Genomic DNA, 52,231 nt, shown 5'->3' on the forward strand with positions numbered 1-52,231 from the left:
CCCTGGCCGGACAGCTTCCTCGCTGCCACCCACTCCCTCGCCGCGCCCTTCCTCCAGGCGCTCCCTCCTCCCTAGCATGGCGCGGCGTGAGGGAGGGGGAACGAGGGTGGCGCGCCGGTGAGGAGCCAGACGGGGCACAGCCCGCTGCCATGGCGCGGCGACGAGGTGCAAGGCGGTGAGGAGCCAAAATTAAATATTAATTATCAAATAACAATGAAAGTGATACAATTCTCGAATCCAAAAGAATTTTACGAACTAAACAGGGCCTAAAATGGCCAGGAGCAGCGACATGGCAGGCACCCATCCACCCACGAGCATCAAGGCGTGGGCGACGGCAGAGGTGCGCAGCATTACTTGACGGCCAAGTTATTAATGCCCTGCCCCACCGGCCAAGTTTTTTCCTATGCTAAAAAAAATACAATTAATCACCTGGCAAACGAGCATTTGGAGGAAGGAAGACTGGAAGAGCATTTGCTGGGAAACGAATTCTGTCACATAGCTGGGCCGATTCTGGCCTACTTCGCACGTTACTAGGCCGTACAATGACGAAGTCCTGCTTGACCGTCAGATATTTGGCCCTCACCACTTCAAGCTGTGTCATATATAATATATGCATGCAGTGAAATCAGTCAAACCCTAGAGGCGAGGCGAAGCGAGGCGGCGGCGACCGGAGGCGGTGGAGACCAGTAGCTCGAGCCGGTGAAGGAAGGGGAGCCGTCGAGATCATGTCTCTCCGGGGCCTGAGTTCCCTTCTCATCCGGAGGTTCTCGCCACGCCGGATCCCCGCCGCGCAGGCGGAAACCATAGGGTCGGCGTCGGGGAGGCCAACACTCTCTCCGCACTCTGGTGAGCTTCGGTATCTCTAGATCTCAGATTCAAAATTTCTTCTTTCACAGCATCTATTCTCATGTTTCTCGTCCCGATACAGAGCAATCCGGACGCTGCCGTGGGTGCTCTTTGTGCTTTGTCCGTGGCCGGATTGGCTGGACTTGTCGGTGAAAGTTAGAGGGAGGGGGTGAATTAGGTACTAATAAAAATTTGATCTATGGTTCCAACTAGTTTGCACAAAATTTAACCTAATTCAAGCTATCTAGATGTGCAACTAGGTTGTTCTAGTGTAAAACCCCTATCCCAAAAGAGTTATGCACCCTATACACTTTTCTAACAAAAAACTATTCTATGAAAATAAATGTACAAAGGTTGCAAAAATTAAATGCGGAAGCTTAAAGAGCGGGATAGGAGATAGCAAATTCTTGACGCGGGTGTTTATCCCGTGGTTCGGTTAGCCACAAAGGCACACCTACATCCACGTTGTTGTAGCACTCACTAAGAGTATTGCTACTCGGCCACCAAGTCTTTTCCGTGAACACAATCACGGTCACCTTGCCCCCGGATTCCACTAAGGAGCTTCTCCACAAAGGATTGGGGTCTCCACGTCCCCCGCACAAAGATGTCGTCGCCGATCCACACCAAGTCGGAGGGTCGATGACGTTGCCAGCGAGCTTCACAACTCCAAGGAGGCCGGCGCACCAAGCTCTTGTTTGGTTCACTAGAGAACCACAGCACAAAGGCTCAAGGCCTTGCAATCTCACTCACTAAGAGCTATTCTAGCACTCACACTTTACAAGCTACTGCTAAAAGGTAAGGATATGATCTTGATGCTCTTGTATGGCTAGGAGATATTCTTGGATGTGTGTGGGATGTTTAGCAACTCTAGCAATCTTCAAATGGCCGGGGTGAGGCATATATATAGACCACCAAGTCTTGTAGCCGTTGCTCCAACGGTCAGCATAAAATCTGCGTATCATCGGATGAACTGATGCCTCTGGCTGGGGTAGTGTCGGTTCATCCGGTCACTCATAACCCGAAGTAGCCGTTGAACTCCTGACGGCTGACGTTATTACACCGATAGTATGCACCGATGCTTCACCGGTACAACCGGTGCTGAAGACTTGGCTCTTGCGCGACTTGCATCGTCTCTGGAACACAGTACGCCCAATGCACCGATGCCCCTTTTTGAACCATCGGTTCATCCGGTGCCTATAAGCTGACTTGATTTCGATTACCTTCTGCACCAAAATACCATGGCGTCGGTTCTTCCGACAACTATCACTTGAACCTAAAAGCCTAAGAATGGTCATTTTAATAATCATATTAGTCCCATTAATTGCGTTGTCATTCGATCACCAAAATCACTCGAAATGACATAAATGGTGCCATGTTCGTTACAATCGGATTCATGTACTTCAAGAAAGATTGCAAAAGGTATGAATTGAAATCGGGTCTATTTGATCCGGCCATCGAGGCAATGTTCACGGATAAGATGGCAACGTTGACTGGATGGGGTACAATGATTACTTCGTCTTTCGCACGGATTATATTTGCAGGAAGATACATGCTCCAGACGAGGTGCCTGACAGCGGGAAGGTGGCCGTGAAGCGGGTGGGCAACGTGATGGAGGTTGATGACGCAGTGATGAAGGAATTGTTTGAGGAATCTATGAAGAAGCATAATGAGGCGTACAAGAACTACTGGAAGATGGTCAGGGAGCAGGAGTACAAGGTTGATGAGGAGGTGATGAAGAAGAGGTTTGAGGACTGGATGAAGGAGTATGGCCGGACCTACAAGAACGAGAAGGAGAAGGCTCGACGGTATGAGGCGTTCAAGGTGAATGCAATCAACACAGACAAGCTTAACGCACATAGCCTAGGTGATGCCCGTAATCGCCTTAACGAATATGCGGACTGGACTGAGGATGAGTTCCGGAGTATGGATTGCCGTCATGGTGACATGGACATGAAGTCATACATTGAGGACACGAGGACTATGTATGCTGAAGGGAGGTTTGGTGCCCGTCCGAGGAAGGTAACTGTGACAGAACCGCCAAGTTAAACGGTTTAATTAAATATAATAGCCATCATTTGAACGCATCAGGCGCATTAGCTTAATTAAGTGTAACCTGACAGCCTGTTTTCAACCCACAGTCCGATCGAAATACACCAGAAGTCTCGCGCGACGGCGAGCACAGACGGTACCAGCATAATATAATTTCACAAAAATAGATAATACCATAAATATTTACAAAATAGCTTTAAATTTAGAATTTACATAAAATAAATGACAGCAGCGGAAGAGAATATGACCTGAGAGAAGGAAATTTGATTGAGAACCAATAAAACAAAACGAGAACTATGAACACGTGAGGACGTCATGATGCTTCTGATCATCGAGAATAGCCGGAGGTGCGCTGTGGAACAAATAGATCACCACTAGAGTCACCGATGAAAGAAGCAAGACGGTCGGTCTCAGACATGGCAATGAGCTTTTGGTCCATGACAGCTGGCCCGAGCCCACGTGTCAGGTACAAATATCTACATAAGCATAAATTAACTACTCTACCCCAAGAGATGATAATAATAGTACTAAATACTAGTACTCTACTACTCAGTTATTAGAACTACTAGCTTACTCCTTAGAGCTGACCTTGAGGCTGAGGCCTGACCTACGTTCAAATAAAACTAGGGCGCCAGAAGCTGATCGAACGACCATTAAATACTCTAGTGGAGGTATTTTATGTGCATGAAGTACTAAACCAAGAATAGCTGGTCGAACAAATGGTCCCAAAGATGAGGACATACGATTTCCAATTAACACTGACCAAATGTAGAAAACACCAATATTTGAATAATTTGGAAGGATCATTGAGCCACAGATAGGAAAATTTTTAGCTCATGCGATGGTATGTTAAGAAAATTGGCTGGGAGATTCTTCTTAAGATAATATCCTTATTCGGACTTTCGAAGATAAAGAGAATGTTAAGGAAGACCTGACCATTACTACCGAGTCGTAACTATAAGCATCGAAAGCACTTGATTAAATAACCAATCTTAGTCTAGGGATCCACCTGAATATTTCACTAAGGTCGTTAAAACTTCTACAGCATGTAAATCTATAGTTTCTCACATCTTTCTCATAACTAAGTTTTACAGGAAAAAATATTTAGATGGCTAAAAGTTGGACCGACAGTAGTGCATCGCAAATTTTCAAAACAGCGATATATGCTCTTAGTGAACGAGTGAGTATTGGATGCACCAGAAAAACCACCCAAAACTCCACACATGATGACATGATGATGCATGCTCATCTAATTTCGTCCTCTCCAAAATTTGCCAACATAATTATATGGTAATATACGTGAATACTCGGTGGCATACATACGTACTCTCCCTATTATATATCTAGTCGGTTTGTACTCGTTCTAACTCACGCAATCGTTTGTTAGTGTACCTGCAGAAAATCACATGATATACATATATCGTCATGGCCAATCGCATGACAGATTTACATCTCGTAACATTGCCTTACGAGATGGCCGTGATTGCAATCACACGGCAGGAAGTCCGCACTCCATATCAGGCGGCAGATAGCGTCAGTCTCATTTGAATGGAGCGTTATCACCTCATCGTATGCTATCATACGGGACCCGCGCACGTACGAAACACGTGGGCTATTCTAAGGGACTACCAAGAATTCTTACATTTTTTACCTTAGCGTAGGTGCGTCGATACAATATTAAATAAAGGTTGTGCAAGAAAGTAAGTTTTTGACATAAATGTAATATGCTGAAAATTAGTTAATATCATATAGAACCACCTAATACAACACAAACAATATATACAGGGCTTACGAACTAATCTATCTTAATCCCTTAAGCGCAAAGAAACGTATTTTTTTAAAACTCATTTTTAATTTTGAAAACACTAAAAATAATCATGCTAGTACCCTCCCTAGTGCATTTCAGCTCTGATACCAGCTGTGACAGAATCGCCAAGTTAAACAGCTTAATTAAGCGTAATGACCATCATTTGAACGCATCAGGCGCATTAGCTTAATTAAGTGTAACCTGACAGTCTGTTTCCAACCCACAGGCCGATCGAAACACATCAGAAGTCTCGCGCGACGACGAGCACAGACGGTACCAGCATAATATAATTTCCCAAAAATAGATAATAACATAAATATTTACAAAACAGCTTTAAATCTAGAATTTACATAAAATAAATGACAGCAGCGGAAGAGAATATGACCTGAGAGAAGGAAATTTGATTGAGAATCAATAAAACAAAACGATAACTATGAACACGTGAGGACGTCACATCAATCCCACTGATGCGAATCCTGATTAGCTTCTATACCTGAAATATGGTAAACAACAAACCCTGAGTATACTAATACTCAGTAAGACTTACCCGACTTTTGGGTATACTTAGCCCACATATCTAGACATGCAAAGCTTTCTGGCTGGTGGATTTATTTGCAGAAAAGCATCTAAGGGTAGATCCTTAATTTCAAAATTTTAGCTCCAAATTATAGTTATAAAGTTACTACACATCTATGATTTGCAGATCTATAACAATCAATGTGAAAACATAATTGATTAAATAACATCAACATGTATCATATCATTTCGTTTCATTTCCTTACTATGATGTGACTCGGAGATCAAGGTGCTCATGTCCGAGAGCAACTGACGGCGAATCGATCCGATTTAACCTTGCAAGGTGGACCTAACCAACACGACACGTATTTGCCCCGTCGGACAATACGAACCAACCATTCCACTCCCCGCCTCGAATTACAGAACCGCCCCACCTGCATATAGTCAACCGAGCCCTACGATAGACCAACAAAAGTAAATATATGCATCCCAATTCTCCGCGGCCACTCGACTGCCCTAAGGGGTGGGTAGAAGTTCTGTACTTTCGAAATAAGGCAGTACTAGGCTTACCGTTTTTGACTACCTCCTACTCCCGACATGCAGTTAGTACAATTCAAACATGATCAGCAGTGCCAACAACGGTACGGTCCTCAATCGACACAGACGAGGCTAAGACACCAAGAACCCTGTCCTGCTGCCATACCTATATCTCATCATCATTCCCCCGTCCGGTCTCAAATTTCCATTCATTCCATATTGTATTCCATATCTCATATACTGGAATATAAAGATAACTATAAATCTCGCGAATAACCGGAAATTACTCGACTTTTGCCCTATAGTTCGCGAGTGACAGGAAATCACTCGGCTTCTACCGAGACTTACTTAAGCATAGCAGTGCTATCGACCTATCCATACTAGTATAAGAACAAGGGAACTTAGGGATCATGCAATTAAGGTTCCAACCAACTCCTAACAACATAATGCACAAGTAATACACATATAATAATTCATAATTTAAAATAGTGGGTTATGCACCGGGGCTTGCCTTAATTGCAGGTTAAGTTAGTTTGCTTGACGCCGAGCTTGATCCATGGCGATTCCACCTGGGTGAACTCCAGATTGATCAACCGCAACTTCGTGAACGATAAGTGCATATTCCGGCTCTACATGAATGATAAAATGCTATGCATGAGTGCAATGGATGAATGCATGCATTTATGAAACAAACATAAACTACACAGTGAAGTGCGATGACTACTCGATAACCAACGGATAGGACAGTCAGTTACCGAACCACTAACTATTTACTAAACCACTAAAAGAGGCAACACTAGTATATCTACTACCAACAAGAAAACTATTTTAATTACTAAGTCCTAATTAAATTCAACTAGTTTATCAAGCATAAAATAATTATTAGCAACTAACTAAATTATTTTGGCATGAACCCCATAAATATGTTTTTAATACAAACTAGCTAAATTCCCATGAGCAAAATAGATTTACTAAAGTAGATCATGAGTACATTCTAGTGATGAGCAAAATCTAGCATGAAACAGCTACTGATACAGTGTTCTAATTTAAATTAACAAGATTTTTCTTACATATAATTTATTCCTTAATTTATAGATATACTAAGATATGGAGAACCCAATTAACATATCAAACTATGTTTTCTGGACATAAAATTTTTATAGTGGACTACACATGCATAAAATGAAGTACCGCAAAAATTTCATAAATTTTGGACTAGCAGATTTACAGAAATTAATTAATTAAGCCTAAACACAATTTAAATTTTTGCAAGGGTAAAAAGATCATTTTGCAAGAATTAATATTTTTCCCTTATAGATACAGATGTAACCACTCTAACAAAACTAATTTTGTATTTTTACTATTTTTTCTTGATTTGTTATGCAGTCTATAAGTTTTCGTTAAATAAATAAAAGTCAGAAAATCTTACCCACCGGTAAGACAGGTCACGGCCGGACCATGGCCGGCGGCGTGGCGACCAGCTCCCGCCGGCGGCGAGGACGTCCGGCGACGGGGCAGGGTGGCGCGGCGGCTAGCGCAGTCGGGTGGCGTCGATTGGAGAAGCAAGCAAATAAGGAAAAGAGCATTCTTGAGCTACTGTTCGGTGAAGGAAAGGTGGCTGCTGTTGTTGCACATATTGGTGGAGTAAAAGAAATAAGAGATCGAGAGAGGGAGCTCCCCTGGTGCTCGCGGTGGACAAGGAAATCAGACGAGATAGAAAGCAGGGTGCATGTGAGTGGGAGACTGTGTGCATGCGTGCTGGGAGTGAGACGTGTGAGAGTTAATGTTGTGTTGTGTGTGTACGTGAGAGAGAGAAGAGAGTGTGACCGACAGAGATAGAATATCAGAGAAGGAAGGGTGCGCTTGGCTTGCTGGATTGCTCTCGCAGAGGAGGGAAAAGAATGGAGGGAGCTGCTGTTTGCTTGCTGCGGTGGAGGGAGGAACAGAGAAGAGTGCAGCAGGGTGCATGGCACGGGAGAGAGAAAAAATAAATAAATGCTGCTGCTGGCGTCTTAGTAGAGGATAAGGCCGCGCAGAAGGGAGCGAGGCGCTGAGCACGGCAGAGCGATCAGCAGCGTGGCGATGCTTCGAGGGAGGGGACGAGCTGGCCAGGTACAAGAAGGTTTCGGGGGAGGGGGGATAGTGAGGAGGATGACAGGTGGGGTCGATGAACAGTGACCGCAAGGAAATATCTACTCCAAACAACGTTACTTGAATTAAACCAAGACTTCACCATGTCATGATTTAGATGCCTAAACAAAAATTTGAATTTGGTTCTTTTTGGAACTTGTTCAAGGATAATAGATATGTCAATTTGGTATTCAAAATAAATTTTTAACATCAATTTGCTACTTTTCATGTTTATGCATTTTTTTTAATATTACGTAACTGTGGAATTACATAACTCTTACTAGGAAACATTTTAAAAGGAAATTCACATCACATGTATTAAAATGCTAGAAAAAATTGTTTAATAGCTTTATACATGAACGGTTAGTGCTAATGATCATGTTAAACAGGTGATTAACACCTGGGGTGTTACAGTAACTATTGAAGAACCGGATTGCACTGATGTTGTGAAGAAGGTGTGTATTATCGGATCCCCGACTATGTTTACAAGTATCGATGCTTGCTAAATAGAAATGTGCACCTCTGTCCCATAACTGGGAAAAAAAATCAATGTCATGTTTGATTCGAAGATGGCAATTAGATCTTGGCATTCCCATGCATGATCCATATTTTTTTTATTTTGGAAATTTTGTTATAACTCTTAGCATTTTGGATGAGGACAAAGGTTCAGGGAACTGGCAGCACGGAAGGCCGAACAGAACGTCAAGCAAACAAGCACTAGCCAGCGAGAAGACAGGAAGGCCGATAAGGTGGATGGTATGCACGGGCTTGAGCAGTTCATTATGTAAGATTTCAGATGCTAATACTCTAATTGCCAACCTGTAATCAGCACTCTGATAGTATCACACACGTTCCTCTTGCAATTTATCTCTTAAACCCAAAACATAAATGTTACTCCTGTATATATTAAAGGGAAAAGAAAAATCTTTGCTACAATGATTTCATCCCTTGAGGTTGATGCATGCATGACGTTCAGGTTCCTTCTTCAGTGATATCTTTTATTTCATTTCACATTATGGATCGGAGTCTGGTGGTTAGTTTGCCAGTCTCTTCCACGTAGCGATTTTCTCCAATCCCTGCAAAGCAAGAAACTAAGTTGCGTATGCATCTTCTGTCGTTGCAGTGTAAATTGTAGAGTACCTGCAGTGGTTTTACTGCCACATCGTTGTCACGGATGCAAGTAATACACGAAGCCCAGGAGCTTCAGCACCTCCTCGTAACTGCATCATGCATGGTATATTTTGTGAGAAGTCATCCTGTGTGTTAGCAACATGTAGTACTGACCAGAGCACCGTTGCGTTGAATGGTGGCCCGGCCTCCGATCCTGACCTTCAGCCTACCATGCACCATGAAATCATTCAACATTTTGCTGAAGTCTTAAAGAAGAACAGAACAGGATGTACTCGAATGAGAAGAGTCTGTTGGTCAATGGTGCTGCACTAGCGCTAACTCAGTAATTATATTACCAGGTTCATGAGGGTAATGAGCTCGCCATTGGGCTTGAGCATGTCTGCCATTCGCTTCGCCCATGCTGGCCTCGTGGACGGGTGAAAATCACAGAAGAATCTGAAGCACTCTACTTGGCTCCCAGTCCCAGGTGAAGAAGTCCAAAGGGTGTTAGACTAGTTGGTTGGTGCACTTCGGCGGCACCCCACAGGTTTGGGGTTTACCCTAGCTGGAGCGAATTTCCGTCTATGGGTAAAAAGGTAAAAAAAACCCTCGCTGTGCTTGTTGCGAGGTTTGGCCCTCTTGATTATGCGCAAGGGTTCGAGGGGTTTCTAAACCACGAGAAACCGAGTTTTTGAAGAAGTCCCCCCGCGACGAAGGCGAACAAGCTCTGGCCTCATGAACATGTTAGCCTGCAAGGCTGCCAAACAATCGTGACTACCGTGTCAGTATTTTACTATGACGTACACTATGTGCTACTGTACATGTAAAGTTTGCAACTGAACTGGTTTACCTTTGGCATCTATGGAACCTGCATAGGAACATCTATATCTTGCATCACAGCAACGAGCTCTGCAAGCATCTGATGGATAGACGCCGAGTCTGGATGAGACGTGTCTCGTGCAACAAAGGCGTGGACCTCGTCCCTGACCTCAATCCAGTTTTTCCCCTGCTTCTTTCGTCACCCCAACTTCGTCCATCCTCCTGGCGTCGTGACATTCTCCGTGCATCGCATAGATGTTCGACATCAGCACGTACCTTGCGGAGTCTCTTTCCGAAAGCTCCATGAGCTTGTCTGCAGCGAGCTTTCCCACATCCAGGTTCCTGTGCAGCTTGCACGATGCTAATAGTGTCATCCAAATCATCACATCGGGCTTGAACGGCATCTTCTCGATCATGCCTAGTGCCTCATCGAATCTGCCATTTCGACCCAACATATCGATCATGCATGCAAAATGGGAAGGGGTCGGTATGATACCATACTGATCAACCATTAGTCTGAACTCTGAAGAACACCTTCCCTTCCTCCACCAGACCTGCATGATTGAACCCTACCAAGACTCCACCAGACTCTGAAATCATCTTGCTGAACACTCGCAGTGCATCTCCCAAACGACCATCCCTAATGCACAGCTGCATCATGGAACACCACGACACCACGTTCCTGGAGTTGAGTTCCTGAAACGCAGATTTCGCCATGTCAATCACCGTTCCTCGAGTAGAGATCCATCAGCGCGCTTGATGCATACACACTCTGCAAACCCATTGGCCATTGCCTTGACCATGTACCCATGTATCTGCTCACCGAGGACTCGCGGGCACGCCGCCAGAACGCTCGTCGCGTTGTGCTCGTTTGCAACCCCTGACTCATCATCTGGCAGAGCACCTCCACCGCCCGCGCGAACTCGCCGCCCCTGCAGAGCACCGAGACGAGCGAGGTGTACCCCCACGACGTCCGGCGCAAAACCTCCCCGGCCGCCCGCAGCGAGACGCACCGCGAGTAGAGCTCGACGAGGCAGATCCCGACCCAGGCGAGCCCCGCGCGCACGGCGAGCGAGTGCACCTGCTCGCGGAGCCCCAGCGCGTCGGCGGGCGCGCACGCCGCGAGCGCCGCGTTGCACGCGTAGGCGTTGGGCGCGACGCCCGACCCCAGCATGGCCGCGAACATGGAAGCGGCGGCCTCCGGGCGCCCGTTCCGCGTGCACCCGGAGATGACCGAGGCCCAGGCCACGACGTTCCGGCGGGGCATCCGGTCGAACAGGTCGAGGGCCTCCGCCAGCCTCCCAGACTTCATCAGCGCGTCCAGCCGCTTGCAGTCCTGGACGATGTCTGGCGGCTCGGCCGCCGCCGTGGTCGGAGGGGCGTGGCTCGACTGCGCGCGCGGTAGGAGCCGGGGCGCGGGAGGAGCGGAGCCGGAGCTTGGCGTTGCGGGAAGGCGGGACGGGGGGAGAGGATAAGGTTGGCGGCCATGTGCCTAGCAGCACAAGCTGAGGTGGGCAGGTAGGCGGTTCCCAATCCGAAGGGGAGGACGCGGCGTGCGATGGCCGTGACCGTGAGTGCTCCCGCTAGATGAGCCGCGGTAGCCGAAAGGAGGTGGGAGGACGGCTAGCTACGCGCGAGGCCCACCTGGCGGCCTTTGTCGAGGAGCAGCACCAGCGCGAGGAAGGAAACCCGCCTAAAAAATGGCCAGGAGTCCCATGGCGGGCCTGGGCCCTGGGCCGACTTTTTAGCAATTTAGCCCTTTTGTTGAACTTTTTTAATATTTGGTTCTTTGGAAAACTTATATCTATTTTTGAACCCTAGTGATCGGCGCAATGACTCATGATGTCGAGATAACACGTCTCAGCAACATGGGTCATGGTACCGCGTAGCCAACTGCAGAGGTGGTGCTTACGCCACCTTGATGCCACAGATCTCAGTGTCGAGGTCGGTGTTACATGTCGTGGCGCCAAGCTCGATGCCACATGTAAATGTATATTTCCTATCCTAGTTAAAAACACAAATGCTTCCCTTATATCATGTAATACAGAATACGATGAGGTGGACGTCTCAACCAATAGCAAGAGCTGTAAAAAATACATTGAATGGTAAATATAATTTTAGCTATCCTGGCATGCCTAGTCTGCCGCTGCCCTTCGAGGCTTTTATATTTAGAAATAGCTGCAGCTGGTGTCTTGGTAAGGTGCTTCAGGCCCTTTATCTCCTACGTACGGTGGCGGAACCAGGATTGAGTCGAACCCCGGGCCGAGTTTTAAGTATAGACGTCCACAAACTCACAGTTCAAAAAATACATAAAAATATAAACGGAAAGATAGATAACATACGAAAAGCGCCATCGCGAAGTAATATATTTATTCTTCTTCAGCAATTGATCCAAGTCCTTCTTCAATAATTGATCCAAGTCCAGAGGTAGAAGCTACTACAAAATGAAAAAAATTTGGGCCGAACCCCGGGCCATGGCCCGGGTGGCCTGGGGTGTGCATCCGCCCCTCCTACGTAGACATTTTGCTTAGGAAAAAGCTAAGGTTCCGTTTGAATCCACCTAGCTAATTCATTAATTGATTTGCTGAAATCGGCTAGGTTGAATCAGCTAATTAGAAGGAGAGCGATCGCTGGAGTCCATAAAGGAGTCCAGGCCCGACACGCGCGCCCACTGCCGAGAATTGCCCTGCTGGCGGGAATTGTCCTGCTGGACAGGAACAACCACAGCGCCCTCCACCGCCATCTGCTGTATGCTATTTGATAGCGCATTGCTCACCTCCTCCGGTAGCTTCGCCGCTCCACTGTTGGAAGCATTGCCGCCTCCCAGCCTTAGCTGATCCTCCTTAGCGCTCTGAGACTTGCGCCAGCCTCCCCCATTGTTTGTTGCACTAGATGCAGCAAGGGTTCTGGATGCCCTTTGTGCATTGTTAAACATCAAAGCCCGATTAACCCGCGTAGGAGCAGCGGGCACAACTGTCACTTGTTCTGCTTTTTTCTTTAGTGGCGATTTCCTCATCCAGTCTCCAAATTTGTTACTCTTCTTCTTGGACAGATCTCCGTCTATCCCATCCTCCTCCTCCTCCGAGCAATCCCTTTTCGAGTGGCCCATCCTCCCACAAATGAAACAAAACCAAGGTACATTCTCATACTTCACCTCAAATCTCATCGAACCCAAGAATTTAACTGATGCGTCCACAAACGGTTTCAGCGGTTCCTCGAGGGTAGAGAAACTCTTGCCCTCAGAAAGTCGCTACCCGGATCTCCAATTTCCAACACCTTGCTGCTTACCTTCTTGGCCAAAATATTAGTAAAAGCACGTGAAAGCCAAAATATTTGTGTTAGCATCATTAGGACCTCTAGGAGTAGATCGATGGGTTCTTACTTTAACTGAGGGAAGACCTTGCTGGTGGCCGCTGCCGTCGCCTTCGCGGGTTCGTTGGTGGAGCTCTGCGCACGGGCAGCGACGGTTGATACAGCGGGTCGCCGGAGTCGTAGGGGACGACGGTCTCGCGGTGGCGCTGGTGGCGACTTCCCATTGCTTCAGCGCCTCCCTCTCGATCGGACTAGGGTTAAGGACGGTGGGACACTGTGGCAGCGACGAACCTCGTGTCATGTGCCGTAGTCCCCACCTCCTCTATATATGGCACTGCGCGACGGGGGCCCACCAGCCGTTTATTGGGCTGGGCGTCCCCGATCAGGACGCGCGTCAAGGGCTCAGTTGCCGTTGGGCCAACTGCTGGAGATCAATACTAACATTCTCCCCCTTGATCTCACCTTACACTTTTAAAACTTTACAACTTGACGTAACCATTTTTACTTTCTCTTTAGTTGCTTTGCTGTTGGCCTCATCTCATTGCAGATCAGTACGTAGAGCGTGCCTCATCATGACGGTTATTAGTTACCGTCAGACTTAACAGCCACAATGTACCTTTCTGTATTGAAACAAGACCTTAACCTTTCTTTGGGTCATTTAGTAATCCAGAAATCATAGGCCTTCCGTAAAACCCATGTCGACTTGGGTTGTAGGCCTTTGGTAAGCGGATCTGCTAGCACTTGCTCGATATTTTGATGCTCAATGATTTCATATGATTCTGGATTTTCTCCTTTGCAACATATATAACTCCCCGTCAAAGTGTTTGACAGCACACTTGACATGTTGCCATAGGAGTGAAAACATTCGAATGGTATACTGTTGTTGTCTACCATTATCAATTCCGGGTAACGGTTTCCTCAACCATTTTGCCTGTCCTGTAGCCTCATATCATGCTAAACTTTGGGTACACGACCCATGATATCACAACTATTTTGCTTTTGGAGCTTTTCCACAATAAAACTCCAAGCGCGAGTGTTAGCTACTACTGTGGGCTTCACTAAACATCTCGCCAAAACTTAATTCTATTTACTCACAACCTTTTGAGAGTACATGTTCCTTTCTTACTTAGCATGAGGCTGATAATATTTTGCAAAATTGCAAAACATTCTATAATTCCATTCCAGTGATCTATTGTTGGATTGGACTTCTGCCAAAATGTCCCGGATACTTGCGCTATGTCAGGGTAAATTCTTTTGAGCACTAATTTTGCTTCCAACAGCTGAAGCACATGGAACCTTTTTCTTTTGATCGATCATATAACGGTTCCTGGAATCCTAAAAAATTCCAAAACTATTACCCTTGATAATAGAACATGCGTAGGCTTACTCGCATGCATACTATATATCTTTCAGAACTCTTTTCTAAGTATGCTCTCTGCGATAATCCTTAATACCCACTTTACTTTTATCCCAGTGAGTTTTCATTTCTAGAGCGAATGATTTTTCACCGAGATTATTTTAACAAAACTAGAGGTCATAATAACCTTCTTTGAACTTTGTAGGAAAATAATTTCCCATCTTCAAACTTTGCATATTTGCAATTTGTCGTCTTGACCTTTAATTAAAACCCAAAACTTTCTTTGTTCTCATAAAACTTTAGATACCACTATTCTGATTTCATCAGATGGTATTCGGATGTTCTTTCCTTTCCACAACAAAACCATTTAGTTATGTCATGTATATACACTTTCTCGTACAAATCTTCATTGGAAGATATTTCACCAACATCCATCTGATGCAATTCTAAAAGTAGTATGCACCAATGTCACTATGATTCTAAAAGAATTCTTTCATGAGATTGTACAAAATGTCTCATTAGAACTTATCCTTTGTCTTTGCATAAATCTTTTGGCCACAAGTCGTACTTAGCGACTTTCCATGTTCCCTCTGAAGTCACATTTAATCTTGTAGACCCATTATAGCCTACTGTCTTGGCTCTGTTAGGAACTTATTCTATATTCCAAAATAAATTTGAAACTTCTAGGTCTCATGACATCTTTTATGGCTTCTTGCCACCTCGATGAATGAGACACCTCAATTTCTGTCATTCAATCAACACCTCAACATATGATGAGACAATTGTAGTGCTTGAATCATAGGAGTGAACATACAGTCTCACTTCTCTTCAAGCCTTAGTTCTTGGCATACTTACTCCCCCAGATTATCCCATCTATTGTAAAGATGGAATATCTTCGAGCTTGTGTTTGGGTTCAGTCTTTACAAGCCTCGGTTCAGTCTTTACAAGCCTCGTAGGGTGCTTCAAGCACCACCTTTTCTTTTCGGTTGATTTGAGGCTTAACTATCTTTTCGTCCTATTTGGAGCTGAAAACTCCAAAAATTTACTTGTTTTTGTAATTGGGGTATCAATGTTATGACCGTTGTACTCCCTTTTCGGTCATATTCTTCTTTAATAGATCATTCTTGCTTTGTACTCCCTTTTCGGTCATATTCTTCTTTAATAGATCATTCTTGCTTTAAAATGCATCGCATTTAACTTTGTGGGGGAAATTCTCTCTAAATTTTAATCTTTCTTGTCTTTCAAATCTTTCTCCCCCTCGAAATATGGCACAAATTTTGCTGTCATAATTTCAAAACTATTTTTAATACTTGTGAACGAGGAGCCTATCATTACTAGAACTTTGTTCATATGACCAAGCCATACAAAATAATGGGAGTACCATTTCCTCATTCCTTTTTAAGAGCTCCTCAGAGTTCTTGATTTGTTGCACTTTCAAGAACTCATTAAGTTCTTCATTTTGCTATACTTTTTTGCAAGTCGTGCTTGCAATCTTGGTTCGCATACAACTTTCTTTTTGTCCTTCGATTCTTTTCAAGTCACTATCTAACATGCCACTATAGTAGTACATGATAATTGCTGGGATAACTTTAAAAGCTCCCCCGGACTTCTTTACTTATATGTGATACTCAAGTAGCACATGAGTCATCACAAAAACTTTTCCTGCCATGCAGGATATGAATGACACAAGTGCCAAAACCTTTCTCGATATGCGGTATAAAACTTTAAATGCACAGGTAACAATCAATGCCATAATTTTAGAAATAAATCCAAAAATTATGCTAACGCACATATTTAATTTAACGTTAGTCAAATTGAACATGTATCTGACTTATGTCACCATTATCTTTACTGTTGAAGGACAAGATAAAAATATAATATAGTGATAAAACTTTGGTTACAATGACTAAAACATGCACATATACTTTCTTTTCTGATTAAATCTTCCCGTTGGTTCCAATTTAATCAGAAAATTTAACGAATTACAATATTCGCAGAACTTTAGTGAGAGAAACCAAAAACTTTTCGAAAACAGTTGCATCTCTTTTCCATATCAACTAAAAGTCAGAATGGAACAAGCACTTTTCTTTCTTAACCTCAACTATACAGCTGAGTAATCTCAAAACTTTATCTGTAGTGTTGATCAGAATCAACTTTTGTCTATTAATTTCTCTCTACTTGAGAAGAATTGTATGCCTTAATTTAATGTTGGTCAAAATTAAAACATACAACTTTCCTTTACTTTCAATTCTATATCACCGTTGGGCAGAAATAGAACACATGAGCAGAATAAAAATTATAATATTATCATCATCAACTTTGGTCAGAAAATGATAACACCATAATAACTTTAAATTTCTTTTCTTTTAAAGAGCAAACTAGTGCTCAACTTGACACTTATAATGGCAAAAAGGTGTCAAAACAACCTTTCTTTGACTTACAACAGCGGAAGCTTTTCTTAACCTCATACTTAAATGTTGCCTTTTCCCATAGGGAAAAACTCATCTGAGCTGGTCTTTTCTTTGTTGCAGCGGAAAACTTTTCTTTCTTTCAGAAACATTTCTGTCTTTATCTATTCTCTGAAAAAATTGATCATTTTGATGCAAAATTTGTCAGAGATTTAACCTTGAACTTAAACTCACAATAAAATTATAATATTATTATCATTAACGTTGGTCAGAAAATAACAATACTATAATTTAACTTTAAACCAATATCTTTCTCCTCCTCTATTTAAATTGTCCCGTTGGTTCTAATTTAAATAGAGGATGAAACTTTTTCTTTGCAGCGGAAACATGTAAAACATACTAATATTCAGAAGCAATATCATTGTAAAACTTTACTGTTCTCTAAAACAAACTATCTCGTTGGTTCAAATTTGAATCAAAGATCTAAAACTTTAAACTATATTCATGGAAAATTGCTTCTGGAAATAAAAGAAACTTATTATAAAACTTTACTGTGCATTTTATGCTTTCGGCCCGGCTAGGAGCCGACGTGCGGCCCTTCTGCTCGTGCAGCGCGGGCTGGCCGCTCGGCCCAGCAGAAAATCCATCGCTAAGGCCCATTTTGCGCGGTCGGACCAGCAGCAGCTTGAGCTGCTAGCGCCTTGGCCCGGCCTGCTTGCGCGCGACCCATTCAACCCGGCAGCGCCCTCCCCCTTCTCCTCGATCACGGATGTCCGCTTTGATCCGGCAGTTGAGCGTGATTCTCGGGCGCCATATAAGCCGTCGACTCCCATGGAAAACCCTAACGCCCCCTGCCTTCTCTCCCGGTCTGAGCCGCCGGCGGCGGCTCTCCCTTGCCGGCGCGCCGCCAGGGTTGGCCGCCGCGCCATGGCCGTGCCATGGCTGCGCGCAGACCTAGGCCTTGCTTGTTTTTTCCTTTCTCTCCTTTCTCTCTCCCGAACAGAGGCGGCGGCTCGAGCGGCGGTCTGCGCTGTGCTCGACGGAGGAGGTGACCGGCGCCGACGGCAGCGCCGCCTGGCGATGCGCGGCGGCCCCGAGCTGTTCTATCTTCCTCTCCTCCCCTTTCTTTTTCCTCCACCGAGCGGCAGTGGCCATTGGCGGCCGGAGAAGAGGCATGGTAACGGCGCCGCCGCAGGCCCACTCGCCGGCGTGCGCATTCGCCCTCGCGCGAGCGCGCTGTAGCAGCACCGTCCAAATTAAACCGGCTTAAATGCACTAACCATCATCTTAATACTAAATCAAGTTACTGTGCACTTAAAACGGTGTAATCTGACAGGCTGTCGGGTAAAATCCCGATTAAACTACTGTACTCCAGGATCACAATTGCACTTAGACCCGTACGAAGACGAGCACAGGTGATACCAGCACACAGAAGTCTTCAAATTAATTTACAAGACCGGTTTTACATAAAAGGTCTTAATACAAGCGACAGAGTTTAAAACACAGCGGAAGTTTAAAACTGAGTTTGAAATACAATACGATAACTACGACGACGATAAAAGGTGAGCTCCACATCCTGCCCACCGATGTGACGCCAACTTGCCCAACCTTCACGGAGAAGACGGGGCCCACTCGACGGTCCAACCCGGAGGAAGCGGCTGTCCAATCCAGGACGCACAGATCTCCTCGAAGTCCGCAGGGACACAACCTGCTCAGAAGGGTTACAACAACCACCCTGAGTATACTAATACTCAGCAAGGCTTATCCGACTCTGGATATACTTAGCCCATTACCTAGACATGCAAGACTTTTTGGTTCTGGAGTTCCTTTGCTGAAAGGCTGCTAGAAGTGAATCCTTACTTTCAATATTTTAGCTCCATTTAGTATACCAAGTATTAACTAAATTCGCCTAATCATCTAGAGCACGCATGGTGGAACAGATTATCTTTCAGAATGCACAAACCAAACTTTTTCCATTCCGTTTTCAATTCACTTTCTTACTACGATGTGACGCAGTGACCAAGGTTCTCTTAACCGAGAGAAACGGCGAATCGATCCGATTTAACCTTGCAAGGTGGACCTAACTCACACGACACATGTAAGCCCCGTCGGGCCATGCGCGTCAACTGTTTTCACATTACCACGGCATCTGAACTACGCCTGCTAAAACCCAGGTGATGGGCCCCTCGCAATGAACTCCCGGAGAACCCGGAGGCGGCATCCTATCCAACACCCGCCAACTCCCACGCCCAGCGTAGCATGACGGAATTCAAATCACCGCTGTAACGTGGTACACAGCTTACCGGTTTTGACTACCTCCTACTTCCGGTATGTGGTTAGTACTGTTCAAACTCGGTCATCAGGGCCAACAACGGTACGGTCCTCAATCGACACAGGCGGGAGTTCATTTTCTCATCTATTCCAACTCATTCCCGCCCGGTCTCCAATTCTTTTTACTCATCAACGCAATTCCGAGCCAAAGCTAAGGGATCAAGATCCTAAACTCGCGAGTGACAGCAATCACTCGACTTCTACCGAAATCCTATTTAGCAAAGCATTTCTATCGACACCTGCTTACTAGTATAGGCCCACGGTACCTAGGGAAAACATGCATACTATGGTTCCATTCAACTCCTAGAACATAAATGCACAATACTTAAATAAACATTGACTAATTTAAATTATGGTTATGCTCCGGGGCTTGCCTTGCAGGTCAGCGGGGTTAACAAAGTCTGCTGGAGCGTGCTCAACGGCGTCCTCCTGCTGCTCCTCTGCTCGTGGCTCCTGGACCGGCTCAACGATCAGCTCGTGGACAGCTTCGTTTGTGGCGTCTACACGAATAAAAATATGCCATGCAACAATTAGAACACAGTGCAATGCATGAGTGCTGCTGAAGCGATTCCAAAAGTTAAAACATTTTAGCCTGAAGTGTTTTCTTCAAAACAACCACTACTAAAACGGCTTAGGGTAGCGCGGATTGAACAGGAGTTTGTTTTGCATGCCTGAAACAAACAACTAACAACATTGCATAAAGAAAAGAGCAAGGCTAGGGCAAAGCATAAGTAAAAACCTAACTTGCATACAAGCTCTAGCAACAAGAATTTACCAGCTTAACTTGAAAGCAGTAAGCATGCCACCCAAATTTTTCTAACATTTATTGATATAGAAACACATTTCTTTTAGCCCTAGAAAAGGAAAACAAACACTAACAGATGCACAACCAAGCACATAGGCTAAGCATCTGAAAATTTTACAGTGGATTACACATGCAAGGATAAGGCCACTGCAAATTTTTCATAATTTTTAGAGCAACAGAACAAGTGGTACAAATAAACTAGGTTAAACACAAATTAAATTTTCATCAGAACAAAAGTGATAAAATGCATGATTAAGTATTTTTCCTCTGAAGATCATGATTTTAGAAACCTAACAAAATTTGTTTGGCTTTTTTCGCATTTTTCTGTGAATTTCTAGGCAATTATGAACTTTCAGCCAAAATAAAGAATAACAAATGAAAACATATAGGTAAAGGGGGCTGACAGCCGGGCCCCACTTACCAGGGACCCAGGCCCGCCCCCTCCTCTGCTTTACGCCCGCACGCGCGGGGCGCGGCTGGGTAGCCCGCGGCGGCGCTCCCCGCCGGCGGGGCTGACCGGCGGCGGTGCGGCGGGGCTGTAGGCGAGGCCCAGGGTGGCCGGGGGCGCGGGGTGCGGGTGGGCGGCTGCCGGGCGGAGCGCGCGCGGCGCGGCCCAGAGGCACGCGCAAGGCGCTCGCGGCGGCGCCATGGCTAGGGTGGCGGCGCGCGGTGTCCCTCGCCGGTGGGGCGGAATCAGCGGCGCGGAGGGGCAGGTGTTGGCCAGGGGACCCCGGCGGCCGTGCGGCTCGCGGCGGCACCGCGCGAGCGCGCGCAGGGGGCCGGCGGCGTGCGTGGGCGGCGGGCAGCGCGTTCCGCGGCGGCGCGGCTTCGATTCGACGGCGGCGGCGCCGATTCGGGTGGGGAGTAGGTCGGGGAGTAGGAGGAGGCCGCGATTGAGCTCACCGTGGGTCGATTTGGGGCGGAGGAGGTCCGGAAGAGGGTCGTCGGCGGAGAGGGCGGAGTTCGTCGTGGACGGCGATGGCGAGCGGCGGTCTGAGCGCTTGATTTCGGCCGGTGAAGGGGCTCGGTCGTGCTCGTGGGTGGTCGGAGTGGGTGGACGGCGAGTCTGCGCGGCTCCGGGCGCGACGAATCGAGGCGGGGTGGTGAGCCGTGGCCGGCGCGACGAACGGCGGCGACTCTGCTCGACTCAGGTCGCACGAGCTCGAGGATGGGGATGACAGGGAAGGACGGGACGGGGCAGGAAGCTTCGAGGCGTCCGCGAGAGGAGAAGAGCGGCATCGGGCGCGATTGCCGACGCGTGGACGCGCTCGCCGGCGACCACAGCGGCGGTATGGGCGTCGGGGCACAGTAACAAGCACAGTGGAGACACTGTTTCTTCGTTTGGATGATTTTGACTTGAAATTGACTAGCTGAAACTCCAAATTCCATATGGGAACATGAAATTTGGCCAAAATAAAAGTTGTTGAGGAAAAGAAGATCTACAACTTTCGTTTTGGGCGAAAGTTGATTTGGAGCTCGGATCGATGATAAAAACGAGATCGAACATCGCTAAAACAAAGATTACTATGCGAATCCGATTAACGCTAACGACGAACTTGAGTCCACGATTAGCGAAATAAATCGTGATTAGCGAGCACGATTAACACAGGGGTGTTACAGCCTTCCCCCCTTAAAGGAATCTCGTCCCGAGATTCACGCGCGTAAGGGACAGATAAGGAGGGAAGATGTTCGTTAACCAAGGATATTAGCACTATCCTAAAATTACCTTCCCCAACTGACTTACCTTCGGAATCTTTCTTAGGGGTAGCGCATTCAGCGTGAACCACCCCTTCTCGATGGTACCACGTGCTGGACTTGTTTCTATCGCATTGCTTATTTGACCTCTGACCTTGTGTAAATGGTTCATACTGTGCAGCTAACATCCGAAGTAGATTGCTTGAGTCGCCTCCCGACATACGAACATCGGATAGTATCCTTGCCCAGTTCAGATTATTAGAGGTGTTAACCGAATTCGGTGGATCTTTCCAAGTGGATGAACGGCAGTCCCGGATAAAATGGCCGTATTCGCCACACTTGAAACAAGGTTGACACCCGGTGCAACGACATTTCTTCTTTGACCTCATTGATCTCCGAACCGGTGAACGAGTTCTTGCTCTTATAGCTGAGTCGACATCAGTAGTACTCCTAACTTGCCTTCTACCACGTGGAGAGAATTCTGTGCATGTAATTTCCCATCCACTCAAGTCTATGCTGCCTGCGCTGAGCTTGGGAGTCCGACAATCTTCCTGGTGATCTTTAAGTCCCATCGGAAGTCGCGATGGTGGCATTAAGGAGTCCGAGTAAACATTCTGCGTCTTTTCTTGCTTCCAATTTATTTCCGGTCTGGGGTTAGTATATTCTTCAAGTACTTCGCTGTGCTCACTTTTCTTTTCTTTGGGGCTGCTTCGTAGACAAGGGCGGTCGTACATCTTGCAATAGTGGCAAGGCCCAAATTGCCTCATTGGTGCTTCGGTTATCACGACGTCGGAAGGTAGAAGGTTGATGTGCCCCTGACCAGGTTCCTTCCTACTACTTCCCGCTGCATACTCCATTATTCACCTGAGAAACAGAATAAAGTGGAGACATCTTTAGCAGTAGGACAACTTCGATTTCGGGAGGACCCACACCAACTCATACACATAAATAGCTATACACAACATTGCATACACGAGTTTCTAGCCCAAACTAAGCAAGGTCATTTAGGGAACTCAAGATTACACATGCAGTCCAAAACCAGAATTTCCTGCTAAGGTGAAAGGAACTTCCTCTAGCCAGAATTCGCACTCGCTGAGCATGTCCTTCTTCTGTCTTGGAATAGATTAAGATATCATCAATGAATACCACGACGAATTTATCCAGCTTTGGCATGAACACTGAATTCATGAGATACATGAAGTAGGCTGGAGCATTGGTTAATCCAAAGGACATGACCAAGTACTGATAAAGGCCATAACGAGTGGAGAATGCTGTTTTTGGTATATCCACCGGTCCGATTTTGGATTTGATGATAACCAGATCGTAGATCTATTTTTTTTGAATACCTTAGCTCCAGCTAGTTGATCATCTCGGTAAATTAACCAAGGTCCTTTGTCTACCACATCTTGTAGTCTTCTAGCATTTTCGTCCATTAGTAGTTCTTTGAAGATCAATTCCTTGGGTAACTTCGGAAGAAAGACTCACTAGATTTAGGTTCGGTATAGAGATTTTTAGGCAGAACGGCGAACGATAGATGCGGGGAATGCCCATGAGGAGATATCACACCGACACAGTGGTATAAGGGATCATAATTAGCAATCTCCATACCAGCATGTGTCGAGTAGTTCATAATTAGCAATCTCCATACCAGCATGTGTCGAGTAGTACAAGCATGTGTTGATTGCTCAGAGTAGGCTCTTGGTTTCATTGCGGCGCCGTCAGGCATACTTCCAACGAGAATCTCTTGTAGCACATATAGATTGTGCATGTATAAGCATTACAAGATGGAGGGATAGCAAGGAGGTGATCCAAAAACGGGGCATAACATGAGAGCAACAGGGATTAGCTGCCACAGCTGTCACAGACTGCAGGAAATAAGATTCTTGCTTAAGCTTCACATACAGCTTCCGTCCACCGATGAGATTACCTGATTACCGATCAACAGGGGATTCGGTCCGGTTGGATAGTAACATGAGATCAAGTCCGCTAACCATTCAGGAACCTACGCGAGCTATAAACAAAACCAGCAGACACCTGGAACAAAACTGATGTACCTTCCAGAGACTTACCTGATAAAACAATGACGTGATTTACAACGGAATGATTTTGACGCTAAAGGAGAAAATGAGATTAGCATTACACAAGATCATTTTTTACATGCAGTCAGGGACGCTTCCTGATGACGACGATGATTTTAAGAAACAACCGGACTCAATTCTTGCGAGACTTTTCGAGTAGAATAGATAATTGAGTGATGTAAGATTTTCTGTTCAAGAAGAAAAGGTCAAACAAAGCAAGGAATGATGCTGAGACAAGGTAATCAAGCCCTCGCAGCGCAGAGATCGCAACACGAGGAGAGCAAATGTCATTGAGATTCATCACAAGGCTCATGAATAACAAGTGAGGGTAAAAAGGAAGAATGGTTTAGGAGGTGTTTTCGGAATATCCTTGCTCAGGATTATATTATCTGATGAATTACACAAAACATGCTTCTTTATGCCAGTACAATACCACCATACCAAGGAATAAAGATAAAATGTTTCACCCAAAGTGCAATGCTTGATGGCTCGGATAATGATGCACTACTGGAATGCATGATTGCAAGGCTGGTGCAACACGATGATAAGATGTTCCATGCACAATGGAATGGTGCATATGAATTGATGCATTAGATATGATGCTGACCCAATGATGTATACACCATGGTGCAAAGATGATGATACCCATGTTTTATGCATCTAGGAGGTGCATAAAATATGATGCATACACGCATGAGTTTGCGATGCACACAATACAACACGCGTCTTAGGACCGTTCTCTTGCGCGAGACTAACCTCTCGTTAACCCTATACCCTCGAGAGGGATTAGAAGTTAGGACACTAGTAAGGTTGCATAAAAGGGGATTGCAGTGAGTTATGTCACATATACCTTGGCACCAGCGCGCTCCTAGTGGCTCAATCATGTGGCTGCAGCACACAAGAGACCCTAGGTTCCGTCGCGGCATCAGGGTTATGTAACTAACCACAACTGCAAGAGAAATCGATAGTAGCAACCCAACAGTGCCAACAGCAAAAAAAATAAATTAACGAAACCGAAGACACCCGAAGTGTACTCGGACGCATACCCGTTAGTCAGCCTACGCATTCCCGATCATGATGCAACACAATGCACTGACCAATGAGGTGATGCAGGATGTTACAATGACTCTACTCAAAAGTTATCATTATCATAAATTTTTTTTTAATTTCTCCAAAAATTTAACTGAGCAAGAACGAAGGTACACGATTTCAAATGTTGGAATCAAAATGCCCAACATTGAGAGGTACTAGAAGATTCATTGGACCATGGATCGAAAGGTTTTGTTGACCGACATGAAGGTTTAGACAGCCAAAAGAGAAAGTAACCACACTTTTGCGGGAATAGGTGCGAGGTATAGATCAAGAGTTTGGATTTGGATGACAAGCTAGACTATCACAAAACTCAAATCCCCTAACTTATAAAAGACCTTCTCAACACTAGATCAACTAGCAGATTACGTTGGACTACTACCACAACACGAACCTAGAAAGACATTCAGGTAAAAACAACACATTTTAGTAAAACAATGCAACAAGCAAGGTGATCAACCAACCAAAGATGAGATGATGCATGCACGTTCTATCGTTTCTCACCCAAGCAAGTACCAAATATGGTATACGAATACGACTAGTGGCACAAATACGTACTCTCCCTATATATACTAGTCGTTCCTACGATCAAGGATTTCATAGCGCGCTTAACGGAGTTAGTGTTCCTGCAGACAAACCAAAACAACAAGAGAGAGATATAAATATCCATTTCTGGACCCTTCGTGCCAGCACACACGAACGGCCCCCATGTGTCCTACGCCACACGGGTAACGCATATGCAGTTTCCCACATATTCACCCATACATTACCGTCCACTATAGAGACGGCACCCAAACGTTCGACGCTGAATGGGCAGCGCTGCATACGTCATAACGACGTATTCACTTCCCGTACACTCGCCTTATGGGACATCCAAGGGTAGACGTGTCCCAAGGGTCACGGTCATGGCCAACCGCATGATAGGTTTACATCTCGTAACATTGCCTTACGAAATGACCGTGATCACAATCACACGGTATGAAATCTGCACTCCATATCAGGCGGCAGATAGCGACAGGCTCGTTTGAATTGAGCCTGATCACCTCCTCGTATGCTCATCATACGGGACCCGCGCACGTATGAAACACGTGGGCTATTCTAAGGACTACCGGAATGCTCATCTTGCTTACCTCAGCGTAGGTGCGTCGTTACAGAATAGTAGTTGTGCACAAAAATAAGGTTTAACGAGAAGTAAATGCTGGAAGTGCTGGAATGAATAGATACTTAGATGCCACCTAACTTGTAACACATAATTAGGGCATACGAACTATCTATCCTATTCCTTAGCGCATCTAGCATCAACTTTTCGAAAAACCCAAAATTTTTGCAGTTAAGCACTCAAGTAATCACCCCCAGTGCAATTAGCTCTGATGCCAGCTGTAGCAGCACCGTCCAAATTAAACCGGCTTAAATGCACTAACCATCATCTTAATACTAAATCAAGTTACTGTGCACTTAAAACGGTGTAATCTGACAGGCTGTCGGGTAAAATCCTGATTAAACTACTGTACTCCAGGATCACAATTGCACTTAGACCCGTACGAAGACGAGCACAGGTGATACCAGCACACAGAAGTCTTCAAATTAATTTACAACACCGGTTTTACATAAAAGGTCTTAATACAAGCGACAGAGTTTCAAACACAGCGGAAGTTTAAAACTGAGTTCGAAATACAATACGATAACTACGACGACGATAAAAGGTGAGCTCCACATCCTGCCCACCGATGTGACGCCAACCTGCCCAACCTTCACGGGGAAGACGGGGCCCACTCGACGGTCCAACCCGGAGGAAGCGGCTGTCCAATCCAGGACGCACAGATCTCCTCGAAGTCCGCAGGGACACAACCTGCTCAGAAGGGTTACAACAACAACCCTGAGTATACTAATACTCAGCAAGGCTTACCCGACTCTGGATATACTTAGCCCATTACCTAGACATGCAAGGCTTTTTGGTTCTGGAGTTCCTTTGCTGAAAGGCTACTAGAAGTGAATCCTTACTTTCAATATTTTAGCTCCATTTAGTATACCAAGTATTAACTAAATTCGCCTAATCATCTAGAGCACGCATGGTGGAACATATTATCTTTCAGAACGCACAAACCAACCTTTTTCCATTCCGTTTTCAATTCACTTTCTTACTACGATGTGACGCAGTGACCAAGGTTCTCTTAACCGAGAGAGACGGCGAATCGATCCGATTTAACCTTGCAAGGTGGACCTAACTCACATGACACATGTAAGCCCCGTCGGGCCATGCGCGTCAACTGTTTCCACATTACCACGGCATCTGAACTACGCCTGCTAAAACCCAGGTGATGGGCCCCTCGCAGTGAACTCCCGGAGAACCCGGAGGCGGCATCCTATCCAACACCCGCCAACTCCCACGCCCAGCGTAGCATGACGGAATTCAAATCACCGCTGTAACGTGGTACACAGCTTACCGGTTTTGACTACCTCCTACTTCCGGTATGTGGTTAGTACTGTTCAAACTCGGTCATCAGGGCCAACAACGGTACGGTCCTCAATCGACACAGGCGGGAGTTCATTTTCTCATCTATTCCAACTCATTCCCGCCCGGTCTCCAATTCTTTTTACTCATCAATGCAATTCCGAGCCAAAGCTAAGGGATCAAGATCCTAAACTCGCGAGTGACAGCAATCACTCGACTTCTACCGAAATCCTATTTAGCAAAGCATTTCTATCGACACCTGCTTACTAGTATAGGCCCACGGTACCTAGGGAAAACATGCATACTATGGTTCCATTCAACTCCTAGAACATAAATGCACAATACTTAAATAAACATTGACTAATTTAAATTATGGTTATGCTCCGGGGCTTGCCTTGCAGGTCAGCGGGGTTAACAAAGTCTGCTGGAGCGTGCTCAACGGCGTCCTCCTGCTGCTCCTCTGCTCGTGGCTCCTGGACCGGCTCAACGATCAGCTCGTGGACAGCTTCGTTCGTGGCGTCTACACGAATAAAAATATGCCATGCAACAATTAGAACACAGTGCAATGCATGAGTGCTGCTGAAGCGATTCCAAAAGTTAAAACATTTTAGCCTGAAGTGTTTTCTTCAAAACAACCACTACTAAAACGGCTTAGGGTAGCGCGGATTGAACAGGAGTTTGTTTTGCATGCCTGAAACAAACAACTAACAACATTGCATAAAGAAAAGAGCAAGGCTAGGGCAAAGCATAAGTAAAAACCTAACTTGCATACAAGCTCTAGCAACAAGAATTTACCAGCTTAACTTGAAAGCAGTAAGCATGCCACCCAAATTTTTCTAACATTTATTGATATAGAAACACATTTCTTTTAGCCCTAGAAAAGGAAAACAAACACTAACAGATGCACAACCAAGCACATAGGCTAAGCATCTGAAAATTTTACAGTGGATTACACATGCAAGGATAAGGCCATTGCAAATTTTTCATAATTTTTAGAGCAACAGAACAAGTGGTACAAATAAACTAGGTTAAACACAAATTAAATTTTCATCAGAACAAAAGTGATAAAATGCATGATTAAGTATTTTTCCTCTGAAGATCATGATTTTAGAAACCTAACAAAATTTGTTTGGCTTTTTTCGCATTTTTCTGTGAATTTCTAGGCAATTATGAACCTTCAGCCAAAATAAAGAATAACAAATGAAAACATAAAAGGTAAAGGGGGCTGACAGCCGGGCCCCACTTACCAGGGACCCAGGCCCGCCCCCTCCTCTGCTTCACGCCCGCACGCGCGGGGCGCGGCTGGGTAGCCCGCGGCGGCGCTCCCCGCCGGCGGGGCTGACCGGCGGCGGTGCGGCGGGGCTGTAGGCGAGGCCCAGGGTGGCCGGGGGCGCGGGGTGCGGGTGGGCGGCGGCCGGGCGGAGCGCGCGCGGCGCGGCCCAGAGGCAAGCGCAAGGCGCTCGCGGCGGCGCCATGGCTAGGGCGGCGGCTCGCGGTGTCCCTCGCCGGTGGGGCGGAATCAGCGGCGCGGAGGGGCAGGTGTTGGCCAGGGGACCCCGGCGGCCGTGCGGCTCGCGGCGGCACCGCGCGAGCGCGTGCAGGGGGCCGGCGGCGTGCGCGGGCGGCGGGCGGCGCGTTCCGCGGCGGCGCGGCTTTGATTCGACGGCGGCGGCGCCGATTCGGGTGGGGAATAGGTCGGGGAGTAGGAGGAGGCCGCGATTGAGCTCACCGTGGGTCGATTTGGGGCGGAGGAGGTCCGGAAGAGGGTCGTCGGCGGAGAGGGCGGAGTTCGTCGTGGACGGCGATGGCGAGCGGCGGTCTGAGCGCTTGATTTCGGCCGGTGAAGGGGCTCGGTCGTGCTCGTGGGTGGTCGGAGTGGGTGGACGGCGAGTCTGCGCGGCTCCGGGCGCGACGAATCGAGGCGGGGTGGTGAGCCGTGGCCGGCGCGACGAACGGCGGCGACTCTGCTCGACTCAGGTCGCACGAGCTTGAGGATGGGGATGACAGGGAAGGACGGGACGGGGCAGGAAGCTTCGAGGCGTCCGCGAGAGGAGAAGAGCGGCATCGGGCGCGATTGCCGACGCGTGGACGCGCTCGCCGGCGACCACAGCGGCGGTATGGGCGTCGGGGCACAGTAACAAGCACAGTGGAGACACTGTTTCTTCGTTTGGATGATTTTGACTTGAAATTGACTAGCTGAAACTCCAAATTCCATATGGGAACATGAAATTTGGCCAAAATAAAAGTTGTAGAGGAAAAGAAGATCTACAACTTTCGTTTTGGGCGAAAGTTGATTTGGAGCTCGGATCGATGATAAAAACGAGATCGAACATCGCTAAAACAAAGATTACTATGCGAATCCGATTAACGCTAACGACGAACTTGAGTCCACGATTAGCGAAATAAATCGTGATTAGCGAGCACGATTAACACAGGGGTGTTACACGCGCCGCCGTCGAGCGGCCTTGCTGCGGTGCCCAAGCCCGCGCGCCGAGCGGCAGCTCGGGTCTTCATCCCGCACGACGGCGGTGGTCCACCGGCAAAACGGCGGCTCTGGTGTCTTTCCAGTGCGGCGGCGGCCGACGGTGGTGCGTGCAGGTACGTCCCGCCGCCTCTTTTCTTTGTTCTATTCCCCATCCAATCGGTTAGGGTTAGGGTTACATTTCTGTTTTTCGATTTGCATCGAAAACCTATCTTTTCTTTTGATTCCTTTCGATTCATGGCGAATCCAAACTTTTCCCGTCTCGATCTACCCACTAGATCGGCTCTGATACCATTGTTAGCATCATTAGGACCTCCTAGGAGTAGATCGATGGGTTCTTACTTTAACTAAGGGAAGACCTTGCTGGTGGCCGCTGCCGTCGCCTTCGCGGGTTCGTTGGTGGAGCTCTGCGCACGGGCAGCGATGGTTGATGCAGCGGGTCGCCGGAGTCGTAGGGGACGATGGTCTCGCGGTGGCGCTGGTGGCGACTTCCCGTCGCTTCAGCGCCTCCCTCTCGATCGGACTAGGGTTAAGGACGGTGGGACACTGTGGCGGCGACGAACCTCGTGTCATGTGTCGTAGTCCCCACCTCCTCTATATATGGCACTGCGCGACGGGGGCCCACCAGCCGTCTATTGGGCTGGGCGTCCCCGATCAGGACGCGAGTCAATGGCCCAGTTGCCGTTGGGCCAACTGGTGGAGATCAATACTAACAATTTGTGGGAGATGATGCAGCTTCTATGGCTGCAAACTTGGCCAGAGGCAAGACCCCAAAACCCAAAGCGAACCAAGACAAGTCGGCCCTGCTGAAAGGACCGAGTCCGGATATAGGCAAAGCAAAAAGGCAGAAGAAAGCGTTGAAAGAAGGGCTGGAGGCGACTGCTGATGTTTTGCAAGAGCTGGGTTTGGCGACGGGTATTCTGGGCAAACAGGAGCTGCAAGTGGAGAAGGCTACAGCCGACATGGCTGGAATCAGCACTGAAGATCATGCTGACCCCCTGACGGGAGCTCGTGTCGAGCCCCGTCAGGAGCAATGAATGCATTAGTATGGAACTGCCGAGGGGTGGGGAACCCTCGGACAGTTCGTGATCTTGAGGCGTTAGTGCGCCAACACAACCCCAAGTTAGTCTTCCTGTCAGAAACTATGATTAGTGAGAGTCTGTGTTAAGAATTTGAGATGGAGGTTAGGTCTTAAGGGGTGTCTAGCTATAGACAGTAGGGGCAGACGTGGTGGCATGGCCCTTTTTTGGGATGAAAACATTCAAGTTAATTTAAATTCGATTAATGATTGTTATATTGATGTGTCTATAGTGGATGAACCGAATGCTGCCCCTTGGCGGGCCACTTTTGTTTATGGGGAGCCCCGGTAGAGGACAGGCATCGTATGTGGGAGATTTTGCAGAGGCTTAAAACCCGGTCTCCAGAGCCTTGGGTGGTTGTAGGGGATTTTAATGAAGCTATGTGGCAATATGAGCATTTTTCTAACACTAGTAGAGGGGAGAGACAAATGGAGATGTTTAGAGATACACTGGAATTTTGTGGGTTAAAGGATATTGGCTTCTCTGGGCTGCCCTGGACTTATGACAATAGGAAGCCTGGTGATCGCAATGTGAAAGTTCGGCTAGATAGGGGGGTAGCTACGAACGAGTGGACAATTTGCTTCTTTGATGCTTCCATCACTCATTTAACTTCTCCCGTGTCTGATCATTGCCCTCTTTTGTTGACGGTTAAGCAGGAATCCCAGCGGTGTGGAGGAGGGCGCCAGATTTATTATGAAATTATGTGGGAACGTGATTCATCATTAGGGGAACGCATTGCGCAGGGATGGGAAGGGGAGAACTCCAAGGGTAATCTGGGAGTAGTCCATTGTGCGCTGAAAAATGTCCTACACTCGCTGAAGCATTGGAGTTTGACAAAATTTGGGTCGGTTAGGAAGGAAATTGCCCGGTTGCGAGCACAGCTAGAGGAGTTGCAGGGAGTAGGAACTGATGAGGTGGCGATCAAGGAGACAATCAGAAGTATGAATGAGTTGCTCTATAGAGAAGAAATGTTATGGCTACAACGGTCGCGAATCTCATGGCTGCGAGAGGGAGATCGCAATACCAAGTTTTTTCACCAACGAGCTGCTTGGCGTGCTAAGAAGAATAAAATCCGAAAACTGAAGAATGCTGAGGGAGCTTGGGTTACGGACCAGTCAGGTATGATGAATCTAGTCAATGACTATTTTAGCAATCTATATACAAAAGACCCAGAAGTAGAACTGCATGATGTTGAATCCCTCTTTGATGCAAGTCTAACGGATGAGGTACATGAGAGCTTATGTAAGCCGTTTTCGGACTTGGAAATTGGTGATGCCTTATTTCAGATAGGCCCTCTGAAGGCGCCGAGACCGGATGGCCTGCCGGCACGCTTTTTTCAGAGGAATTGGGACTGTTTGAGAGAAGATGTCACTCACACAGTGAAGTTATTTTTTGAGACGGGCAAAATGCCAGAGGGTGTAAACGACATAGCCATTGTGTTAATTCCGAAGATACAACATCCTGAAACAGTGAAGGACTACCGGCCCATTAGCTTGTGCAATGTCATTTATAAGGTGGTGTCAAAGTGTTTGGTTAACAGATTGAGGCCCTTGCTAGATGATCTCATTGCAGCGAACCAGAGTGCTTTTATCCCAGGGCGCCTGATTACGGACAATGCTTTGATCGTGTTCGAATGCATACATGCTATTCAGCAAGACAACTCAGATAGAAGTAATTTTTGTGCGTATAAGTTGGATCTAGCTAAGGCATATGACAGTGGATTGGGCTTATTTGCAACAAGTCATGGAGAAGCTAGGCTTTCATCGTAAATGGATTCAGTGGGTCATGGAATGTGTCACCACTGTCCGTTACACAGTTCGCTTCCATGGTGTCCTCATGGATGCCTTCCAACCCACTCGTGGTCTGCGTCAAGGTGATCCTCTTTCGCCCTATTTATTTTTATTTGTTGCTGATGGTTTATCTAAAGTGCTGCAGCATGAATCGGAGTTAGGGAGAATACAAGGCTTGAAAGTGTGTAGGCGAGCTCCAGAGATATCACATCTTCTGTTCGCCAATGACAGTTTGCTTTTCTTTAGGGCCCAAGCTGAGCAGGCGACCAGAATCAAATCGGCACTTGACAGGTATTGGTCTTGTTTGGATGCGCGCTAGAATCCTAGCGCTAGAAGAGAATCTTTCCCGTATGAAGGACTGAATGAAGTCTATTTGCAAAATCTTTTTAGGGATGGGTGTAACTTTTCGCGACGAATCTAATGCCGATAATTAATCGATGATTTGCTACAGTGATGCTACAGTATCATCCTCTAATCGCGCGGTCAAGAGCCTCATTAGATTCTTCAGGGTCACTGGCGCGGGGTTCTGGAGTTGGTTTTGTAAACTGACTTTGTTTGACACCGTAATAATCGGTCAAAGTGTCACTATTCACTAGCGCGCTACAAAACCAAACGGGGCCATTGCATAGCCACAGGTCAATTACTTAGTCCTGACAAGTGTTCTATTCTCTTTAATGCTCACCAGGATCCGGTAGTAATCGAGGGTGTCAAGGCACGACTCAATGTTGAACGGATCACTTTTGAGGCCAAGTATTTGGGCTTGCCAACGCCAGAGGGCCGGCTGAAGGCGGACAGGTTTCAGTCCATTGTTGACAGGCTTACAAAAAGGTGCAGTGCTTGGGATGAGAGACATTTATCCGCAGGTGGGAAAGATATTCTGATTAAATCCGTTGCTCAGGCAATCCCTGTCTATGTTATGAGTGTATTCCAACTGCCGGGTTCCCTCCACGAAGCCTTGGCGAGATGCATTAGACGGTTCTGGTGGGGAGAAAGAGGAGGACGCCGAAAAACCCATTGGCTATCGTGGAACAAGTGTACCAAAGCAAAGGGAGAAGGTGGCTTGGGATTCAGGGATCTCAAACTATTCAATCATGCACTTCTCGCAAGGCAAGCATGGCGACTAGTGGAGAGACCAGAAAGTTTGTGTGCACGTGTTCTGAAGGCAAAATACTTCCCTAATGCCAACTTGCTTGATACGGCATTCCCAACTAACCAATCGCCTACATGGAAGGCAATTGCCCATGGTCTAGAGCTACTGAAAAAGGGTGTTATTTGGAGAGTGGGGTCTGGGAACTCCATTCGGCTTTGGCGTGATCCATGGATCCCCAGAAGTTGGTCCCTCCGGAAAAAGGCGGCCTAATCGTCTCAAGTGGGTTGCCCAATTGATTGATCAGCATAGAATGGAATGGCATGCTGAGATGGTCAATGATCTCTTTCATCCACATGATGCTCAGCTGATCCTAAGCATCAGACTTCCTGCCAAGTGCAGTGATGACTTTTTGGCCTGGTTCTATGAGAAGACCGGAATTTTTTCAGTGAAAAGCGCTTATAGACTTGCATATCAGTTGAGAGAGGAAGAAAATGGGGGGAGGCAGTCTAGCTCTCTCAGTCAAGATCATAGGCCGGTGTGGAAGAGTTTCTGGTCCTTGCCTGTTCCTCATAAAATCCTACTGTTCGGGTGGAGAGCCATACATAACGGCCTGGCTACTCAAGAAAATAAGTTAAGTCGACACATCATAGCAGATGGCTGGTGCGAAATATGTGGCACTGATTCGGAGTCGATTGGGCATGCGCTGTTCCGATGCGGTCATACGAGGGCATTGCGTGAGGCGCTGCGGCAATACTGTCCCTTGCCGGATGAGGAACAGGTCCTCTCATTAACCCCTGAAAGTCTGCTACCTCTCCTCGATAGCCTGGGGATTGATGGGGGATCAAGAATGTTGCTGATTCTCTGGAGGAGCTGGCAGATACGCAACAATATAAGGCATGATTCGGACAAACCTTCCATCGAATGCTCGGTAAAATTCTTGCTCAGGTATTGGGGTGAGTTGTGCGACATCAGGCAGCATCGACAAGTTTTCGACACGAAAGGCAAAAGCCATGTCGCCAACACACTGTTGAGAGAGGGCACAAGAAGGGCGAGAGTGCAGGAAAGGTGGAAGCCTCCGGATGAAGGACGGATTAAGATCAATGTTGATGGGGCCTTTGACAGTCACTCGAGTGAATGAGGACTGGGCATCGTCATACGCGATCACCTGGGCAGTGTCTTGCTTTCGGCCTGGTACTATTTGAGTTCAGCACGCGATGCGGAAGAAGTCGAGGCACTTGCATGCAAAGAAGGGCTATGTTTGGCAGCGGAGTGGTGTAGCCAGCATGCGGTGCTGTCTACTGACAACAGCTCCATTGCAGGAATCCTAAAAGGAAGGACGATACGGCGCTCGCAGCTGAAGTTCATCCTGGAGGAGGCTTTGGAAGCAGGAGACAAGCTGCCATCGTGGGCCGTTTCCCACTCGAGAAGAGAGAGTAATGGTGTAGCGCATGAGCTGGCGCAACTGGCAAAGCGGACGAAGCACTCTGCAGTGTGCCGTTTTGCTTCCCCTGTGTGCGTTGAGCAAATTATTGCTCGTGATTGTAACCATCTTTCTGAGCAATAAAGAAACTCTCTTCTCCTTGCAAAAAAAAAGAATCAGCTAATTAGATAGTTGCTAGCTTGTCAAAAAAGATTTAGCTATGCATTAGCTGGTCCTGTTTGGATCCACCATCTTGCTATTACTAATTGGAGGTTTCTTTGGAGCCTTCACATGAAGCCACCTAGGATCCTAGGTGGACACTCTGAAAAAAAGAGAAATTCTATAAATTCTCACAAAAATCAGAAACATCTAGTCATCAATCCAACAACTCTAATTATAATAACTATCGGATCTGTTATCTTTCCTAAATTACCCATCTCTACCATTATGAAAATAGACTAAAGGAACCATCTAAACATCTATCTAAATTACCCACATCTACCATTATAAAAAATCTAAAGTAACCCCCTAATTTTTATGTAAATTACCCACATATGCTATTATAAAAATAATAAAAATACCCCCTTTAAATTTGCATATAAATTATCCAATTATGTCATTATTATTACAAGTTAAATTCTCATAAGACTGAATCTATATAATTATAAAAATATATTAAAATGCAGCAATATAAAATTGTATAATTACTATTTCTATCATTATTAATATATTATTTATATAAAAATATTACCCATGATATATGTCATCATATATTCATGTATGATGGAAGAGATAATAATACAAATTCACAAACCAATAGTTCAACTGAACATATATTGAATATATATGGAGGTGCACAAAATGAAATCTTTTGTAACTAAATAATGAAAATATATATTTTAGAGGATGTGTTAGAATATTTAATAGATGAAAAGGGCGTGAGATAGATAATTATAATTATTGACTTTATTCTTATATTAATTCTAATTAGCCCGTGCGGGAGCACGGGTTGATAGACTAGTAGCAAAAATTAGCTATCAAATTAGTTGATGGATCCAAACTGACCCTAAATCTTGAACATTTTGCTCGGAAACGGCTGGAGCCGTAAGACCCTAAATCTTAATCTTGAACAATTTGCTCGGAAACGGCTAGAACGCTGGATATGGACATGTGACTCGCTTGAGGAAAATTAACAATCTCAGTCCCCGCCGGACATGATGGGATGAGAAGGTCGCTTCATGGTTCCGGATGTTCTGAGAGAGGAAGACTCGCGAGGCATTCGTTGCACACCGAGCTACTAGGACAAAGTATATATTGTTACATATGAATTGTCTCATAAAGCAATCGCTTCACGAGCTAAAATTAGTGTAGACCACTCTCTCATCATTATACAGTTTAACTAGAAAAATAGTGTGTCGTTGGCGCCCCTGAGAGGCACGTCACGGATGTATAGATCCGTGTTTACAAAGTTTTTTTGCGGGTTCGATCAAATTTAATTTCGGTTCTTAAATGTATATGTGTGAGGTGTGGACGGTGGAAATATGTCTATAGATCGTCCATGCGTTCGTATCGAGAAAATTTGTATGTGACAGTCACTCATAGGTGTCAATGATGTGATATATGCAATGTGTAAATGTGCGAGGCGATTCAACCCGTCACTGATACACGAGTTTTCTGTGAATTTGATGTTCGTGTAGTGCAGATTGGTTTCGCCAAAGTTTAGGGGTTTTTTTTGTAAAATTATCATCAATAAAGTGTGTGTTGATTTTGTTAAAGTTCAGAGGGTCTTTTTGGTTTGGCCAAAATTCGGGAGGTTTTTTGTAAAATTGCAGTCAGTAGAGAGTGTGTGTCGATCTCGTTAAAGTTTAGAGGGGTATTTTATAAAATTGACATTCATAAAGTACGTGAACTCTTTTGCAAATTGCCATTCGTATACTGCGGACTGATTTCACCAAAGTTCGAGGGGTTATTTTTGCAAAATTTAGTTCCCAACTGTCAGCCGAGGAATTCTAACCTACATGGCCACATCCTAATGCATGAAAATGCACCAGATTTAGTTATAAAAGATTTATAACTTGTACATTTTTTCTATACACAAATTCAAGAATCATACAGTTACTACAAAATAAATTAAAAAAATAAATATTTCATATTAAGTTATCTTAATTTATATGGCAAAATATGAAATTTCCATCCAACATCATACATAACCGGTGTATCTTTTTTTGAAGGGTCATTTGCAAAATTGTTCTTGTTTTGAAGTCCAACTACACGTTTGCTCCTGTTTTTTTTAACTTTGCATGCTTGCTCTTATTATTTGTTTTTCAAATGCATAGATGCCCCTAAAAACATGCAAAATAGGGCAGTCTTGTAATAAAATAGGAGCAATCATGCAAACTGAAAGATTAAAAACAGAGTCATACATGCAAAGTTAAAAAAAATAGAGACAAACGTGTAGTGAATGGATCTCATCTCAAAATAAGAGCAGCCTTGCGATTTGTCCCTTTAGGAAAGCAATAACCAGTGTATCTATTGCTGCGACACCTGAGTACACCCATGTACTACTCTCTATTTCTGATATTTCGGATACGAGCAACCGGTTCATTTCTGTCCACAACGCCTGAGTCCTGATTCCTGAGCCCTGACCAACCATATCAGCATCATTGTACCAGCCACCGCTCTCTCTCTCTCTCTGGATACAACAACAGGGAACTAGAGCCATGGCTGCTCCGAAGAAGACGATGAGAGCCCTGCAGTACGACAAGTATGGCGGAGGTGCAGAAGGTCTCAAGGTACAATAAGTGTTAGATATCCAGGCAATTTTCGGTATATTTTAATTCCAAATATTAATATCAATTTCATGATATAGATGAGTGATAATGTGTGTACAAGATATGTGCATGTGTTCATGTTATTCTCACTAATAAGCATGAACAAAGAATTAAACCAGAGTAGGTTTAGTAAGTACCCCAAGGCGGGACCAGTGCCGGAGGCACCGGTTGCGCCGTTACCAGCTGGAATAGACATGCTATTCGACTGGTCTTGCTCGAAGTAGCCGAACTATGTCGATGTAAGAAGATGTTCGCAGTGCAGTCCCACGAACGGTTACGCCGGGAAGTAGACGAAGTAGTCGTTCGCACGAGCGGTTACGCCGGGAAGTAGACGAAGGAGTCGTTCAGGGAGCGAGCAGTCGCGTCAAGACGCTCCCCAAAAACCTAATTGCCCGCGTCCCGTGCAGGACCTTCAGCGAGCAGAGGTTCCAGAGGCCCTGCTCTCGCTAGACCTGTGCGCGCAGTGCTAGCGGTGGGGAAGGCAGAAAGCAGCTGAGGGAGAAGGGAGAGGTCTCCTGAAGAGGAGTATCTGGATGAGTGCTTGAGATGAGTGAGGATGAGAGGAGAGGGTGCTGATTTATATAGGCACGATATGCATATCGGTATACACAGCGCTGTCAGCGACTGACTGCATCAGTACCCTAATAGCAAACTGGGGCAGGGGGGGTGCTTCTTTTCGCCCTTTTGTTTTTGTCTCAGCTCATCGATACTGCTATGATGAAACTATGGGCATTCTTTCTACTGGAATTTTTACTGTTGCCGGCAGATAAAGAAGAAAACAAACTAGTGCTTGTTAAGAAATTGGTACGATCTTAAGAGAAATGCTTTTATGCTTTGTGAAAGAAAACTGAAGAGATCATAAAACCAAAATTGTCACAACTCACAACACTACTTTTTTGAGATGAAGGAAATTATCCGGTTTTGAACATTCACATGTGAATATCTACTACCAAAAAGATTCCTACTACGGCTCAAGATTCCTAAAACACTAGATCTTATGCGGCAATACTAGTTGGTGATGGATGCTGATTTTGAAAAGAAAAGGTGATGTTAGTGGGAGCGGTTAAGGTTGGCCATGAGCATAAATCATGAGAGAGCAGTGTCTTAAATCAGGTGAGATAGTCTTCTGCTTTCCTTTTCCTTGAGCATGAATTGGACAGGGACCACTGGGTTGAGGAACTGGACAGGGAATCGAAAAGGCATGGCTGGGAGTATAGTAAAAGTTTGCAAGGTGTGCCTGAAGCACAATTAACAATAATGGAGGCCACATGCCTTCAATGCTACTCAAGGAGAATTTAGCCACCCAGATGATTCGATGTTGATTTTCCCTTGGCCGTCACTTAAGATTGTGCTATCCTGTTCGTGGTTATTTCGGAATTTAGCTCCATTTATCACTGGCATACATACGGGTTTGAACCCACAGGAGTTGTCAAATCCAGAGGTCACACTCGAGCGACCGTAAAATCCTAGAAGCAATTTTTGCACAAAAGAAATAAAAAAACTAAAAAGAACAAAGTAACATCAACACTGATGTAGTTCATCTTCCCTATGATATAAAGAGGGGAGAGGGTCAAAGAAACTAACCTTTGGCTCTTTGGGAGAGCATGAGCACAACCGGCGTCGGCGTGGACGATGTTCAAGACTTGAAGCACTTTTTTCGCACAAATTTATGGCACATCTTGACATCCAAGAATTCGATCTTGTTGCCACGGCAAAACAGTTGGAGACATGTCTGGCGAAGTCGTCGAGCTGGGCAGCGATGTGACCGACCTCAAACCAGGCGACAAGGTCATCTCCATCAGCTTCCCGGTAACATTCCCAATTCAAATTTCCAATTACTACTGCCTTGCAGAGTTCTGTTCCCCTCGAGCAGTGATAAGCTTGTGCAACTCTGACAGTAAGAACCAATTATTTTGTTAAGCTAATTATATTGTTATTAAGTGCATTGCCTGACTTTCGTGGATCATTATTCATTTCCCACCTTGGAAGACTGGCGGCGGGCTCGCGGAATACGCGGTGGCGCCGGCGTCGCTTACGGTGGCACGGCCGCCGGAGGTGTCCGCGGCCGAAGGCGCCTCTCTGCCGACGGCCGCGTCCACCGCGCTCCAGCAGCTGAAGGCCGCGGGGGTCAGCAGCTTCGACGGGTCCGGCGGCAGCAACGGCCCCAGGAACGTGCTGGTCACCGCGGCCTCCGGCGGCGTCGGCCACTACGCCGTGCAGCTGGCCAAGCTGGCGGGGCTCCACGTGACGGCCACCTGCGGCGCGCGCAACCTGGGCTTCGTCCGGGGCCTGGGCGCCGACGAGGTGCTGGACTACAAGACCCCCGAGGGCGCCAGGCTGCAGAGCCCCTCCGGCCGGAAGTACGACGCGGTGATGCACTGCGCGCCGGCCACCCCGTGGTCGGTGTTCGCGCCGGTGCTGGCCGACGAGGCCCCGGTCGTCGACGTGACGCCCGGGATCGCCGCCGCCGCCAAGTCGTTCCTGCAGAAGGTGACGCTCGCCAAGCAGAGGCTGGTGCCGCTGCTCCTGATTCCCAGGAAGGAGGAGATGGAGTGGCTGGCGGACATGACGCGGCAGGGGAAGCTCAAGACGGTGGTCGACTCCAGGTACCCGTTGAGCCGGGCGCAGGAGGCGTGGGCCAAGAGCATCGGAGGGCACGCCACCGGCAAGATCGTCGTGGAAATGGGAGGCGAGGAGTGAGCCGGCCGGCTGGCCGGCCGCCGGCGTGCGTGCACGGCGATCTGTGTGAGAACATGGTGTCGTGGACTCGTGGTGTTGTGTGTGGTCTGTCTGATTGGATTTCTAGTGTGGGAATAAGAAACAAGTTGTGCTGGGCGGCATCTGAACCATCAAGTGATTAACCACGTTGTGTCCTGCGTCCCTCCATCAGCATGCGCGTTGCATTGCGGGCCAGATGAACTGATTACTGATGCATCACGGGCACGCGCCGACGACGAAGCAGCATCTACTGCTGACAAGGAACCTCACTTAGAACATGCTCGCTGAAGCTGCTCTCTGAGCAAATTCCTGGCTGCCCTGGATCTTTTGGCAGAAACAGAACCAGGCCTGCTTTCTGATTGTTTCAGATATGCACAAATCTCTCACTCCTGACCTCGTAGCTGCCTGCGACCCGTTTGCTTGAGAAGTACGAGCACGTGGATTCCTTCTCCGTTCGATGATCCACACGGCCATTCGTAAATTCCTGATGGAAGAAGACATTCCACGCCTGAAGGACACGTCCGCCATCTGACGGCCTGACGCAGCACCGTCGTTCATCTCGTCTCCGAGCGACACGGATCGGTTTCCGGAAAATCCGTCAACGATTCGCTACGGCCGCACGGCGTCCGCCGCCGCCACTCCGCCGGCGTACGCCGCCGCGGCCGTCGGGGGCAGACGAGAGGCGAGGGGAGACCTCGTGGAAGGGAAGGACACCTCATTCTGAAGCTCTCGTGCGAAATCGGCCGACCAGGGGGAGGACGGTAAATGAAACACCGGCCCGGTCTGGGTCTTTAGTGACCGTTCAATTCTACGTGGGCGGCCCAGATTAACGGAAAGGGGAAGTGTACCGGGAGGGAATATCTCGGAAAAACCCCTGCGGAGTTATTTTTCACGCAAAAACACCCCCATGGCCTGGATCCCGCGACGGCGGCAGCGATGAACGGCTCTTCGTTTGGGGCGAGGTGGCGTAAGAGCAAGTATTATAAGGTACAGTCAGCAGGCTAAATACAGTTCCACATCAACAGAATCTGAGGTGGAGTGAGATTAGAAGAGAGAGAACGGATCGGGTGACTGGTGAAACATCGGGCTGAACGCAGGAATCGAGAAAGAAATCGCCCGCTTTCAACCGGCAGCCAGCGGTAAGTCGATGTTTTGCATGGTCCATTCTGCATGCAGCCGATGCATGTACATGCAGCTATTAAATGCTTGCAGCCGGTTCTTAGCCATTCCAATATACTAGCGGACTAAAGTTGTTAGCTGTAAGTGATATGGCAATTTCATTTAGCCAACGGCCAGCTGGCTTATTAGCCATGCTCTAACACACCCGTGACCCGCGTCGCCGCCTCCGGGGAGCACGGTGCGAGACTCTGGCCCGCCCGCATGCTCCGCGTCGGCCGCCGGTACAGTCCCGGTCGGGCGGGACGACGGTGACGGTGAGCCGCGTGCGCGACGGCAGCCTTGCCGCCTTGCCACAGCTCGCATGCCAGACCAGAGGCAGATCGTGAGGGCTCATCCCGTGCGCCACCACAGACGGCCATGGAGGCCATGCCTCTGTTCCCTTGACAAACACGGAGTCAGGTAACAATTATTCTTCCTTCCTTCGCTTCCTTTTCAAATTTTAATCCAGCCAAATGACTTGACTTAATCAATCATCGTGCCACTGGCCCTGGCAGTTGCACCCCCCCCCCCCCCGATCCTGGATTTTTTTTCTGAAACCATGGAAAGTGAGAATTTGGTCCATTTGCCCAGTAATGAGAAACTTGAGTCACAAGGGATATTCTGCGCAAAACCGAATGAGGGGGTCATATATAAAAAGAAAAGGAGATCAGGTTTTTGGATAATATCCAGAAAGTAAGAACCAAATCCTCCCAAGTCCCAACCACCGCCACTATAAATCTAAGCATTGACATTGAGCCATGGTCGTCTAAATGGTGGGTCTCCTTAATTTGACATTTTTCTCAGATGAAAACCGTTACACTTGCAATTCGATTCTGCCTATGTAAGAGCATCTCTAGCCAGGCTCTCAAAATGAGGCCCTATTTTGAGAGGGCCGGCGCGTCGCAGGGCGGCGCGTGGGGAGCGGGCCGGCGCGTGGGGGGCAAGATGGGAGGCTCCTATTGCTATGGACTTGAGATGCTAATTTGAGAGCCCATCTAAAATAGGAGCCCATTTAGAGAGCCTGCTGGAGTTCGTTTCCTCCCTAAACTCTCAAAATTTAGAGTAGGGGACCAAATGAGAGCTTGGGTTGGAGTTGCTCTAAGGGGTACAGTACATAAGACAGGCGCTGGGAAGGCACGGAGCAAATTTTGATTTGCTAACGTACTTGGTTAGTGGGTCTGGCAGGCAGCCAGCAACGACATCTCGCTTTATAATCCCAACTGAAATTCCCTGCTGCTGGATGTGTAGACACGCTGGTTTCTCCGAGACCCGCACGAAGCCGGAACGGGTAACGCGTATTGGAGGCGAGCCAGAATGATAGGAACAAGCATGTTTACAGTGACAGAGTGACCAAGGCATATGCAGACATGCAGTTGGAATGTTGGATCAGTCATCAGGTGTGCACTTGACATTATACAACTATCCAGTCAGTGAAGGGAGAAATGGTGGCACACCAACTCAGAGCAAGAGAGGGTGAAACTCACTTTTTGGCAACCCCACTTGCAGCTCATGTCAAGGTTAAGTCAAAGTTTCTGGTCTAATGCCATTCCAAGGCAAGTCAGAGGTTGCCGGGGACCAAACTTCTCTCTAGCACTAATAATACTATACCTGTAGCACTGGCTTCAAGGCACTATACAATTTCTCAGGTACATACAAGCATACTTCCTGCTAACCATATGAAATGCCAGTGCTTAACTGTCCTTAGCATAGACCTGGGCATGGGTCACCCGACCCGAACAACCCGACCCAACCCGCCCGAAAAAAACCCGACCCGACCCGACCCGAGCTACGTGGCGGGTGGGCGCGGGCCGTATTTTTTGACCCGCAACAATCAACGGGCCGGGCACGGGCCGTGATTTTTGACCCAAAACCCGACCCAACCCGAAAAACCCGACCCAAAGGCCAAAAAACCCGACCCAACCCGAAAAAAACCCGACCCGACACGCCCGCGCAGGGTGCACGGGCCAACCCGACCCGACCCGGTGATAGGTACGGGTCGGGCGCGGGCCGTCCTATGCGACCCGTGACCCGGCCTTGACCCGACCCGAACCCGACCCGACCCGACGTTTGCCCAGGTCTACCTTAGCAACCCCAACTAATGCAGTAACCTGAAGTGTGCAGCAAGAAAGGGGGAGCCAGAATCTTGACCCATGTACATTGCACAATGCAGCAGCAGCGGCACACCATTTCCAAGATCCCAAGCCTCAGATCCAAAGTGCCTTTATCTGCCCACAAAAAGATTTTGTTACGCTGAACGAGGTTTTCAGGTTGTTGTGCGGACAGACCTCGTTGATCACCACACAGCATTTCAAGTACACCGTAGTACGCGGCTTCTCTAATTCCAAAGGCATATTTGTTGCTTTCTTCATAATTTATCAGATTCTCTCTGGTCCTACTACCCCTGTTCGATTCGTGTGTTGTTCGGGGCTGCAGCGTGGCTGTGGCATCAGACTGCAAGAAGAACCATCTAGATGCCGACAGCGAATTTATTTTCCCTGGTATAAATTGGTCCATGTTCTTGGTTCGATGATGTGCACTGAAAATGCCCCATTTTTTTCTCTCCAAAAGAGAAATGCTACTGAAAATGCTAGTGCGAATTCATTGCCCAGTTTAGCGAGCAAACACCAGTCCTGACTACTTGGATCACTTCATAGCTGAGCTGCAACCCAATCAGGAATTCAGGATTCATTCATGGAGACAGGTATCGATGAGGCCAGATTTTTGCCTGCAGTAGAAGCAATTTTCACAGGGTACGCATGCCAAGGTGGTATGTTTGTTTCTCTTATGGGAACCTGTAGCACAAGACCAAATACAATAGTACAATACTGATTCGCTGGAATCTGATGGCCTATGCAAGGAAGAGCCTGTGGTGGTCTGAAGGCAGGAGTGTGGACAAGAACCGCTCTGGATGCATGATGATGGATGGATCAGAACGGGTGCCAGCATGGACAGACAGATATGTTGGCACTGGGGAATAAATATAATTCGGCTTATTAGAAGGGATCCAATGTTCTGCTCCTCATCACTGCACTACCTCTTCTGCAGAACACCACTGCAGAAATACACAATTGCGCAGTGTCTCCATCAACTCTCCACTATCAATGCATGATCTCCATTTCCACTCACCATCAGGAGAAAAAGAGAAGAAAAATGATTGGCATTTCAGAGTTACGAGTTCCAGTAACTCTGATGCAAGAAGAGAAGGTATAATAGCTTGTGGCTCAACCGAATCCTGTGCTGCATTTTCGTAAGTATGGAAACATGCAACGCTGCAAAGATCTCGCAACCGTGGCCCAGTGGCCCTGGCCTGAATTGGCAGCAGCCAGATGGCCCTCTCCTTCCGAAACGGCCGGCACAGCGGTTTGTACCACTTGGCTCATGCCGCCCATTAAAGATGCTAAAACGAGCAGCGGATTGGACCATGCTCTGAACCCTTCACCAACCGGCTTCATTACTTCACCCAGACCCGGGACTGGCAGTGCTGCACGAAGCACGACCCCATGAACACACGCACTGCTGCTGTACACAAGTAGCAAAGGTCCCCTGTTGAAGAACCGGACTGAAATGTAGCAGCAGGGCCCGAATACGTGCAAGTTTGTTCGGATATTGGCATTGGATGGGAAGGATTCAGAATCCAGAAATGCGGTGTACAGGCAGAGCTGAAAGTATTGAAGCTGTGTGGTGCAGTTTTGCTTCTGCATCCTCCCGTTCCAGCATAGAATCTCGACGTACACGGCCTTCAGATCACGAGATGGCGGGCAAGAACAAAACAAGTGACGCTGTGCAAGAGAACAATTTGATTGATAGGGAGCCAGTGACTTCATCTTTCATCCGTCCTGGCTCCTCTGTTTGATCTTATCATCATCTATACCCCTTCCCAATCTTTATCTACCACTATGCATGCAACAGTTATTTGCATCACTTATTCCTACTAATCCCTATCAGCATAAGTAGGATTAGAAGGAGAAGAAGATGACGAAGAAGAAGCAACTAGCAAGGGCTTAAACAATACATGGTTACAGACAAAAGCCTCCAAGAACTAGCTAGTAGAGAATACACACTTGTGGTTGTGGTGTTGGTGCTCTGTCTCTGTGTGCTGTGCATGTGCTTGATCGATCACGAAGACGCCGCCGCGGCCTTCTTCTTCTTCGCGGGCTTGGCGGCGGCGCTGCTGCGGGCGCCCTTGACGATCTTGGTGTCGAGTTTGTAGTACTCCACGAACCAGTCGACGAAGTGCCGGAGGCCGGCCTCGAGGGAGGTGGTGGGGCGGTAGCCGAAGTCGTGGGCGGCGTGGCTGACATTGGCGTGGGTGAAGGGCACATCGCCATTGCTGGGCATGGTGACGATGCGCTTGTTGGACTTCTTCCCGAGCAGCTTCTCGAGGATGGCGACCATCCGGGTAACGGGCACGGGGGAGGTGTTGCCGAGGTTATAAACGCGGAGCGGCGCGGGCCCGCTCTTCTTGCCGGATTTGGAGCCGGTGCTCTTGCCGGCGGTGTCGAGCGCGCCGAGGCAGCCCTTGACGACGTCGTCGATGTAGGTGAAGTCGCGGCGCGCGTCGGAGCCGTCGGCGGCGCGGAAGAGCGTGATGGGCTCGCCGGCGACGATGCTGCGGGCGAAGAAGAAGTAGGCCATGTCGGGGCGGCCCCACGGGCCGTAGACTGTGAAGAAGCGGAGGCCGGTGATGGAGAGGCCGTAGATGTGGTTGTAGGTGTGCGCGATGGCCTCGCCGGCCTTCTTGGTGGCCGCGTAGAGCGACGCCGGGCGGTCGGTGCGGTGGTCCTCGGAGAAGGGCGCGTCGGTGTTGAGCCCGTACACGGACGACGACGACGCCCAGACGATCGCCGGCTGCGGGTCGGCGTGCTTGGCCGCCACCTCGAACACGCTGACGAGCCCGGCCACGTTGGAGGCCACGTACGTCTGCGGCGCCTCCATCGCGTAGCGCACGCCGGCCTGCGCCGCCAGGTGCAGCACGTGCGTGAACGCGGCCACGTCGAAGAGCTTCTCCAGCAGCAGGCCGTCGTTGATGTCGGCGTCGAGCACCACAACGCCCCGGCTGGCCAGGAGCGCCTGCCGCGCGCGCTTCAGCGACGGGTCGTAGTAGGAGTTGAAGTTGTCGAGCCCGACGACGCCGTCGCCGCGGGCCTTGAGCGCGAGCGAGCAGTGCGTGCCCACGAACCCGGCGGCGCCGGTGACCAGCACGGAGATCCCGCCGTCGCGGCTCGGCCTGGCGCTCCGCCGCATCTCCTTCTCCCACGCGGCACCCCCGTACGACGCCGCCGCCGAGGAGGAGGAGGACATGAGCAGGCTCCGGTGCGAGGCGGACGAGGGGTGCGCGGCGTCGCCGCCGGCGGAGAGGTGGAAGGAGCGGGACAGGAGGGACGGGTAGTGCAGCGTGAAGAGGAAGACGAGCGCGAGCGTGGCGAGCACGGTGGCGCGGAAGAGCAGGTGCGACGACGCCGACACGAGCTTGGCGCTGGTGGCGCGCCGCAGCAGCAGCGCGCCCCCGCTCGCGTACCGCTCCAGTTTCATCCCCTTGGCCGCCGCGTCCACCGCGGTGATCCCCGACGGCGGCATTGCGGCGATTGTCCTCCGCTACTCCTCCTCCTCGCGTCCGTCCGGGACCCCGATGGAGAGCTCGACGGGTAGCTAGACGACGCGGACGGGACAGCTATGCTCGGAGCCAGCGAGCTTGTAGCTGAGGAGGGAGCGGGAGAGCGGGCGGGGGATATAAAAAACTGGAGCAGGGAACACGGGGGAGGTGGGCCCCACGCCGGCGGGTGGTTTTTGGTTTCGGTTGGGCGCCACTCGGAGTGACCCCGAGTCGGGTCTGGCTCGATTGGGCGGGTGCGGTTTTGGGATCCTCACCTCCCTGCCTAATCCGAATCCGCTGCTGGTAAACGAGGCGGAGCTGAAAAGCGCTAGTGTTTTTCGGTAGGATCGCATCCGAGCACGGGCAGCTCGCCACTCCAGCGAGTGGTCTCCACTCCCCAGTCTCCAGCTCTCCTGGACCTGGAGCTCCGCCCATGGCGGTTGGCACGCACTTGGCAGGCCAGGCCGCACTGTGGCTGTGAAATCTGAAATGTGTGCGCGGACCTGCTGTCAGCTGTGGGCGAGTCAATGGCTTGGCCAATGGATTTGAACAACTCAGGCGCAGCCGCGCAGGAGCCTCACTGTGAGAGGCGCGCGTGAGAACTTGATGCCGGCGACTGTGATTATTCGGTGCAGTGTCAACCACGTTGACACAGCCACACAGGCCGCCGCAGCGTGCTTGACAGCGAGCAGGAAGTACACAGACCCATAGGATAGGACAGTTGGTTCATTGGCGTGTGCCGTTCGTACCGGCGCGCACACAGTCGGGGACTTGTTGGCAGAATCGGGTCGAGTTGCACGCTAGCTCGACCCGGAGCCGAGCCGGGTGCATCCCGGCCAGAACGGGCGCTACTAGAACAGGATGAGTGGCGCTGCAATGTTCAGCGGGGGTTCGCGTCAGAGTCGGTATGCTTAAGAAGAGACCCCGCGCCCTCTCAGCGCCGTCGCGTCGCGGTGATCTGGAAGTGGAGTGAACGCGCGTGCATGGGAGATCGTTGTCACGAAGCATGTGACGTGCTCCCGGCCGCCGGCGCGCTATGGGCACACGCCGCATGGAGGCGCATTGAGGCCTTCTTTCCCCCGCGCTCGCTCGCAACACCTGCTTGCGCCTTGCAATTCTTTCCCTACCGGCCGGCCGGCCGGCGAATCGCAACAGTCCGGCCGGTTGCAGAAGGGAGGGAGATAGCGGCTGCACGTGGCACGAAAAATGGTGATCACAGTCGTCAGCAGAGCTGAAAGAAGGCAGGTTAGATTTCCTCTCGCCGGCCTGCATTCGTTTCGTGCCCGATCCCGGAAAGGCGCCGCCTTGCTTGGTCCCGCGCGGCCAGCGGACCGTGGACGCCGTCTGGCCTGGCGGTACGTTTTGCGGGGCGTCCGGGCCGGAGCCGGCGCTCCGGTCGGCTCTCCCCGTTTGACTGGTGGTACGCATCAGGTAGCTACCCCGTCCCCGAGGCGGCAGAAACCCAGACAGAGGGCTGTAATTGCGCAGCAGGATTGATCTGGGCCCTGCCTGGCCTGCAGCAGCGGCCCGCACCGCAACCAATCCCGGATCACCGACCGATCACGCCGCCCGTACCACGGTGACGGTGAGAGGCGGATCGGCGCCGCGCGGGTGCGCGCGCGCGCAATAAATACCGCGGCGCGGGGCCATGGGCGGCCGGGCGGGCCTCTGCCGTCGCCGCCGGGCGGCCGGCGGTCGCGGACGGCGGGAGTACATGTGATGGCACCGCGCGAAACCACACGGGGCACCACGTGAGGCGCTGGCGCAACTTGGCTAGCGAGCATGGGCGCACGGCCGCCGCATGGGCATGGCGCGAGGGGCTCGCTGCCCGCGCCGCGCCGTCGCACGCACGGCGTGACTCACCGCCGGTTGCAGCATGGAATGGAAGGAGGAGGAGCTCACCACACGTGGACGTGACCGAAATCTACCACCAATCACAAGCTCCTAGGAAAGGGAAAAGGATGACGCAACGACGAGTTTCGTAGCCTCGATCCCAAACACATCCTGATTCAAAAGAAACAAAAAGAAGAAAATCCCAAACACGTCAGCAATGCTGCTCGCGCTAAAATCCAAGACCGGCATAAACGCAGACCGCTAGAAGTGGGCCCAACCTGTCAGGGACACCCGGATCTCGGATCGACCGGGACAGACAAGCGGTGCGTCCAGGAACAGGGGTAGCGACTAGCGAGACGAACTGTACGTAGGGGCGGAGTCATGATTGAAGCATAAAGGGGGCTAATTTACTAATGTCGACAATTAGGAGGGACTACATCTTATTAATGAACAACATTAACAATGAGATTAGAAGATTTTATGTGTAGCTACAGCAACATTAGGGGCTCCCTGCCCCCCTCCCCCGTCTCCGCCCCTCACTGTACGGTCGTCGTCTCCTTTTCCGCATGGGAACAAGAAGGGGCTAAACCGGCCGTGGGCGGGCTGCGTCCTGCGTGCATCCCGATCGGCGCCGCGGGGGTGTCGGTGGCCCGAGAGCGACGCCCAGCCAAGCCGACGCGGAGCGTGCATGCAGCGCAGGGCGTCGCCGTTGGCGAGCGGGCAGCTCTGTCTGAGGAACATGGCAGCGTGGCGCATTGGGCCGCCTGAGGCCTGACTGACAGCAACGCCGCCCTTCTGCGGCTTGTCCTCAGCGACCGCTCACTTTCCATTTCCTACTGCTCGTACCTAGTTGTCGCATCATTCTTGGCATTTTTTAGATAACTTGTTTGGATAACACACCAAAACCATTAGCTGGTGTGTGCTTAGTCCACAAGATAATTGGTAATAAAATTAAAGTAATCGACTATCCCGCCCTTCTTTAATTGCGTAATTTTCTTGGCAACGAACATTAGGGGATGGCACTGGGTAATTCGATTCAACATTACAGGCATTTAGATCTTTGGACTCTATTAGCTGGAAATAGTTAGATTGAACTGGCTAATTGTATATACTTGCTAGGACGACAATAGCTATCCATTAGTTGTTCTGTTTGGATCCCTCTCTAAAATTGGCTAGCGGACCTAAACATGATTTAAAGAAAAGTTTACATAGCCCTTCCAACTATAAAACTAGATATCGAGATTTGTCTAAGGCTCCGTTTGGATGTAGATATTGGAGACCTTGGTATTGAATTGGCTTCAATACCAAATCTGAGTAGCATTGGTATAAGGTTACAATATCAAAGCCATTGTTTGGATGTAGATGGAATCGAAAGAACAAGTGAATATCGATTCATGTTTGGATGTTCGCTAGATGCTCGCACCACCCACCTGTCTGGGGCGGAGCTCCCCCACGCCGCCCGCGATTGGTCCAGGGCGGAGCTCCCCTACGCCACCCTGTAAGGATCACCGGGGTGTCCGACCCTAGAGGGGGAGGGGGTGAATAGGGTCGCTAATCGATTTCTATCCTAGGGCTTAATCTATTTGTATAAGATAAACCTAACACGTCCTACACATGCTAGTTATGACTAAGGTTTATCTATGCTACTTTCTACTTACCCCTAAAAGACTTGCAACCTAGCCAAACCTAAACAAACCAACTAGGAAAGTAAATGTACGCAAGATAGAGTAAATGCGGAAACATAATACGGTAAGTAAAGAGGTAAGTGCAAGAGGGATGCAAACTCCCGAGTAGACACGGTCATGTAACATGGTTCGGCACAAACGCCTACGTCTACGGGACACCGAGGCTCTTCCGATCACCGTCTTGCACTACGCTACCAAGGCGATGCCGGCAAGAAAAGGCAAGTGCCCACAAGACACCGAGTCTCGTGCACCGCCACCGTCTCTCTCGGTCACTGTAACACCCCGGGTGTTTACACAGTAATTAAATAAGTGTCTGCACAGTAATTGTGTTTGTTGCTATGCATCTTGTGCTTGAAATGCGTAAAAAGGATCTTTTTGTAATTATGAAAGGTTATATGTGTAATTATGTTTTTATGCGAGGTCCTTTATAAAGTTATTTGTGTAATTATAGTTTTAGTGGAGGGTGTTTGTGCAAAATTTCAGTGCATTTAATGCATGGTAGTCATTTTGCTTGTAAGTCTACATTTGAAGTGATTTTGCTTTGAAAAAGACAAATTTCCTAGAATTCAAAATCTCTTCAATGATTTTAATTTTAGCTCTTGAGTCTTTGGTCAAATAAATTTTTGCACAACATCAAAGTTGTAGATCTTGAAAAATTGAACAACTTTCATGTTGGGCACTTTTTCATTTGAGCTTTAGTTTAAAAGTTATTGCTTGTTTACCGAAAGGTCCCTGGAACTTTTGGAAATTACAAAATCGCCCTTATGACCATCTCCCCCTCCCTGCTCTGCTTCTCGCCGCCGGCCACCGACAGCGCCGCCCGCCGACGCCTTCCCGGCTTTCCCGGCCATTACTTCGCCGTGCGCTGGCTCCCACGCGTCGCCGGCGAGCTCCTCCCCCTCCTGTTGCCTCGCTCTAGAGCCTCCACCCCTCGCCACGCACCCCCGCCGCGCCCAGAACCTCCCCGACGGCCGCCACCGCGACGCCGCCGTGGAACGGCCGCTGCAGAGCACGCCGCCCTCTTCTAGCGAGCGCTTAAGCAATACTTAAACCCCAGAGGTCGATTTCGCTCGTCCATTTCCTCTCCCCTCGCTCCCACGCTGCAGAACGCCGCCGCCGCCCTGCTTGAACCCCGGCGAGCTCCACCCCACCACGGAGCCGCCAACCCAGACCCGCTCCACCCCTACATCCCTGAAGCGTCCCCTCATAAG

At 48.4% G+C, this 52,231-nt stretch overlaps 3 protein-coding genes and 1 pseudogene across 3 annotated transcripts; 2 read left to right on the plus strand and 2 right to left on the minus strand.

Moving 5' to 3' along the window:
* The first annotated feature begins 2,340 nt into the window (after nt 1-2,340).
* LOC120662749 (trophozoite cysteine proteinase-like) lies at nt 2,341-2,892 on the plus strand. The gene has a single exon (XM_039941830.1). It carries the CDS (start codon nt 2,341-2,343, stop codon nt 2,890-2,892), a length of 552 nt encoding a protein of 183 aa, XP_039797764.1.
* Nucleotides 2,893-8,635: 5,743 nt separating this feature from the next.
* LOC120662750 lies at nt 8,636-12,168 on the minus strand (annotated as a pseudogene).
* Nucleotides 12,169-38,641: 26,473 nt separating this feature from the next.
* On the plus strand, nt 38,642-40,907 carry LOC120661157 (chloroplast envelope quinone oxidoreductase homolog). Its single transcript, XM_039939882.1, has 2 exons — nt 38,642-39,842; nt 40,023-40,907. Exons 1-2 carry the CDS (start codon nt 39,762-39,764, stop codon nt 40,731-40,733), a joined length of 792 nt encoding a protein of 263 aa, XP_039795816.1. The 5' UTR covers nt 38,642-39,761; the 3' UTR covers nt 40,734-40,907.
* A 4,776-nt stretch (nt 40,908-45,683) lies between these two features.
* LOC120661158 (UDP-glucuronate 4-epimerase 6-like) lies at nt 45,684-47,639 on the minus strand. Its single transcript, XM_039939883.1, has one exon. The coding sequence runs from the start codon at nt 47,484-47,486 to the stop codon at nt 46,026-46,028; it is 1,461 nt and encodes a 486-aa protein (XP_039795817.1). The 5' UTR covers nt 47,487-47,639; the 3' UTR covers nt 45,684-46,025.
* Nucleotides 47,640-52,231: the final 4,592 nt, after the last annotated feature.

Source organism: Panicum virgatum, chromosome 2N, assembly GCF_016808335.1.
Source record: "Panicum virgatum strain AP13 chromosome 2N, P.virgatum_v5, whole genome shotgun sequence".
NCBI lineage: Eukaryota > Viridiplantae > Streptophyta > Magnoliopsida > Poales > Poaceae > Panicum > Panicum virgatum.

Bases quoted from the DNA above. Each gene is read 5' to 3' on its own strand.
- LOC120662749 (XM_039941830.1), top strand. From the start codon at position 2,341: ATGGGGTACAATGATTACTTCGTCTTTCGCACGGATTATATTTGCAGG.
- LOC120661157 (XM_039939882.1), top strand. From the start codon at position 39,762: ATGTCTGGCGAAGTCGTCGAGCTGGGCAGCGATGTGACCGACCTCAAA. The intron at 39,843-40,022 runs GTAACATTCCCA...CCACCTTGGAAG, and splicing joins TCATCTCCATCAGCTTCCCG to ACTGGCGGCGGGCTCGCGGA.
- LOC120661158 (XM_039939883.1), bottom strand. From the start codon at position 47,486: ATGCCGCCGTCGGGGATCACCGCGGTGGACGCGGCGGCCAAGGGGATG.